At 40.7% G+C, this 67012-nt stretch overlaps 1 protein-coding gene across 1 annotated transcript; it reads right to left on the reverse strand.

Moving 5' to 3' along the window:
• Nucleotides 1–19214: 19214 nt before the first annotated feature.
• Nucleotides 19215–58045, reverse strand: LOC137627816 (cilia- and flagella-associated protein 418-like). Its single transcript, XM_068359185.1, is given in 6 exon segments — nucleotides 19215–19762; nucleotides 42456–42546; nucleotides 47558–47796; nucleotides 55107–55280; nucleotides 57967–58003; nucleotides 58006–58045. Coding segments are annotated over 5 exon segments (576 nt in total). The 3' UTR covers nucleotides 19215–19762; nucleotides 42456–42460.
• Between the last annotated feature and the right edge of the window lie 8967 nt (nucleotides 58046–67012).

The following is a 67012-nucleotide window of genomic DNA, read 5'->3' on the forward strand; positions in this document are numbered from 1 at the left end:
GATTGGGATTAGTTTGATGTTGAGGCAGCCGAACTCTTTTTCTATTATTTTTTTCAAGTTTGATGGAAAACTTGTTGTCAGATAGGTACGGAATTGTAGCGAAAATATTTTTCTTTTTGACATTATACGATGGTACTGGAGTGGAGAAATGTCGTGAGAGGAGCTTGTTAATAACCATGTGAACCATACTTTCAGGGTAAGAGTTTTGAGAGGAAAAATAACCAAAAATAAAATCTCCTTATGAAAGAGGGACCAACTTGAGGAATAACGCAGAGCCCTATAGACAAGTGTGTATATAACATTTACTTTAAAATTTAAAAAACAAGAACTATAAAAATTGTTGACAAGTCCAGTGTATGTCTTTTTTCGATACACATGTTATAAATTCACCATTGTCTCTGCTTACGTTAAGGTCTAAAAAAGGAAGAGAGTTATTGTTTTCCTTTTCCATAGTGAACTTCATATTTTGGTGTTGATTATTAATATGGCTTAAAAACATTTCGCTATGCCATGGTTGTTTGAATAACACAAAAGTGTCATCAACATATCTTCTATAATACACTGGCTTACAAGAGTCTGGACAACTATCTAAAAAAATTCTTCAAAAGAAGACATAAACATATTAGCAAACAAAGGTCCTAACGGGGAACCCATGACAACTCCATCGACCTGCGAATAGAGTTGGCCATTAAAAACAAACATGGAGTCTTGCACAGCAAGCTCAAGAAAAGTCTGAAAATGATGTCTGTTAAAACCATGAAAAATAATTTGATCGTCATAAAATTTTTTTATCTGAAATAATATTAATGGTTTCATTTAGTGGAACATTTGTAAAAAGAGATTCTACATCGAAACTTGTCATATGTAGATCACCATCTTGTAAAATTATTTGTTGCTGAAACTCATAGCCATTTTTTTAGTGAGAACTGGTTGCTTGAAAAATTACTAAGTAAAGAGACAAGATGTTTTGATATTTCATAAGACGGGGTGTTATAGGCTGCCATAATGGGTCTGATAGGAACTCATTCCTTATGTAGCCTATCTTTGGTAGTCCATATTCTTGAAGGAAGAGAAGACGATGGATCGACGACCTAAGTAAGTTTGTGGGCGTGGGCTGGCACAGAAAGACCACAGATGCAAGTGGATGGAAATGTGTAAGGCCTTTGATGTGCAGTCGACCAGTAACGGCTGATGATGATGATGATGATAATGATATTTATATATATATATATATATATATATATATATATATATATATATATATATATATACATATATATATATATATATATATATATATATATATACAATTTTATTTCTCTTTTTCTTGTTTTTTAAAGTTTTATGAAAGATTATTTTAATGTTGTTACTGTTATTAAAATATTTTATTATCATTGTTTCTTACTTCTCTTGTAGTTTACTCGCTTCCTTATCTCCTTTCCTGACAGAGCTATTTTCCCTATTAGAACCCTTGGGCTTATAGCATCTCGCTTTTCCAACTAGAGTTGTAGCTTAGCTAATAATAATAATAATAATAATAATAATAATAATAATAATAATAATAATAATAATAATAATAATAATAATAATAATAATAATAACAGTATAAGCTGCTTCCCTATCAAGGAATTCTCACGAGAAAAGAATAACTGGACAGCAAGGTGGAAAAAATGAAGCCGGAAAGATGGCATTGGAAGTGAGAAAGAAAATGTATGAAACAGTAGTATTGCCATCAATATTTCGTAATGTGGAGACCTGGAGAATAAGAAATAAAGATATGAAAGATCTGGAAAACTTCAATATGTATAGGATAACAAGAAATATTTAAGAACAATCAGCAAGTACTCCATATTGGGGCATCCTTACATATACAGAAATATGGCCAGTATCCTGCAGAATAGAATATAAAAAATGAATTCTCTTCCATGACATCATAAACTCTGATGAAAATAGACTAAGGATCAGTTGAAGAACCATTATGAAAAGTGCTGGAGTATAAGCATAGAAGAAATCTGTAGTAAATATGGGATGGAAGTTGAAGAAATAAGAAGTTGGAGGAAGAGGACCCTGAAAAATGAAATCAAGAAAAGAATTATGGAAAAGATAGAGGAAACTATTGAAGATAGGGATGAAAAAAAAAAAGATCTATAGAAGGAAATGGCCCAGAGCCTTATATCATAGAAATGGATCTGGATCAGGTAACACTTGTAATGAATGCAAGATTAAATATTATGCTCAATCTAAAGGCAAATTTCAGGGGGGAAATACGGAAATGACGTATGTGACCTTTGCAAAGATGAAGAAGATACTACAGAACATTAATTTTCATGCCTAAAATTAGGACAGTTAATGAAACTAGACATAAGTGTAGGTAGGTTGCAAAATCCGAGCAAGGATCTGGTTACATACATAAAAACATAAAAAGGGCAATGTGTATGAAAGAAGAATTTAAAAAGTCCTTAACTGACCACAATAGGTTGCCAAAACTGATGCTAGTAAGGTGATTTGAAGGTACAATGGGATAAAAGTAAAAATTGATAATCTCATAACTAATTTATGCGCCCGTAAAATAAGCTTATTATTACAATAATTATATGAATAAGTTTAGAAGCTCTGCACCTATCTTTAATACGATAGAGTGCCCGCAAACTTATTTTGCGGAGTGCCCAATTAGGAGCCAGAAACTCCTCTATTTAGACTTCTATAGTGGAGATTTGACTCATAAATACCTTCACACATTTTACTCTTGAAATTCCCAGGCAATTAAAGTCTCTTGTTAATCTTTTGCACATACCCTGCCACCTTTCTGGCGTCTTTTATTGCGTGAATTACCTCTTCTTCCATTTTGCCATACTTCATTACATTCAATTCAAGATAGGCATATATACTTATATATTGCATATAAACCACTTCCATTTCATCCTCCATAGTAAAATTTATTATTACACCTTCCTTATTTTGATTTACTCTTCCTCATATTTAATCTTAACGAAGATAATGAGATAAGGAAAACTTAAAACAAGCTGTATAAACAGAGTGAAAGAAACATTGGAAAGGAGAACTTGTACGTAGGCCTATAGCCTATCAAAATAATGAGATAAGGAAAACTTAAAACAAGCTGTATAAACATAGTGAAAAACGCATTGGAAAGGAGAACTTGTACGTAGGCCTATAGCCTATCAAAGAACCACAATAGTTTATGTGTAGTGTTAGATGCGGTGCTGATAAACAACCTGAGAAGGCGTATGGAGTTATGAATGGTCTACATTAGAGAAGGATGAATGCGGCAGTGAGCGTTGTATTGACTTTTCTCTGGCGCCAACCGCAGTTGGGGGAATCCCTCTCAATATAAATCAGTATTAATATGCGTTTTACAGACAAGAGCCTTCTTAAATTTTCCTGAAAAGTATCGTATTTTATAACATCTACGAAACATATTCCCAATTAAGACTACTGTACTGATTTAACCTACGAGGCAGCACATATGCCTACAACTCTCCAATCGGCAAAAATAAAAAGAAGAAAGCAGTAGGTGTATTGACACAGACCCCTAAAGAGTGGCCCCTCAAAACAAACGCTACTGCACCGAATTTCTCGCTCTTCTGCTACAGCAGGCCCCTTGGGGCCTCCAGTATCAGGGTCGAGGTGTGTAGGGTGTGTTCAGGTACTTAGGGTTAAGGAAGAAGGGGCCGGGGAGGAGGGTGGGGAGACGCACAAATATCACGTGCTGTCTGGATTATGCGGTTGTCATTTCCGACGCTGTTTGTTTGCCCTCTACATGTCGCAAGAATTACCTTTCACGTCTTCTTAGTACGACCAGCGCGCAACATTGTCTGGTTTATTTTTATTATTATTATTATTATTATTATTATTATTATTATTATTATTATTATTATTATTATATAGGTCTATATATACCAACGGATGCGTTTGTTTATAATATATATATATATATATATATATATATATATATATATATATATATATATATATATATATATATATATATATATATATATATATATATATATATATATTAATATAAATATATATATATATATATATATATATATATATATATATATATATATATATATATATATATATATATATATATATATATATATATATATATAAATATATATATATATTTATTATTTTCAGCTAATTATGTTTATCTATAGCGTTTAAATCTTAGCTTTTCACCAAAGTTAAGCACTTGAGTTAACCAATAGTTAGCCAATGGCATTAGAAAATGAGTAATAATAATAATAATAATAATAATAAGAAGAAGAAGAAGAAGACTGAAATCGATCACTTAGTACATTTCATATGCTTGAGAGAGAGAGAGAGAGAGAGAGAGAGAGAGAGAGAGAGAGAGAGAGAGAGAGAGAGAGAGAGAGAGAGAGAGAGAGAGAGAGAGAATATATGAAGTCAAGGTTGAGACCCTTATTAAGGGAGTGAGTTGTCGAAGTTGCTTGATCCAGCGTAAGTGTTTTTGACAGGACGTAAATGAGTTGACTTTTCGTCGGAGATTCTTTAGCTTTTGTACCTTATCCTAAAAAGTGGAATATTAGTAAATTGCATTTTGCCAAGTTGAATTTTGACGAAGTGCATTCTTTGAATTATATTTTTATATTGTTTTTTTTTTTTCTCATGAATTGTTTTGCGGAAATAATAATTGGCGAACTGGCCATGACGATGATGAGATACGCTTCTGAACTAGCCAGTTTGTTCCGTAAAGTTCAGGGACATTTACGCGCTGTGTTGTGAGCAGCTTGCAGGAAATCGTGCTGAGAGAAAAAAGAACCTTTTTATTTAAAGTAATATTTGATACATTGTGATGAAGGATGCGTAATGATGTGTGAGGTTTAAAGCCATATAAAGCGGTGGATTATTTAGATATTCAACTGAATTACTGTTTGGAGTAAAATAAAAACTTTTGACAGAAGGGAATAGATCATATTCCTTGAATTAATCTCGTTTAAACGTGAATGAAAGTTTTATACATAATTGTTTTTGTTTTTTCGAGCATATGGAAATCAAATCACCTGAAATTACATATAAAAATCAGACTATATATCAGTTCAGTGAGATCGGTGTTACTCTATGGACATGAGAGAGAGAGAGAGAGAGAGAGAGAGAGAGAGAGAGAGAGAGAGAGAGAGAGAGAGAGAGAGAGAGAGAGAGAGAGAGAGAGATATTTTCTGCTATATTCCGCTTACCTACTGAAGTAAAAAATAAATCAAATTCTGGGACACACTAAATATTTTATCTATCTTCTTTTCAAAGGCATATAATTACAAGAAGAAATAAAACTAAAAGTATCTTTCTATTTTCAGAGCCAAACTATTCATAATCTATGATAATTCATGAATTTGATCCAAGACATACTGAGCTGTGCCCTGGGAGGCCATTCAACGCCCATGTGCTACTGGGCGATAACTTCGAAGTAATGCATACAGTGCTCCGCTTAAAGGGCTTTGATGGCACTACCCCCATCTGATATGGAAACTTGTGTTGAAGGTCTGTAAGAATGCCATCTACAGCATGTTCTTAAGGGAAGGGATTATTAAGACAGCAATGATAGTAGTATCAGGCGATGACTTAGCTATGTACAGGGTATATATGTGTGTGTATATGTATACAGGGAGTACAGCAATCTCAAATCTACATAAAGATAGTGAAAAAAATTCTGATTGAGAAAGGAGTTAGTCAGGAAGACCTCATCTCTCCTAAATTATTCACAGCATGGCTAGAAGAAGTTTTTAAGAATTCAAATTGGGAAAATGTAATGAATAATATTAATGGTGAATACCTTAACAACTTAAGATTTGCAGATGACATACTGTAGTTCTGTTTAGTGAATCATGGCAGGTATTACAAAAAATAAAAAAGATGATAGATTTGTAAAGAGAAAGCAGAAATGTAGGACTGAAAATGAATATGAGTAAAACTAAGATAATGTTCAATGAAAATCCAGAGATAAGAAATAAGAGTTATTGACGAGCTTCTGGAGATTGTAAATGAATATACATACTTAGGACAGACAGTAGGTGTTTCCCCGGGACACAAAACCGAAATTAAAAGAAGGATCAGCATGGGATGGAAAGCATTTGATAAACAAAATGAGATTACGAAACGTAAAATGCCCCTTTCTCTATAAAATAGTATTTAATTAGATGGTCCTACCAGTATTAGCTTATGCATCAGAAACTTGGATCCTTACTAAAGCCTTAGAACATAAGCCAGTTATAACTCAAAGAGCTATGGAGAGAATAATGATGGGGATAACAATGAGAGACAGAAAAAGACCAACATGGATACGAGAGCAAACTAAAGTAGAGGATATTCTAACAACTTGTAAGAAAAAGAAAGGAATATATAATAAGAATGACAGACAATAGATGTATATTAAGAATAATAAATGGATCCCCTGGAGATTGTAAAAAAAGCAGAGGAAGGAAGAGAAGACGATGGATCGACGAACTAAAGAAGTTTGCGGGCGTTGACTGGCGCAGAAAGACCATAAACAGAAGCAAGTGGAAGGACATGTCTGAGGCCTTTGTTCTGCAGTGGACCAGTAACAGCTGATGATGATGTGCATCTATACATAATACATAAATATAAACACACACACACACACACACACACACACACACACACACACACACACATATATATATATATATATATATATATATATATATATATATATATATATATATATATATATATATATATATATTATATATATATATTATTATTATCATTACGAGCTTAGCTACAACCTTAGCTGGAAAAGCATGTTGCAATAAGCCTAAGGACTCGAACAAGGAAGATGACCCAGTTAGGAAAAGAAATGAAAAACTATGTATGAGAAGTAATGAATAAAAACTATAAAATATCTTAGAATCAGTATTACGATGAAATAGATATTGAAGAGGGACTTTTATCAACATGTTCAATATAAAAACATTCATTGCAAGTTAAAGCTTCTAAAGTTTCACCGATTCAAACAATATATTAGGAAGATTATTCCACTGTCTGGTCAACTGGAACAAAACTTCTAGAATGGCACAGGATGTTACAGTCTGGGAATCATCTTTTGCAACATGGATAAAGAACTAATTGAACAATGGTGCCAGAGATCAATATCTAGATCAGGAATTATCGTTTTAATAGACTGCAAGTTTCTGTCCAAGAAATTAAGACCAGACAGAAGATCAATACTCGAAACAAGGTAGAATGAAAGAATTAACAAATTTCTTCACTTTCTCAAAAGTAAAGTCATACAGAGTTAAAGAAAGATTATCAATACAGAGATCTGGATGTTGAGTAGCCACTGTCTTCGACCTACTGACACTTATACTTTGAGTTTTGATAAGGTTAAACTTCATGCCCCATAATTTGCACTATACACCAATTTTAGCTAGATCTCTATTAAGGGACTGAGTAACCCCAGTTCTACATTCAGAATATAGAATTGATGCAAAGAAAGTAGCACCATCTGCATATGCAACGAGCTTATTTTCTAAGACCAACCATACATCATGTGTTTGAACACGACGATGGTTGAAAGGATGAGGGAACAGAGGTAAAGTAGAAGATAAAATACTACTATTTTTTCCATGAGACTCAGTGATATGAGATGCGAGTATGCTCGTTTCTTCCAAATCCTTTACAGAGACCATTTTACTTTCCACTTGCTTCAAATGTGTGTTTGCCTTTGAGTTGGTATTAGTATGTGCCTTTTTATCATTACTGAACTGATTTACTCCTAATTTGAACCTTAACAAACTTCAAAGTAGGATTGTAAGTAGGTCGAGGACAGTGGCTCTAAACATCCAGATCTCCGTATTGATAATGTTTCTATAATTTTGTATGACCTAAAATTTTAGTTGTATTTCCTGATTGTAAATTTACTTTTGAGAAATACAATCGGTCTGTTTCTTCTTCGATTGCACAAAAAGGCTTTTTGAAAGTCTTTTAAGATTTTCGGTGATCAATCTATTCTTGAAGAAATGTTTTAATTCCTTCATTCAATCTTGTTTCAAGTATTGTTCTCCTGTCTGGTGGTCTTCAGCTACTGAATCTCATCTTAATTTGTTGGAGAAAAAATTGCGGTCTATAAAATTTCTTATTCCTGATCAAGATATTAACCTCAGGCATCGTCGTTCAATTAGTCTTTTATACCTGTACTTACGACTAGGTAAGCAGTTAGTTCTAACAGCCTTGCCTTCTCCATCATGAGGCTCAATACTACACAGTACTCAAGAAGTTTCATTCCACCTGTGACCAGATTGTGGAATGATCTTCCTATCAGGCAGTTGCATCAGTGGAGCTTCAAAAGTTCAAACTTGGCAGCGAATGTTTTTTCTATGTTGAACAGGCTGACACAAGTCTCTCTTCATTGTTTATATATATATCCATTTTATCGTTGCTACTGATCTCAGGATATTTTATATTCTTTATTCTTTACTTTCCATAAATAGTTTATCTACATCTTTTCTCACAAGGCTATTTTTTTTCTGTTGGAGCCCTTGGCTTATAGCATCTTGCTTTCCCAACTTAGGTTGTAGCTTAGCTAATAATAATAATAATAATAATAATAATAATACATACAGTACATACATACATACATACCCCAAGGATTTTCCCCCAATTTTTTGGGGAAGCCGACATCAAACAAATGAAACAAAAAAGGGGACCACTCCTCTCTACCTTCCTCCCAGCCTGACAAGGGACTCAATCGAGTTCGTCTGGTACTGATAGGGTGCCACAGCCCACCCTCCTCCGTTATCCACCACAGATGAAGCTTCTTAACGCTGAATCCCCGACAGCTGCTACCTCCGCGGTCATCCAAGGCACCGGAGGAAGCAGCAGGGCCTACCGGAACTGCGTCACAATCGCTCGCCATTCATTCCTATTTCTAGTACACTCTCTTGCCTCTCTCACATCTATCCTTCTATCACCCAGAGCTTTCTTCACTCCATCCATCCACCCAAACCTTGGTCTTCCTCTTGTACTTCTCCCATCAACTCTTGCATTCATCACCTTCTTTAGCAGACAGCCATTTTCCATTCTCTCAACATGGCCAAACCACATCAACACATTCATATCCACTCTAGCTGCTAACTCATTTCTTACACCCGTTCTCACCCTCACTACTTCGTTCCTAACCCTATCTACTTGAGATACACCAGCCATACTCCTTTGACACTTCATCTCAAATACATTCAATTCCTGTCTCTCCGTCACTTTTATTCCCCACAACTCCGATCCATACATCACAGTTGGTACAATCACTTTCTCATACAGAACTCTCTTTACATTCATGCCCAACCCTCTATATTTTACTACTCCCTTAACTTCCCCCAACACTTTGCATCCTTCATTCACTCTCTGACATACATCTGCTTCCACTCCACCATTTGCTGCAACAACAGACCCCAAGTACTTAAACTGATCCACCTCCTCAAGTAACTCTCCATTCAACATGAAATTCAACCTCGCACCACCTTCTCTTCTCGTACATCTCATAACCTTACTCTTACCCACATTAACTCTCAACTTCCTTTTCTCACACACTCTTCCAAATTCTGTCACTAATCGGCCAAGTGTCTCTTCCACGTCTGCAACCAGTACAGTATCATACGCAAATAACAACTGATTTACCTCCCATTCATGGTCATTCTCGTCTACCAGTTTCAATCCTCGTCCAAGCACTCGAGCATTCACCTCTCTCACCACTCCATCAACATACAAGTTAGACAACCACGGCGACATCACACATCCCTGTCTCATCCCCACTCTCACTGGAAACCAATCACTCACTTCATTTCCTATCCTAACACATGCTTTACGACCTTTGTAGAAACTTTTCACTGCTTGCAACAACCTTCCACCAACTCCATATAACCTCATCACATTCCACATTGTTTCCCTATCAACTCTATCATACGCTTTCTCCAGATCCATAAACGCAACATACACCACCTTACCTTTTGCTAAATACTTCTCGCATATCTGCCTAACTGTAAAAATCTGATTCATACAACCCCTACCTCTTCTAAAACCACCCTGTACTTCTAAGATTGCATTCTCTGTTTTATCCTTAATCCTATTAATCAGTACTCTACCATACACTTTTCCAACTACACTCAACAAACTAATACCCCTTGAATTACAACACTCATGCACATCTCCCTTACCCTTATATAGTCGTACAATACATGCACAAACCCAATCTACTGGTACCATTGACAACACAAAACACATATTAAACAATATCACCAACCATTCAAGTATAGTGACACCCCCTTCCTTTAACATTTCAGTTCTCACACCATCCATACCAGGTGCTTTTCCTACTCTCGTTTCATCTAGTGCTCTCCTCACATCCTCTCTTTTAATCTCTCTCTCATTCTCATCTCCCATCACTGGCACCTCAACACCTGCAACAGCAATTATATCTGCCTCCCTATTATCCTCAACATTCAGTAAACTTTCAAAATATTCCGCCCACCTTTTCCTTGCCTATTTTCCTTTTAACAACCTTCCATTTCCACCTTTCACTGTCTCTTCAATTCTTGAAGCAGCCTTCCTTACTCTCTTCACTTCTTTCCAAAGCTTCTTCTTATTCTCTTCATATGAATGACCCAATCCCTGACCCCACTTCAGGTCAGCTTCCCTTTTTGCCTCACTTACCTTGCGCTTTACTTCCACATTTTTTCTCTATATCTTTCATACTTCTCTAGACTATTACTCTACAGCCATTTTTCAAAAGCCCTTGTTTTCTCTTCCACTTTTACCTTCACTCCTTCATTCCACCATTCACAGCCCTTCCTTATGCTGCCTCCAACAAACTTCTTGCCAAACACATCACTTGCAATCCTAACTAAATTTTCTTTTACTAACTTCCACTCCTCCTCTAAATTACCAGTTTCTCTTACTTTCACTTCGTCATATGCCATTTTCAACCTTTCTTGATATTTACTTTTTACCCAAGGTTTTATAATAATAATAATAATAATAATAATAACAATAATAATAATATTAATCTAATTTTTTGGGAATTGTTTTAAAATTCATTGGTTGGTTAAATAGGAAATTCAGCCTACCTTTGACATTTATCATCCACTTATCATGTTCATTTATTATGTGCATACCTTAGTCATTTAATATCTGTCTACATTTTTCATTTATTATGTACCTATCTTTGTAAATTATCATATCCCTACCTCGTTCATTTAATATAAGCCTACTTTGTACATTTATTATGTAGGCCTACTTACCTTAGTAATTTTTCATATACCTAACTTGTTCATTTAATACAGTATATGCCTACCTTGTTCATTCATCATTACAAACCTTCTTTATCTGGCTGCTTTGGTAACTTCATCATATGCTTACCTTGATTATTTATCTGCCTACCTTGTTTATTAATTATGTTCTTACTTTGGTCATTTATTCTCTGATTACCTTGATGATGTATCACAGGCTACCTTGGTCGTTTATCATCTACTGTGCTTTTTCATTTACTATTTACCTGTATTGGTATTTAATCATCAGCTTTGTTAATTTATTTTCTGGCCACCTTGTTCATCTATCACCTGTCTACCCAGGTAAATTATCAGCTGTTTACCTTGTTCATATACTGTACAGTACCTGTCTATCTTGTCATTTTAAAGGTTTAAAGGTCGCTCATGAACGGCAGAGGCAAGGGACAGTGACATTGCCATCAAGCAGGACAATGCCCTCGAGACTGACTATATAGCATAAGATCAGCAACCAGGCCCCCTCTCCACCCATGCTAGGACCAGGGAGGGCCCGCCAATGGCTGCTAATGGCTTAGCAGATAGACCTATAGGATACCCCAAACCTTAGCTAACAAGGATGGTGAGGTTGCAGACACTAATGGGCACTAACTAGTCTGAGCGGGACTTGAACCCCCGACTGGCTAACACCAGGCATAGATGTTATCATATCTCTGTCTTGGTAATTTATTCTCAGCCTACCTTAGTAATATAACATATGTCTACCTTGGTACACTATTATTTTCTTTCCTTCTGTTATTTATCTGCAAACCTTAGTCATTCTTCGGCCTACCTTGGTAATTCAACCTATGCCTACCTAAGTCATTTCTAATCTAAGTATTATTCGATCATTTTTGTAAACTGCATAGACCACTGTTCGTTGGGTGACACAGGGGAATTATATTACAAGTGAGTGTTGAAGAAAGTTTGCAAGAGTTTGAGCCTTTAGAGCTAAACATCTATTGTACATATACTGTACAATCAATACAGTACCAGCATGCCACCAGTGACTAATAACTTTGGTTTTTTAGCAGTGAAATCATTAGGTATATCCTTATAGTAACATGATCTTTAATCCATCTACCATGGTACTTCCCTTACTTTGGGAGGTAGCTGACATAAAAAAGGGGGGATTTTTCTTCTCATCATTCCTCCCTGTCTGACGAGGGACTCAACTGAGTTCGTTTGGTACAGCCAGAGTGCCACAACCTACCCTCCCCTGTTATCCCCCACAAATGAATCTTCATATACTGACTCCCCTATTTCTGTTACCTCAGGAGTCACCAGGGTGACCTGAGGTAGCAGCAGGGCCTATTGGAACTGCGTCACAATCTCTCCTATTTCTAGCACTCTCGTTTGCCTCTCTCTCATCTATACTCCTGTCACCTAGGTCTTTCTTCACTCCATGCACCCACCCAAACCTTGGCATTCTTATACTTCTATTAACTCTTCCATTCATCACCTTCTTCAGCAGATGGCAATTTTCCATTCTCTCTACATGGCCAAACCACCTCAACACATTCATATCCACTCTAGCTGCAAATTAATTTATCTTTAATGAGATTAATAAACTCGAACACTTCTACCATATGGAAAGGATTTCTATTCTGAAAATGTCCATATAAAGTAGGTTATCATTCTATTGCAAGATCCATAAACATATAAGACTAATTAAAAGACCAAACAAAGCCTCTGAATAAGACTGTCAAGTATGAGGAATCAGCTTCGTAGAAGGGGAGGATGTCTAAAAGACCTGTGCGAGAGCAAAAATGCAATAGCCTACGCCACTTGTACCATTGTAATACTGAATCAATGTACGAAAAAGCCAATAATAAAGCTCTAAGTTGTTTTCTTATGAGAATTAGCACTATTGAAACAAAAGGCTTCAAATTCAAATATTTATACAAGAAAAGAATTGTCATAATACTTCCCACTTTTTTTCCTTTTACCGTTTCATATTTTTTTAGAATGTAAATTCCAATAAGGGTTACATAAAAAAATGTATCGTCTAGCTCAAATCTGGATAACACAAGGGAAAGGTATTGGGACGACCTCAAAAGTAACAAAAGGTTTTCAGCCTTTTGAAGAATGAATTATCTTAAGAGTTGGGAGTACAGTATACAGAATTCTCAATTGAGATACAATTTCAACAGAAACTTTTTTCTTAATGGGGTTACTTACCGTACTATTTCCAGGTGTTCATTTAGATAGGAAAACGAATTATCTTCTACATGGGCATAAATCTTTAACATTGCAATTGAAACTTATCTCTTGAGAAGTATATCACACGTGTAAATGAGAACCTCCAAAATACTTTTCAATGGCCTGTAAAGAAGAGGGACTAGTGTTACGAAAATTTAACTTTGGACCAGTGACACGAAATTACAACTTTTAAAAAGTCCGTTTTTAACAAAATGCTAATTGGGTAAGGACATTAGACATGTATGGATGATGATTACTAGTTTTTTTGTGCTTAACAGGAAGATATTTTCAAAATATTAAGAACAAAGATTTCTCAAATGACACTAAATAAGTACATGTATTTTATCATATGGAAATAATTTTCAGATGACAAAATTTCAAGGAAGATATAAGTACAGATTTTTAGTTAAATGTTGGTATGGTTTTATACAGTTGAAAATAAGATCTATCGAAAATATTCAGCTGAAAAGCACAAAAAAAAAAAAAAAAAAAAAAAAAAAAAATATGCATTGTGCAGATAATGACCAGAGCTTTTTACATAAAAAAAAAATTCAAATTGGTTAAGTCCTGGGTCTAAACTTATCCACAGCACAATCTGTGTAGCATGTTCTAGTATCCTCACAATCAAGTCAGATACAATGTATTATGAGCAGGTACTCAGTGTTCTGATTTTACCAAATATAGAACATAAAAGCTGTAGTAATGAAAAGTCATGAAACATGATAAAAGTCTCCAGATTCTACAAACCTACAGTGTTAGAAGTATAGAGAGACAGTAAGAAAACAGATAAAAATAAGAGAGATTTTAGTAATTTCAGTGAAACATGCAAAAATTTCTAATTTTTATGATGTTACCAAGTTGAAATTCTAGTTTTGGTTTGTCAATGGGGTTTTAATGTTCCAAGATTTACGCCCAAATAAGGTGCAATAGATTCTTAGATCTTAAAAAGAGAAAGGGTGAGATCAATGCCAAGAGAAGGTTATTTCTAAAATACATTACTACATGTATTCATCTTCCAGGTAATTAAAGCTATACCAAGTTCTGAATATCTAAAAAAGGTGCACTAATAGTGCATATCAACTAGCAAATATTCCTTGTGTTAAAATTGCAAAACGTGGGTAAAATATTACTCTAAAAGAGAAATTTTGACCACTTAAATCACAATATTCATTTCTAAAGGTCTCAATTGGTATGAAAACACAACCCTGATAAACTAAGTAATTACTGTAGGGAAAAAAATCAATTAGTGACTGCTTATATTCTGATAATCAAGCAAAATTAGTGCGATTCCTGCAAATCTTAATATGTTGATATGGTAATGGGGTGTAAAAATTGAGAGCATTTTACCAGTTATGATTTTATAGTCTATTAAGGAAGAATATTAAAAATTTTCTTCTTTACAACGTTTTGTGTTGGATATAATTAAGTTGCATATTACCCCCAAAAATTTGTTGTTACAACTGCTAGGTAGCAAGTCTCTCGTGTAACATTGTACCTGAAGAACCTAAATATAAATAAAACTATTTCAACTCTGAATTTATCTACTGAATACAAATCAATTACTTTGATTACTTTATTCATGTGTTTCATGCAAATCCAAGTTTCAGCAATCCACTTACTCTTCATAAGAACTAAGGACTATTAGGTCTCTAGCAGTGAAGTGAACTATTCTTTGTGAAATCTGGACTGGTTACGATAAAGCCAGTGGTATGTGAAGAGTAAAATTTGAATAGCACAATGACTTATATAAATCTGTTTACATTAAGAAAGAAGTATGTTTGTGTTATAACAGACCCATTAAGTTAGTAAATGATAATCAAACTGATTATTAAAGAACAAAGTGCAGGGTGAAAGCTATGGATAACAATCTAACATAAATGGTGCACAAGAAAATACAATTAGGTAATACTGTACACATCAAAATTCTCAAAGTGCATTCAGGAGGGGTCACCACAAACAAAACTCTGCCTTCCTTCATTAACACGGTAATCAGTTGTCAATTAATCAATGGTAATCAATGTGAACATGCTGAGAGTTATAAATTAAACAAATTCAAGAAATTTCAATATACTGAGCAATGTGTTTTCTGAATAGGTTGGTTAAAAGCAATACACAGCAAATAAGAGAAATATACTGTAATTACTTGTATATAGCTACTGGAAAACTAGGTTTAAACACTTTCTTCTAGACTAATATTACAATAATTATAGAAAAGATTGATGAGTTATGTTGAAGAAAACTTAGGCACCAGAAGTCTAGGAGGAAACATTTTTATGAGTGTTCCTCTTTTAATCTTATGAACAAGAATGTTTCTATGGATCATCATAGACTGAGACATGAGCATGTAATTAATAGGGTTATGTGGTACTTTCATTTCATAACTAATGCACTCAAACTGGCCCCTCACCAGAAGGTCCTGCTAACGGATTTGTAATACATAGCCTGGGCCGAGTACTCGGGAGATAACTCGGTGAAGAGGTGCAACTTGGGGAGTCTACTCAGTGCTGAGGTGCAACTTTTATAAAACTCTGTAGCTACAAGGTGGCATAAAAGCTTAAAATCATGAAACGAAGTGGGAATAATAGGTACAATAGGTTGAAAAAAAACTGGCAACTATAGTCAATTCTTTTCAGCGAGGCAGATTTGCACTGACTCGCAGGGGTGCCCTTTTAGCTCGGAAACATTTCCTGATCACCGATTGATTAGACAAGATAACTCTAACCAATCAGGTAACAGGAAACTTTTTCTGAACTAAAAGGGCACCCCCGTGAGTCGGTGCAAATGTGTCTCATTAAAAAAAAAAATGGAGTAGTGTACGATACAGTGACCTTTTAGTAATACCTACTCATGTGATGCACGGACTGCCTTACCCCCTAGGACAACATCCTTTCATCCACAAGCAGTTACTTTTATTTGTTTAATTCTCATCCTTTTATTGTGATTTCTTCTTTACCCATCAGGTTATTTAACTTGTTTACATTTTATTTAATCCAGTTTTTCTTACTTAGTACTGTTTAGAAATTCTATTTTGATTTTTTTCTCAAAACTTTATGACTATGATTAACATACATATACCAAGGCACTTCCCCCAATTTTGGGGGTAGCCGACATCAAACAAATTTAACAAAAAAGGGGACCTCTTCTCTCTACGTTCCTCCCAGCCTGACAAGGGCCTCAACCGAGTTCGGCTGGTACTGCTAACACCTGGATATATTTTGCTCTTTTATGCCAATGACAATTAAGTAATAAAAATGAGTTTATTTCAATTTCATTACATTATAACTACAGTAGTTTAACAACTAAAAAGACTACTATTTTACATTACAACTACAGTAGTTAAATAACTAAAAAGACTACCATTTTGTTATCTAGTGGTTAGATTAAGTTGATAAAGCTACTAAAGTTACTAGCATTATGAATGTAGGGTAAGACTCATTGAAATAACTACAGTTCTTGAATAATTAAGATAATTGCTACTTTTGTTATCTTTTGGGTTAATTATGCTGACCAATACAGTACTTTGTCATCTTGAAGTGATAACTAACAAATTGAGAAATTATCACAAAATACATTAAGTACTGTACAATGTCTTTAGAATAAAACATATACAGTATGCAGTACAGTACAATACACAAACTATTTTTATAATGATTTAAGCCCAATATTTCAATAATAATTCTACTCAGAAGAAAAAAAATATTTCCCTTTACTGCACTTGACAGCAAAGAATTATATAAAAACATAAGAACAGAAATAAAATATTGTATGGTTTTCTCATTAAACTTCTGAGGCATCTTTATAATTTACTTCACTAGTTTTTTTCATTCCTCCTTTCTGGGCACATTAAAAATTTACACTTCATAATGAGATATTTATGTATTCCAGATGGACCAATGCTTTTTTTGGTACACCTCAGGTAGTAACAAAAAAAAAAACAGTTTCTTTTTTAGATGGGTATATTTCAGTGAATAACTTTTACCACTGTATACAGGTAGTTTCCAAAAAACTGTGGTAACTGAATTGTCAAAAACTTTACTTATTAACAATATTTCACACTTCAAAACACATTCCCTAATATTAAAATAAATATTCTTGCAATAAAAATTTACATATTAGTAGATACATTTGTCGACAATGTTTAATTAAATTAATTTTCTTCTATTACTGATGCAAATTTATAGCTTTGTGTATTGCCCAATGACACTACCTATATAAAATTTTTAAAATGAGATCACGCTGATCATATAAAGTACAGTATGTTCATTAGTTGGAAGTATAAAAACATCAGGAACAAGAATATCACCTGAAATACCTTGACTATATATCAAAATGTTAATGTCAAGATATTCTATGCTATCACTCTCCCCATATTTTCGTTTATGAGAGTATCCAAAGGTTGGCAGGAATATCATTAGTTAAAGGTTCAATGAAACTTGTTTATCTGAATGTACAGTATTTAAAAATCATAGCAAGTAATTAATTATTCAAATGGCATATTTCATGGAAAGCGCTAGTTAATGATGCATTTCGTATTGTGAGCAATATTATTTCATGGAAGGGCTGGTATATTTTCAATTAGCTTTGCAAGTTTTGTCAGCAATGTAGAAAGCTTACACACTACATTATTGTATCTATTCCTTACAAGGCATTGTGTAATGGCACACTATCACATTTGGGTGATATCATAATAATTCACTACTACCAGTAAAAAGATGTGTTCCTAAAACATTTTTGTTTAAAATGGTAAAAACACTTTTCTTTAAATTAGTACTCTGCGTATATAAAAATTCTTACATTTTTGGCACAAATACTAAGCAGCTTCTACTAGGAAATTCATTAACTCTAGGTCCAATTATGAAGGAAATATCCTCAACAAACCATACTGGCTATAAGAAAAATAAACTGAACCTGAATGTATAGCCAACATTCTAGTCAAGAAATCTTTTCTAATTTTTTTTTATTGGGGACCACATTGATCACTTTCTCATTTTATGAGGGTCATAGGAAGGTTAAGATATCTATAAATCATTGCAAGACTGAATTACATAATAAAACCAATCTAGTAATGATTACGAGATCACTCTGAATGAACATCCAGCATACTTCTTAAACCAATTAAGAAAGATATAGTGCAACCACCAAATGTAAGTGCTAAGTCATTTCTTAAGTTTTATTAAAAACCTGCTAGTGCATAAGAGGTGTCAAAATAAAGCATAATACTTCTAGCAACTTCAGAATGTAATAAAGGTGTCCATGGTCAATGGTGAAAAGTGGTACTAAGAAGGGGAGAGGAGAAAAGGAATGGTGAAAAGTGGTACTAAGAAGGGGAGAGGAGAAAAGGAATGGTGAAAAGTGGTACTAAGAAGGGGAGAGGAGAAAAGGAATGGTGAGAAGTGGTACTAAGAAGGGGAGAGGAGAAAAGGAATGGTGAAAAGTGGTACTAAGAAGGGGAGAGGAGAAAAGGAATGGTGAAAAGTGGTACTAAGAAGGGGAGAGGAGAAAAGGAATGGTGAAAAGTGGTACTAAGAAGGGGAGAGGAGAAAAGGAATGGTGAAAAGTGGTACTAAGAAGGGGAGAGGAGAAAAGGAATGGTGAAAAGTGGTACTAAGAAGGGGAGAGGAGAAAAGGAAATCATTACTTGCTACAAACATTCTTCCTATTAATATTCAAACCTGCATAGCAGTGTCCCAAAGTGTCTTTTATCTGCATATCAATCATGGTTAGGATATTGAGGTGTGGAGCAAAGAAAGTGGTACTTATAATGAAAGCTTTCCTATGTGAATTAATACCATGGGGCAAATTCCAAAGGATTCAACAGTGGTTTACCACTAGCATAGAATCCACTTAATGAAATTAAACTTTCAAAACTGCTGATGGAATGCTCATGCGTGGGATAAGAAGAAACACAAAAGTAAGCAAACTTCAACTATAGTTGCTCTTGTGAAAAGTGACAGCCCATGAATATAGTCTGGTCATATAGCAGTGGAATATACCAGGCCTCCAAACCCTCTTCAGAGCAGTAGGTGTTTCCTCTAATTTGACTAAGTGCCATCTAACAGTTGTTTTTCATATTCATAGTATTGTTCGTTGTGGGTATTACTTAAAGATAAAGAACTTAGACCTAATTGATTTCCTCCTAAAAGCTGAATGATTGTGTCAAAGCTCTTTAGTCAAACAATATCGTAATGTATCCTACATCTGTCGTGTAGCAGTACCTCACAACTATTCGCCCCCACCAGCTGCTGAAAAGGATGTAATAAAATGATTAAGGTTAAATGCAGGAAAGTGAGTTTGAAGTTTTACTATTAAGATCATTTTCAACCTTAAAGCTTTACCAACCTAGAAAATAAGTGAAGACATACCAACATACTTAAGAAATTTAACAATGATATCCCATATTTAATGGATAGTCCACAGTCATGTAAAATTAATACTGTACTGTATTGCAAAGGAAATTGTTTTGCAATAGATAATTAAGTTGAATCAGATATGATTTATGCCTACCATTATATCAATTATGCGGAAAACTATTCACACAATACTATAACGCACAAAGAAAATTATTTATCAACAAAAGCATTTCCTTGTATTAAAACTAGCCTACTAAAGTATAGACAGTCTGTCATGAAATGTTAATAAGGATAAAGAAAAAAATTGAAACCAACTAAACTTAACCATTTATTTTTAGCTTACCACGTATACATTATACCTAGGAAATGATTTACATATATCAATCATGCTGGAACACAAAATTATACAAGATGCATTAAGGACAGTAGATGAACTTTTATAATTCAGTGCAGTCTATCAGTGCTAATAAACAAACATTGCCCAGAAAAAGCACAGCGTAGGCAGTAACACATCGATCTCACTTACACACAGAAAATTTCAAGGCAACCAGTTTTCTTCTTCTTTTTCTTTGTCTGCATCTTTTCCCACCTTTATGTGGGGTTGATGTTTCTTGCCAGCATTCTCCATCTACCTTTGTCCCACACTTCATCACCGGTTAATCCCTTTGATCGAAGGTCATCCTTGATACAGTCCATCCACCTTCACTTTGATCTCCATCTCCCTCTTGGTGCCGGTCCCAAGCCCGGGTAAATGGGAAGGGTTGGCGGCAGGAAAGGCATCCGGCCATGAAAAATTAGCCAAGACCAATATGGTCAGTGGATATTGTGAGATTAGAATTAATGCTAGGGCATATATATGATGAAGTGTGGGACAGAGGTAGATGGAGAACGCTGGACAGAAACATCGATCCCACATAATGTGGGAAAAGATGCAGACAAAGAAGGTAACCAGTCTAGGTTGTAAACTCTTCACATACAAGGCAAATAATTGATAATGAAGTGATCACTGGTGTTGCAAGCAATTTTGATGTGTTTGTGCAAAAAATTATTAAGGTGGTGAAGCTTACAGTACACTGTTGTAAAGCTAATTCAAGCTTGAAATTAACAAATGTATCTAGGGGACTATTTCTACTTATCAGTGATGGACAACTCTGGTACGTAATTGAATGTCTAATTTTCTACAACCTATGAATCACTGCACCTTTTGATTTCAAGGGCTTGTGAAAAAGAAAAAATAATATTACCAAATCCATTTAATGACCATCAAGTTTAATATATCAACACGCAAAAATTAATCACCTGAAATGTTCACTCATAATATGTGATAAATATTAATATAGGACACCTAAAGGTGTAGGCATTCAAATCACAAATTGCTCCTATAAGTACAGTTTACACTAATTGGTTAAAATTTGAGGTATGAGTGAGCATGTAGGTATATTTAAGGAAAAGGTTACACATAATTCTAATACAGATGCAAACATATAACACGTGGCACACAAAGGTTTATAATCTGGCATATATTTTGGCAGTAAAAAAATGTGTTATGGAGTTTCATAACAATTCACAACACCTAGTAACTTATAATATAACTGTACCTCAAAGGTTATCACGCCCTGAATATGATTGCTTTAAAGAAAAGAGATATGGAATATGGAATATATGGAATCTTGTAAAAAAAACTACAGTATTACTATTCACTGCGTACTCATAACCCAATATTGTTTTGGCAGCATAAAATAACATTTCTTGTTAGATTTGATCATGTATAACTGCTTAGTGAGCATTAATCCTTAATTTTATTAATTCTAAATACGATGAAAAATTATATCTAAATGTAATATTAATAGTGCACAAACAGAACTGACAATACATTTGTATTGGTTAGAAAATACAACCACCTGTTTTCTGCTATTCAAAATTTATAGTAGGCTTTTATTTAGCAATACGGCATCACATATGTAAACATAAATCAGAGCTGTATTGTATTATGAAGAATACTAGTTGTTTGGTTTTATACATCCCTCACATAAATGCTTAGTGCGAACATGGAACACAACGGGAGATCCAAGAAGAGAACCTTAACTGAAAACCCAAAACAGTGAATCATTGCAACTTCAGAAATTCAAACTTACAGCAAATGTTTTTATGTTGAACAGGCTAACATAAGTCCCTCTTCATACTTTATAGATGACATATTTATTTCAATGTTACTGATCATGAAATATTTTATATTAGTTATTCATTATTTCTCATGTACAGTAGTTTATTTCCTTTCCTCACAAGGCTATTTTTCCCCGTTGGAGCCCTTGAGCTTATAGGATACCACTTTTGCAACTAGAGTTGTAGATTGGGTATTAATAATAATAACTAACAAACATAGAAATTAGAGGAGTAATATGAATATTACCCCTAGAGAGTTATTGGGCCTATGACTAGTCAGATAGTACTACATAGGATTCCTTTAGTTACGTCTTTTTCTCCTTTGCCTACACATACAACGAACAGTCTGGCATAGCTCTTTCCTCATACACATGTAACTGTTCAGAGGCTACTTTCCACTTGGTTAGGGTAGGAGAGACTTTATCTATGGTAAACCACTCTTCTAGGAGGATAATCTAAAATCAAATCATTGTTCTCTTTTCTTGGGTAGTGCCATAGCCTCTGTACCATGATCTTCCATTGTCTTGGGTTAGAGTTATCTTGCTTGACGATATACTCAGGCACACTATTCTATCTTATTCCTTTCCTCACTGGACAATTTTCCCTGTTGGAGCCCTTAGGCTTATATCCTGCTTTTTTAAATAGGGTTGTAGCTTGGCCAATAATAATAATAAAAGAAAATAGCCACTTTTATTCTTAAGCCTAGAACTGGCAGGGGTGGTCGAGTTGTGAATTTTAATTTATACTACTCTGATTTGAATGACTAGGCCAAATACACGTTACTTTTAAAATTAATCAATGTTCCTACGAATATAGAAACCTTTTGTCTATTAAAATAGGGAGACTTACTTGTGGTGGAAGGAAGTCACCAAGAACCAAACTGGGAGATTCTTTTCTTTCATGGATGTGTTATCCTTCCTGGTCCTGTATGGGAGCAACAAAGGTGATTCCAAAAACCTTGTAACAGCTAATCACAAGGATGTAGAAACTGTTAGGGCTTTGGCCAGTACTGGTTTAAAAGGAAATCAGTACTAGGAGATAGAAAACCTACTTCTTAACATGGAGATGACATCAACATTGTCAAACTAGGAACATCAAGAAATGTCTAGTTACAACTAGCGCATCATCCCCTTTAGCCAGTACAACGGGGGAGTTGCTTCTTGTAAGATGTAGTCTGCAAGAGATTTGCTCCATCACGTAACTCACCAGCACAAGACATCTGACCATTACATAATGTTTGTGGCTGTTGCATCCCCTCGAAAGTAGAAGAGCCAGTCATTCTATGTCTCTTTGAGACTTATGCTGAACATGTTACCTTGGATGAGATGCATACTAAGTCCTGTTAGGGAACTGGAAATGTTACACAACTACAATAAAGCTACCTCAGGAGCCAAGGAAAGAGGTTCAAGGGCCTGTGGGCAATATCTGTAAGGTACAGAGAGACAAATGTGGTACGAACCTTCATCAACTTTCCTTTAAGAAAACCAGTTATAGAGAACAAGGGGAAAACAAAATATAAAGAAAGACTCCAAGAGTTTGTTGGTGAAAAATGTTATTTTCATTAGTAAAATAAATTTTTGAATATACTTACCCGATAATCATGTAGCTGTCAACTCCGTTGCCCGACAGAATTCTACGGGAGGGATACGCCAGCTATCACTATACTAGAAGGGGGTGTACTCACAAGCGCCACCTGTGGCCAGGTACTACAGTACTTGTTGTTGACGCCACCTCACTTTTTCCTCGGTCCACTGGTTCTCTATGGGGAGGAAGGGTGGGTCAATTAAATCATGATTATCGGGTAAGTATATTCAAAAATTTATTTTACTAATGAAAATAACATTTTTCAATATTAAACTTACCCGATAATCATGTAGCTGATTCACACCCAGGGGGGTGGGTGAAAAACCAGTGTACAAGACTAAAGGATAGCTAAGTATCCCGTATTTCATATAATCAGTTATCCACAATAACAATGAAATAATAAGTACCTGGTAAGGAAGTCGACTTGAACCGTTACTCTGCCTTTAATAAGATCGTCTTCCTTACTGAGCGCAGCGTTCCTCTTGGAAGGCTGAATCAACTCAAAGGTGCTAAAGTATACAGGGCTGCAACCCATACTAAAGGACCTCATCACAACCTTTAACCTCGGCGCTTCTCAAGAAAGAATTGACCACCCGCCAAATCAACAAGGATGTGGAAGGCTTCTTAGCCGACCGTACAACCCATAAAAAGTATTCAAGAGAAAGGTTAAAAGGTTATGGGATTATGGGAATGTAGTGGCTGAGCCCTCGCCTACTACTGCATTCGTTGCTACGAATGGTCCCAGGGTGTAGCAGTACTCGTAAAGAGACTGGACATCTTTGAGATAGAATGATGCGAACACTGACTTGCTTCTCCAATAGGTTGCATCCATAACACTCTGCAGAGAATGGCTCTGTTTGAAGGCCACTGAAGTAGCCACAGCTCCCACTTCATGTGTCCTTACCTTCAGCAAAGCAAGGTCTTCTTCCTTCAGATGAGAATGTGTTTCTCTAATCAGAAGCCTGAATAGTAAGAAACTGAGTTCTTAGAACTTGGAAAAGAAGGTTTCTTGATAACACACTATAAGGCTTCTGATTGTCCTCGTAAAGGTTAAGACCTTTTTAGATAGTACCTAAGAGCTCTAACTGGGCAAAGTACTCTCTCCAGTTCATTCCCCACCAAGTTGGACAGGCTTGGGATCTCGAACGACTTAGGCCAAGGACGTGAAGGAAGCTCGTTTAGCAAAAACCGAGCTGCAAGGAACATGTAGCCGTTTCAGATGTGAAAACAATGATCCTGCTGAAGGCGTGGATCTCACTTACTCTTTTAGCTGTTGTCAAGCACACGAGGAAAAGAGTTTTTAATGTGAGGTCCTAAAAAGAGGCTGATTGGAGAGGTTCAAATCTTGATGACATAAGGAACCTTAGGACCACGTCTAGATTCCAGCCTGGAGTGGACAACCGACGTTCCTTTGAGGTCTCAAAAGACCTAGGGAGGTCCTGTAGATCTTTGTTGGTGGAAAGATCCAAGCCTCTGCGGCGGAAAACCGCTGCCAACATACTTCTGTAACCCTTGATCGTAGGAGCTGAAAGGGATCTTACTTTCCTTAGATATAACAGGAAGTCAGCAATCTGGGTTACAGTGGTACTGGTTGAGGAAACTGCATTGGTCTTGTACCAGCTACGGAAGACTTCCCCTTGAGACTGATAGATTCTGAAAGTGGATGTTCTCCTTGCTTTGGCAATCGCTCAGGCTGCCTCCTTCGAAAAGCCCCTAGCTCTTGAGAGTCTTTCGAAAGTCTGAAGGCAGTCAGACGAAGAGCGTGGGGGATTGGGTGTACCTTCTTTACGTGAGGTAGACGTAGAAGGTTCACTCCTAGAGGAAGAGTCCTGGGAATGTCGACCAGCCATTGCAGTACCTCTAAGAACCATTCTCTCGCGGGCCAGAGCGGCGCCAACCAACGTCAGCCGTGTCCTTTTGCGAGAGGAGAACTTCTGAAGTACCCTGTTGACAATCTTGAACGGCGGGAATGCATACAGGTCGAGATGGAACCAATCCAGCAGAAAAGCATCCACGTGAACTGCTGCTGGGTCTGGAATCGGAGAACAATACAACAGGAGTCTCTAGGTTATCGAGGTAGCGAACAGATCTATGGTTGGCTGACCCCACAGGGCCCAAAGTCTGCTGCAAACATTCTTGAGAAGGGTCCACTCTGTGGGGATGACCTGACCCTTCCGGCTGAGGTGATCTGCCATGACATTCATACCGCCCTGAATGAACCTCGTTACCAGCGTGAGCTTTCGATCTTTAGACCAGATGAGGAGGTCCCTTGCGATCTAGAACAACTTCACGAAAGAGTCCCTCCCTGCTTGAAGATGTAAGCCAGGGCTGTGGTGTTGTCAGAGTCCACCTCCACCACTTTGTTAAGCTGGAGGGACTTGAAGTTTATCAAGGCCAGAAGAACCGCCAACAACTCCTGCAATTGATGTGAAGTGTCCTTTGCTCCTAATTCCATGTTCTCGATCATTCCTGTCCGTCCAAAGTCGCACCCCAGCCCGTGTCTGATGTGTCCGAGAGGAGACGGCGGTCGGGTTTCTGAACAGCCAAAGGTAGACTTCCTTGAGAAGAAAGCTGTTCTTACACCACGCGAGAGAAGACCTCCTCTCTTCGGAAACAGGAACTGAGACCGTCTCTAGCGTCATGTCCTTTATCCAGTGAGCAGCTAGATGATACTGAAGGGGGGGGAGGTGGATTCTCCCTAACACGATGAACAGGGCCAGCGATGAAAGTGTCCCTGTTAGACTCATCCACTACCTGACTGAGCATCGGTTCCTTCTCAGCATGCTCTGGATGCATTCTAGGGCTTGGAAGATCCTTGGGGCCGACGGAAAAGCCTGAAAAGCTCGACTCTGAAGATCCATACCCAGGGAGACAATGGTCTGGGATGGGATGAGTTGAGACTCCTCAAAATTGACCAGGAGGCCCAGTTCCTTGGTCAGATCCATAGTCCATCTGAGAATCTCCAGACAGCGACGACTTGTGGGAGCTCTTAAAAGCCAGTCGTCTGACGGAGCCGGACACAAGATCATGGTACTGCTGCACAGTCTGTGAACTGTCAACCATGGGGAAGCGAGGAAGTACAGTGACAACCCGAAGCTGTCTAGACTGTCTGGGTCGTACAGACAACTCCTTATCGGGTTGCTGAGGTTGCCGCACTGCGTCACAACAAGTCACTTCTGCTGGTTGTTGAACGTCTTCCCAGTGACACACTGACTCCGTAAACAAAAAATCCTTTAACAAGGACTAAGCTTGGACTGCATGTCTTGCAACACAGCTCAAGGTCTATGGGAGCAGGTGTGGTAACAGACGGGGTTAGTGACTGAAGTGGAACCATTACCTTCCCTGGAAGCATGTTATGCTTAAATAAAAGTCCATAGGAGGCTACGCAGCTAAAGGCTCCTCTCCAAATGACAGAGTCCTCAAGGGAATATCAGAAGGAGGGAGAAAAGCACTTTCTCATCTACAGGGACCATATCCGAGAAAAGTTAAGTTCTCTCAGTGAGGGTTTCAATGGTGCAAAAGCAGCAGACTAGAAGGCAACGTTATGAAACTGCTTGACAGTCTAGTGAGTTGGCAACAACCAAAGATGTATGACTGAGAAGCATGCGGTAAGGTATGCAGAGCATGTTGTATGCAGAGCATGCTGTATGCAGAGCATGCTGTATGTAGAGCATGTTGTATGCAGAGCATGCTGAATGCAGAGCATGCTGTATGCAGAGCATGTTGTATGCAGAGCATGCTGAATGCAGAGCATGCTGTATGCAGAGCATGTTGTATGCAGAGCATGCTGTATGCAGAGCATGCTGTATGTAGAGCATGTTGTATGCAGAGCATGCTGAATGCAGAGTATGCTGTATGCAGAGCATGTTGTATGCAGAGCATGCTGTATGCAGAGCATGCTGTATGCAGAGCATGCTGTATGCAGAGCATGCTGTATGTAGAGCATGCTGTAAGGTAAGCAGAGCGTGTTGCATGGCGTTTAACATTTCTCAGAAATTCCATGACCAGTGCTAGAGTGCTTCATGCATGCTTGCATGGGGTTTTAATATCAACATAATATTTACCTTACATTCATAACTCATGATTCATTTTGTTTTGAAGATATTTTTGCCATATTTTGCGATATTGTTAAAAAAAATATATTGCAAGGAATACATATATATTTTTATATAAGTAAGACAAATAACCTCCATTATCATAATGTTTGTGTAGGCATACATGTATATGATTACAAATGCAAGTTATGAAAGTAATGAGGTGTTATTATTGTCATTTGTAATTTCTCAAGTTGAGGAGAAAGTGGCAGAAGCATGCGTTGAGGTGGCTGACTCATAGCATGAGTGACTGAACTCAAGGGTTGCGCTTGCTGAGTGGTTGGCGGAAGCGGAGTAGCAAGCGGAGAGCGATGAGGTAGAGGCTGCGCAGAACGTAGTAAATGTCTCGCGAGTTGAGGCTCCTGAGGCGCAAGGCTAAGGTGTTGTGGAGCTTGCCTAGAGGAGGGTTGAGCTCGCTGTAGCGAGAGCTGAGGAGACTGACTCATGGATGGGAGAGGTTGTTGTACCTCAACCGAGTGTTGCATCAATGGTGGAGCAGCAAGTGGAAGCGGAGGAAGAGAGGTATAAGCCTCCTGATCCCATTGCTGAGGTTGCCTTAAGGAAGGCGGAGGGAGCTGTACACCACTGGGAACAGTAAACTCAGAACGTGGCTCAACATCGTACGCCTGGCAGGCGGTACTGCGGTCAGGCGGAGCGAGCGCAGGCGGAGCGAGTGCAGGCAGAGGCGGAGGCGCAACCTTCTCAGCCCGACACTCACGCATCAATACTGAAAGTTGTGACTGCATGGACTGCAGTAGAGCCAACTTGGGGTCGGCAGACACTAAGGTCTGCTGAGGCAAAGCCTTAACAGCAGAGATCTGTTGCGGCAGAACCTTACTCCTCTTGGGCGGAGTGCAGTCGACAGATGACTGCGGCGAGTCAGAGCTGAGCCAATGACTGCAGCCCGGTTGAGCACTCGCGGACTGGACTCTGCGTTAGAGTGGTCTAGAGACCTGAGTCCAGCGTTTCTTCCCTGACAATTGATCAGCGGACGAGTAAAAGACGGGCTCAATCGTCTGCAGGTGGGAGTGACGGTCTCTGGAAGACACGCCCGCAACCACCGAGGATACTTCTGTGCGCCGATCAAGGCCTGCCGAACCCTTTTGCCCTTCGACATTGCTTCTCCCCTGGGCTTGGGAGCTTGCAAGAGGTCCCGGACTGGGAGGACGACTGACACGCACAGAAGTACCCTCACGCACAACACTGACACTTTGCGCTAATCACTTATCACTTTTGATTTTCTGTTTGCACTTATTTCACTGAACTCGAAACTTTAAGTGGTTTGTACCTGAAACACGCAATTCTATCCTTTCTCAAAAGTTAGTAATTGCGAAAACAGAATTACAATGTAACAGAAAAATCTAATGAAAGATAAATAATTCAGTGGCTGGAAAGAGACTAAACACTAGATCAAATAAACTACGTTTAAATTCTCTCACCGCATAAAGCTTGAGAACAAGAAAAAAAAACTCTAGAAACGTTTACCTTCTTCCCCTAGAGAGACTAGGGAGAAGAGTAAAAACGATAACAACGTTACTTGCTTGAACGAAACGTTTATCCTCCTCTTTCTCCCTCCGTCTCTATCTCTCTCTCTCTCTCTCTCTCTCTCTCTCTACTTAGAACCTGAGAGAAGAGCCCAATCATATATATCGTTAAAACATATAATTGTTAAAGGAAAATATTTCCCAAAATGAAAAGTTCCTTTGTAGAATTAAAACCATTAAGTTAAGAAAGAATGAACAAAACGCTAGACACGGTTACTCTTACTGCAACGTGACACCGTGAAAATTCTCTCTCTATCGTAACGATAGAGCGCAAGTTGAACGTTCTGAAACGTCAACAACTGCAGAGACAAAACAAAACGTTAGTTCAACTTTGAAAACAGTACGAGACTATCAAAGAAATTCTTTCAAAAACATTAAAATAGCATAATATGTTAACAGGTAAAACCGAAATGACGGGCTCAATGTTAATTAACTTCGGTACAAGAAAAGACCGCCTACTATTAGGAAAGGTCGAAAATAAACAAATATAAAAATTAATTTTAATAATTTTATAATAAAAGGAAGTTAATCGAAGAGGCCTATAAAAGGCGGAGAGATATAAAATAAATCTATAACTTTTGTTAAGCAAAATTAAGAAAGAGAGTCTATAATCTCTTAGACACCAACACTTCCGTCTAAGGGAAGGGTCGGCCATGAAAAGGTGAAAGAGAGTTCATACTCTCTTCGTCACCATAATTAATCAATTTAATTCCAAAAGCTAACTAAGCTAATATAGAAGTTTCCAGTATAGCGAATAGCTGCAAATTTTAGAGAAATACTTCACCAAACCGTGAACAATACTCCAAAATCATAAGCGTATCCAAGAACGTCTTGCCGGAAGCACGACAGAGGAAAAAGTGAGGTGGCGTCAACAACAAGTACTGTAGTACCTGGCCACAGGTGGCGCTTGTGAGTACACCCCCTTCTAGTATAGTGATAGCTGGCGTATCCCTCCCGTAGAATTCTGTCGGGCAACGGAGTTGACAGCTACATGATTATCGGGTAAGTTTAATATTGAAAAAGTAAAGGTCATAATAATGGTTCCATTCTAAAATCCATAATTTTTACATAGATTGACAGATCCAGGAAATACACGTTATGCATCTTCAACTTTACTGCATAACATTTAAAGATTGAAAAAAAAATTCATACTAAACAATTCATTTGACAATTTCTTTAGCAAGCTGGCACTTACAATAATTGAATTAGATTTCATGTATGATTTCATAAATTCTGCTTTGTCTGAACTAGACATGTTAAAGCTATCGTTCTGTTGCACAAGAAATTAAACGAAAAGAATAGGAAATTAAACAAATTAAAAATAAAACATGCATACATTGATAAAAGTAAAAGTAGACAACCTAAAATATCGGTTATATGTTAAATAACAATCATCATAAGGATATCTATAAGTAACCCCTCAACTTAACAGATTTCCACTTTCTAGACTTCTGTATTTATCAGTATCATTATCACGTTTCATTTTGACTATTTTCATTTTTTAGAAATGATGTATTTTACAGAAAAATCTATTTAATTAAATAGCATAAGTAAAATACGGCCTAATTTTGGCCAGAAACTATTTAAAATTACTGTTTGCTGTTGGGCATCTTGAATATACAGAGGTCCAAACCTGTAAAGCACCTGGTAACTTGAATGGGTACTTTTACAATGAGCAATAATAACTGCATGCGTCTTGTACTAGTTTTAACTTAACAAATGACTAAAATGGACGGATAATCCCATATGACAAGAATAGATAATCATGAAAGACTAGAATGGACGGATTACTGTATAAACATTTTCTCGCAACCTCATCAATCATATCCATGCCTAATACTTAGTTGTGTTCAGTATGTGCCAGGCTAACAATCTTGTCAATTAAAAAGGTCATTTCACTACACATTTGCAACTTGAATACTTAGATTTGTCCCAATCACCTTCAGTGTAAACTTTACATGACACAGTCTTTATATGATTGATATGTCTGTAGCTGAAGAGTCCAAGAGAGCACTTGAGGACTGGAACGAGTCCGAAATCAAAGCTGTGGTAACCAATAGGTTCGTTCATAGAAGATCAAAACCCATGGAATATAAAGCAAAGTTCTTTCAGACTGAAGATGCAAGCTTATTATCACCATGAGACATGGTGAGCACAAAGTCAACGTCTCTTGACAGTGCTATAAATTTAAGGTGATGATCAGTCACGTGGAAGTGGAAGAAAATATGAGCCACAAATTCTTCTTTAAGGGTGAAAGTAGGTCAGCTGAGTTATATCCCATTGAGTTTAATACAACTAAAGCACAATGGCAGACACAGACAGTTGTGGCATAGAAAATTAGACTGAAATTCCTGTTTTCATTATAAGTCCTGTTAGCACCTATCCACAAAACCACAATCGTAGCTGAAGTTTAAACAATTCAACTAAATAACTTGAGATATTTCTCAAAACTCTTTTAAAGTTGGAGTTAAACTACAGCACTACAAAACTGTAGCCCTAAACCATACATAAGAATATCAAGATTACAGTATTAGAACTGACAGTATATAAAAATCACTATTTTAGCAGAAAAAACCACCAGTAGCCAGGTTAATATATCTCTTAGTCATTGAAAACAAAATGAGTAAAATTAGGTAATAATCACAGCAAATATTAGATACTGTATACAGTAATGTACTGTAATTCATGTGTTATTTTACTGTTAATTTATAAAGTATCAGTGAGATATAATAAAGCCTACCTAGGTATAAAAATGAATTATTAATCCTACAAAGTTTAGCCTAGAAAATACACAGTATACAGTATATAAGGTACAAATGCAAGGTAAACACCAAGTCAAGAACTAAATTAATACAGCTACAAAACTTTCAATAGACAGAAATTGAGAAAATATTTTTTTTATTGCATTGCAACTTACAAAAAGGGGAAAATAAATCCTTTAATGTTATCAAGAACTTTCCTTAGAGAAATAAGTAATTATCTAGTTATTGGGAACACCAGGACTAAGACACTTAACAAAGATCAGTACTAAATGATAAACGCAATTTTTTTAAACAAACAGAAGAAAAGACGCCCAAAGTAAGGAATGAAAAGAACTAAATTTCTCAGGATGGTGATTACAAAGTTCACAAAGGGTCGCACTGGGTAAGAGAGAGCGTCGGGATGTTATCCGCGACGCGACCAGAAACTTACCGGGTATCGAGACCTGAGCAAGCATGCTCTCTGACCCCGGGTCGTCTCCTGGCGCGTATCACTCCGCCAGAGGTTACCCCGCATAGAAAACATGAGTAGGGTAAACTACAAAAAATTCTGGTCGCTTGGGAGGAGATCCCAGATACTCCTAAGAAAGTAGTTCGAGGTAAGTACTCCGTGTTGGAACTAAAGTTAATTAATAACAAGTATCTTCAACTTACAAGGTAGGCCTCTCAAGATGATTATACTGGAAACTGATCAGTAGCCTACAATCTTAACAAAGAATTCCTTATGACTGAGTACTGAATTGGAAAAGCGATTGTATAATTATGAGGAAAACTATAAACTATAATCCTGCTGTAAAGGAAAGACTGGGAAACTGGGAACATTCACGACAAAGTATTAGCCACATACTGTATGTCCACGATTGATGGGGTTGTAATCAAACAAACTTTTTCTTTGCCCTGAAAATCTTATAGCATTTCAATTGAGATCACAGTAGTACAAGCACCTTTTTTCCTCTCTGCTAAACCAATTTAATATCGATTGACGTATAAAAATTCCTTAATAAAACATTGTACATGATGCAATTACATTTATCTTCAGGTTGGTGTAAAACTCTCAAAGATGTAGCAGAAAGAGACTTAGAATATACAGTATAATTAAAAATTCTACGCTAAATTTTTCTAATATGTTAAGAGAGAAACCATGCTTATTTTATACACGTCACAGATGTAGAAAGACCCAAATTTTATCAAATATGTTATTTTCATTAGTAAAATAAATTTTTGAATATACTTACCCGATGATCATGTAGCTGTCAACTTTGTTGCCCGACAGAAATCTACGGTCGGGATACGCCAGCGATCGCTATACAGGTGGGGGTGTACACAACAGCGCCATCTGTGAATAGGTACTCAAGTACTTCTTGTCAACAAGAACTCAATTTTCTCCTCGGTCCACTGGTTCTCTATGGGGAGGAAGGGCGGGTCCTTAAATTCATGATCATCGGGTAAGTATATTCAAAAATTTATTTTACTAATGAAAATAACATTTTTCAATATTAATCTTACCCGATGATCATGTAGCTGATTCACACCCAGGGTGGTGGGTGGAGACCAGCATACATGTTAACAAAGAAGCTAAGTATCCCGTATCTTATTTTAGCCGTTATTCAAAATAACAAACATAAAATAAATAAGTACCTGGTAAGGAAGTCGACTTGAACCATTACTCTGCCTTTTTAAGTACGTCTTCCTTACTGAGCCTAGCGATCCTCTTAGGATGCTGAGCGACTCCTAGGTGCTGAAGTATTAAGGGCTGCAACCCATACTAAAGGACCTCATCATAACCTCTAATCTAGGCGCTTCTCAAGAAAGAATTTGACCACCCGCCAAATCAACCAGGATGCGGAAGGCTTCTTAGCCTTCCGGACAACCCAGAAATATTTCAAGAGAAAGATTAAAAAGGTTCTGGAATTAGGGAATTGTAGTGGTGGAGCCCCCACCACTACTGCACTCGTTGCTACGAATGGTCCCAGAGTGTAGCAGTTCTCGTAAAGAGACTGGACATTCTTAAGATAAAAGACGCGAACACTGATTAGCTTTTCCAAAAGGTTGCGTCGAAAATATTTTGCAGAGATCTATTTTATTAAAAGGTCACGGAAGTTGTGATAGCTCTAACTTCGTGTGTCCTTACCTTCAGCCAAGCTTGGTCTTCCTCATTCAGAAGGGAATGAGCTTCTCGTATTAACAGTCTGAAAATAATAGGATAAAGAATTCTCTGACATAGGCAAAGATGAATTCTTAACTGAACACCATAAAGCTTCAGACGGGCCTCATAAAGGTTTTTAAAATAGAACTTAAGAGCTCTACAGGACATAATACTCTTTCTAGTTCATTTCCAACCATATCGATAAGTTTGGAATAACGAACGATATTGGTCAAGGCCGAGAAGGCAGCTCGTGTTTGGCTAGAAAACCAAGATGTAGAACATGTAGCCGTTTCGGATGAAAATCCGATGTTCTTGCTGAAGGCATGAATCTCACTGACTCTTTTAGCTGGTAAAGCATATCAGGAAAAGAGTCTTAAAGGTGAGATCTTTCAGGGAGGCTGATTGAAGTGGTTCGAACCTGTCTAACATAAGGAATCTTAGAACCACGTCTAAATTCCAACCAGGTGTAACCAAACGACGCTCCTTCGTGGTCTCAAAAGACTTAAGGAGGTCCTGCAGATCTTTATTGTTAAAAAGATCTAAGCCTCTGTGACGGAAGACTGATGCCAACATGCTTCTGTAACCCTTGAAAGTGGGAGCTGCAAGAGATCGCTCTTTTCTCAGATATAAGAGGAAGTCAGCTATTTGAGTTACAGAGGTACTGGTCGAGGATACGGAAACTGACTTGCACCAGTTTAGGAAGATTCCCCACTTCGATTGGTAGACTCTAAGGGTGGATGTTCTCCTTGCTCTAACAATCGCTCTGGTTGCCTCCTTCGAAAAACCTCTAGTTCTCGAGTCTTTCGATACTCTGAAGGCAGAGAGACGAAGAGCGTGGAGGCCTTGGAGTACCTTCTTACGCGTGGCAGACGTAGCAGGTCCACCCTTAGGGGAAGAGTTCTGGGAACGTCTAATAGCCATCGAAGTACCTCGGTAAGTTATTCTCTCGCGGGCCAGAGGGAAGCAACTAGTGTCAACTTTGTCCCAACGTGAGAGGCGAACTTCTGCAGTACCTTGTTGACAAACTAGAACGGAGGGAATGCATATAGATCTAGATGAGACTAATATAATAGAAAGGCATCTAAAAGAACCACTGCTGGGTCTGTTGAGAGCCTCTTGGACATCGAGGTTGCGAAGAGATCTATGGTTGGATGGCCCCAGGTGACCCAAAGTCTCTTGCATACAACTCTGTGGAGGGTCCAATATGTTGGAATTATTGTCCCTTCCTACTGAGACAAACTGCTAAGACATTCAAGTTGCCTTGGAAGAAATTTGTTACTAGTGAAAAGTCTAGACCTGTTGAACAGGAGAGGAGGTCACTAGCGAACTCGCACCATGTCAGAGAGTAGGTCCCTCCTTGCTAGGAGATGAACATCAAAGCAGGGAGTTGTCCGTGTTGACCTCCATTACTTTGTCTTGAAGGAGAGACCTGAAGCTTTTCCAGGTCAGACTTACTGCCAGAAGCTTCTTGCAGTTAAAATGCATTGTCCTTTGACGCGAGTTCCATAATCCCGAGCATTCCCTACCGCCTAAGGTCGCACCCCAGCCTACGTCCGATGCGTCTGAGAAGAGAACGTGGTTGGGAGTCTGAACAGTCAGGGGAAGACCCTATAAAAGGTTGATAAAGTCCTTTCCTCAGGTTAGACCAGACTTATCTTCCGGAAACCGGGATCGAGACCGCTTCTAGCGTCTTGTCCTTTTCCAGTGAAGAGCTAGATGAAACCGAAGAGGACGGAGGTGTAGTCTTCCAAGTGACACCAAATGCACCACGGATGACAGTGTCCTAACCAGACTCATCCACAGCCTGACAGGGCCGTATTCCTTCTTCAGCATCTTCTGGATGGATAGCAGGGCTGGGGATTGATCTTCTTGTTCAGCCATGTCCTCATCAGAGGGTTCCTCATCCGAAACTGATGAGGAAACGGCAACGGAGTGGGCAACGTCTGACTCGCTGAATCCGGTCGCACTGGTGGATGCGTGACGGAGCCGGACACAAGATCATGGTACTGCTGCACAGTCTGTGAACTGTCAACCATGGGGAAGCGAGGAAGTACAGCGACAACCCGAAACTGTCTAGACTGTCTGGGTAGTACAGACAACCCCTTATCGGGTTGCTGAGGTTGCCGCACTGCGTCACAACAAGTCACCTCTGCTGGTTGTTGAACGTCTTCCCAGTGACACACTGAACGTCCACAACCACCTCCGAGAGTAGCATAACATCAACGTGCGACTGGCAACCCACACTGGGTCGCACCGGTGGAGGAACCATCTCAACTGGCGGACGTGAGTAGGATACCTCAGCGTCAACAGGGCGTACAACCAACCGGTAGGAAGGTCGTTGGCAAGAAGGGTCTTCTCCGTAAAAAATCCTCTATCAAGGACTAAGCTTGGACTGCATGTCTTGCAACAAAGCCCAAGGTCTATGGGAGCAGGTGTGGCAACAGACGGGGTTAGCGACTGAAGCGGAACCATTTACCCTCCCTGGAAGCATGTTATGCTAAATAAAAGTCCATAGGAGGCTAAGCAGCTTAAGGCTCCTCTCCAAATGACAGAGTCCTCAAGGGAATATCAGAAGGAGGGAGAACAGCACTTTCTCATCTACAGGAACCATATCCGAGAAAAGCTAGGTTCTCTCAGTGAGGGTTTCACTGGTGCAAAAGCAGCAGACCAGAAGGCAACGTTATGAAACTGCTTGACAGTCTGTGAACTGTCAAAAACTGAACTGTCAACCACAACAGGAGCGTGAGGACATACAGCACTGGTGTATAAGTAGCAGACCAGAAGGCAACGTCATGTAACTGTATGACAGTCTGTGAGTTGGCAACAACCAAAGTTGTGTGGGGAAGCCTCAACTCCTGACTGACTAGTTTGCTGCTGGCGAGTGGCGGTAACCACAGTGTGTTGCGGAGGCTGACACACCGTGTCAAAACACGGCAGCTTGTGGTAGCTCACGCACGGCAACGGAGTGCTCTGTGTGTGGGAGTCATCATACATCTGGCAGGGTTGACTGTGCATGGGTGGAGGAGCTCTCACAACAAGAGTGTGAGAGCAGGAAGCCATGCCGGGCGCACAACCGTGGGAGGTGTAGGCCCACGGGTGCATCGTCAACCTTCTCCGCAGTCGGAGTGTGGGAGCTGGCAATAACAAAAGCAGAGTGCTGGTGCGTGGGAGGGGCTGCGGTGGGTTGAGGAGCATGCGGTATGGTATGCGGAGCATGCTGTAAGGTATGCGGCTCATGCTGCATGGTATGCGGAGCATGCTGTAAGGTATGCAGAGCATGCTGCATGGGCTGCGGAGAATGCCGCATAGTGCTGGAACCCGGCAGCTCTACAGAACCTTCCCACTGCTGATGCGGTAGCTCACGCATGTTAGCAGAAGGTGCAGCAAGAACATGCGTCTGGCAGGGTGGACTGCGCATCGGTGGTGGAGCTCTCACAGGTGGAGGGTGGGAGCAGGCAGCCGCAGTATCTGCTGAGCGCACAACCTCGGCGGGTTGTAGGTTAACAGGTGCATTGTCAACCTTCCAGCACGATACTCCTGCATGAAGGAGCAAGCTGAGACTGTATAGTCTGCAGCATGGACCACTAGGGTCTATGAAAGACAACAACAAACGGAGCTACTGTCCGTTGTGACTGAGGGTCTAAAACAGCTGGTGCGGCAACAGACGGAGTTACTGCCTGTTGCGGTACCACCTTGCCTCTCTTGGGAGGTGTGCAGTTGTCGTACTGCAGCGAGTCCGAACTGACCCAGTGGCTACACCTAGGCCGTTGGACTTGCGCGGAAGGGACCGACTTGCACTTAAAAGCTGCAAGAATTGGTCCATGGTTTCTGCGAGAAACCTCTTCCGCAGACGAGGAATAAATGGGCTCTCTCGTCTTTGTGTGGGTGGGGTGATCACGTCGGCAACGTGTGTAGATACACCCGAAACCACGGAGGGAAACGTCTGTTCGTCGATCAAGGCCTGTGGAACCCATAAGTCCTTCGACATTACTTCTCCCCTGGGCTTGGGAGCTTGTAAGAGGTATCGGACTAGGTGAACAACTGGCACGAACAGACGAACCCTCGAACGCAACACTGTAACACTTTGCGCCTATCACTTTATCACTTTTGATTTCCTGTTTGCACTTATTTCACTGAACTCGAAACTTTAAGTGGTTTGTACCTGAAACACGCAATCCTATCCTTCATTAAAAGGTAGTAATTGCGAAAACAGTATTACAATGTAACAGAAAAACATAATGAAAGATAAAGAATTCAGTGGCTGGAAAAGAGACTAAACACTAGATCAAATAAACTACGTTTAAAATCTCTCACCGCATAAAGCCTGGGAACAAGAATAAAACTCTAGAAACGTTTTACCTTCTTCCCCTATAGCGACTAGGGAGAAGAGCAAAAAACCAGAACAACGTTACCCGCTTGAACGAAACGTTTATCCTCCTCTCTCTCCCTCCGTCTCTATCTCTCTCTCTCTCTCTCTTGACTTAGAACCTGAGAGATGAGCCCAATTATATACAGTATATCGTTAAAACATATTATTTGTTAAAGGAAAAAAACTGAAAGGTTTCCCAAATAAAAAGTTCCTTTATTAGAATTAAATCCATTTAAGCTAAGAAAGAATGAACGAAACGCTAGAATCGGTTTACTCTTACTGCAACGTGAAACCGTGAAATACTCTCTCTCTATCGTAACGATAGAGCGCAAGTTGAACGTTCTGAACGTCAACAACTGCGGAGACTAAACAAAACGTTAGTTCAACTTTGAAAACAGTACGAGACTATCAAAGAAATTCTTTCAAAAACATTAAAATTAAAATAGCATAAATTCTTAACAGGAAAAACGATATGACGGGCTCAATGTTAATTAACTTCGGTTCCAAGTAAGGACCGCCTACTATAAGGAAAGGTCGCATATAAACAAACATAAAAATTAATTTTTATAAGTTTATAATAAATGGAAAGTTAATCGAAGAGGCCTATAAATGGCGGAGAGATATAAAATAAATCTATAACTTTGTTAAGCAAAATTACCAAAAACCTAAACACACTTCCGTCTAAGGGAAGGGTGGGTCATAAAAAGTGAAAGAGAGTCTATTCTCTCTTCGACACCAACACTTCCGTCTAAGGGAAGGGTCGGCCATTTAAAAGTGAAAGAGAGTCCATACTCTCTTCGTCACCATAATAAAATCTATCCAAAACGAGTTCAAGTTTTGAAATGAAGATAAAACCCCTGCATAGCGAAAGCTCAAAACTGGAATAGTGTACTTCACCAAAAAGTTGTGAAAACAAATCCAGTTAGGGACGGCGTATTAGTAGGTCTTGCCGGAGGCACGACAGAGGAAAAATTGAGTTCTTGTTGACAAGAAGTACTTGAGTACCTATTCACAGATGGCGCTGTTGTGTACACCCCCACCTGTATAGCGATCGCTGGCGTATCCTGACCGTAGATTTCTGTCGGGCAACAGAGTTGACAGCTACATGATCATCGGGTAAGATTAATATTGAAAAATGACTTTTTTTTTACTTGTAAATGGAAAGTTTTTTTTTTAGGTAACATATAGGTAGCAATTACGCAATCCTTTGCAAATTTTTTTCAACGCAAGACATTTCTTTCAGACTTAAATTAAGATGGCAAAAGCATATCTACTTATATACAATTATAATTCAACATTTGATTTCAAATTATGTCTCAATATAAACCATCAAAATATTTTCCATTTAAAAAACCCCCTTAGTCATCAAATTCCTTATTCCCTTTAAAAAACACATAGTTCAGTAATGCAATTAGTTACAAATACTGTAGTACACTATACCGATGATAACAAATGCCTAATTTGCAACCTTGTTTTCAGGAATTACAAAATGTTGGATACATCACAAACATCTGTACATTTCTAAATTCTTTTTCATATTTGTATGATCTGAAACTTTTCTTCATTAACTGAATTTTCCTTTTAAATTTCTTTCTATATTTAATGGAAATAATTCTTACTTTGCAATTCTTTACTTTTAGGTTTTGGAAAATGTTCTTTAGAAATAAAAATGAATTACTTTACATTTTCTTACTTAGGATGACACTATGAAGCCTTTACCCATCTTCCAGAAAGAGAGCAGAACTTATGTCAATTTAAACTTGCCATAAATGGACATGGGTTCACCAATATCACAATGAAGTGCATGAACTTATATTCTTGAAAATATATCGACAGAATAGTAATCTGAAAAGTTTTTCTTCCTCATTTTTTACCTATAGCTTATCTACTGTATACAGTATTTGATAACGGCAGACTTTCAACACGATAAAAAAACAACAAAAGTAATAACATGATTGTTTAACCCTTTTACCCCCAGTCTATTTGGAAATTTCCAACCCTTAACCCCCAAGGGTTTTTTATTCAACCACATTTTGCAGTATATATTTTTCAAATTGCTCTAACAGCCTTAATTTTTGTCATAGAGAGGTCAGGTTGGTCTCATTCTCTTGGAAAATGCCTGAATTTTTACAAAAAATTATCAAAAAAAAAAAAAAAAATATAAATAGCATTTTTTTGCAGGGACGTACCGGTACGTCCATGGGGGTAAAGGGATGTGTTTTGTGAAACGTACCACTACGTCCTTTGGGGGTAAAAGGGTTAAGATGTCTTTGGAATAAGAAAATGCCTCTATTCACAGCAATTGGTCTTTTTAAATACTGCTCTTGACCGAGTGAAGATAAAATACATTACGCAATAAAATGCTTCTTACTACATTTCACTCATCACTTATTATGCTTCTTCAAGAAATTAACCACAATTTTCCTTCAAAGTAGTACTTCTGGAATGATGCATTGATCCACAGTAAATACTGTTGTTTGATGCTTTGTTCCTACATACAAATAACATTGAATACCTGTATCAGGTAGATTTCCTAAAAACTAACAATAATTTTTGCTGAAACTTAGCATATCTCTTTTCCCTTTATCAATGCCATTATGTCATTAGCAATTTTGATAATTTTTAACAGTTTGGAAATAGGGTTCAACTTCAACTATAATACAAAACTTCTTCCCATGGACATACCAAAAAGTTAAATGAAAGAAATACTGATAAAATGGTAATAAGTAACTAAAGAATACATTAATTGACAAAGAAAATGCATCTACTGTCTCTGTGACAAGTTGGCTTTGTGGAAGTTTTAGCTTGATAACTAATAATACTGCCATTGTTAGGAAGAACATCTTATTTTGCAAGCTAAACTAATGACAAAATAGAATAAGAATTATCAAGTATACAATAGAGAACATATCTTTGCTATGATTAAAATAAACTAAATTAATAAAATGACTAATGCAATAAGATACAAAATAAAAAATCCATTAAAAAGAAAGCTACTAAGGCATGAAGGCCTTAAAATTATATGCAGATAGTACAATATTAAAAATAAAAATGAAGCTAGCAAACAAAAGTAAAAATAACTTGACCTATAGAAAAATAAACAATCAATAAATATCTTCTAATATGCAGAGACAGAAATGATGAGGTCATGTCTGTGTTCCCTTCTTGTGATATATGATTTAGAAAATGAAAACTATGCTGGGACAATCATCTGTTGTAAACATGATTCACCCTTTCTATATAGAATCAAAAACAATAATAAAATAAAAGTTTAGCTGGGAATTATACTGTACCTTCACTGACAAAGATTTTATAGCGCTATCTTTTTGTTGAAAGACAATTAACCTTTTCATTGATGTCTTTTTTTAATTATGAAAACTAGAAGTGGAACCAATTTCAGCATTTATTTCTCAAGAGGTATTAATAATATTTTCTAGATTTTAAAAAGCATTACTTTCTCATCTCAAGTTCGAATTGTAAATTACCGCACTTGACCATTTTATCCCTTCATTTTAATCTTAGTAATAATCTATTCTTTACTGCCAATTATTTACATATTTTTTGTCAACATTTTTTACCCTGATGATGAGGTCACCCACCTTTAAATCTCATAAACAACATACTCTTCCTAACATATGTAATATCTAACAGGTTACCAAGACCAAAGTAAGTAGGATTCAATGAGACTTAGCCAAAAAGAATCTAATAAAAAATAATTACGAATAATATTTTAGTCTACTATCAATAAATATAATTAAATACTTTACAGTGCAAATAAAAATACATAATGTGAAACCATTCTAAAGATACTATGTCTACTAATGAAATGGGAAACATGAAAAACAATATGCTACCATTAATTCCTTACAGATTCTCTACAATCAAGTCATTCCATCTACAGTACGATCTTTAAACATAAATATTACCTATGCTATTCTGGCGGAGTTACAGCGCACTTAGACAATGCTGAAATGTCATGCAGGACAGAATTTGGTTTCTGAACAGCAACTTTATGAACTGGAAAAGTGAATCATATTATCTTCCCATGTCACTTCACTGACACCATTAATTGTAACTGTCATGAAAGGTAAAATATGTTCCATCACAGTAATGTCTTCACTAACGTAAAATATGGCTAAGGAGGAAATTCTGATGTTTATGATTACCAAAACATTCATTTATAATAGATTCAACTTCACAATCTATAGGTTTATAAAAAATCTATAAGTCTCTCTTATTTCCGACAACAAACACTTTCTATTAAAATGAAGTAGAATCGCTTATCAACTATTGAAAATGGCCAAAAGCAAAGCAAGAGATCTTACAAGCAAGCATCAGCCAAAATTAGACAAAAGGGTTGGGACTTTGCAACTCAAACCTCAAATAAGAACTGTTCTTTAGAGGAAGAAGTAGATGCATGCTTAAGTGAATACCTGTATTATTCATGAAAATTAACAAAATAGCACTTCTTACAAATGTGAGAACTCCAAGCAACAACACTTCTTAATGCCTAAAATCAATACTTTATGTACCAAACAATATGGGTACATCAGAAATCCGGGAGGAAAATTAAACAGATTTAAAGCATCCATACTTCTGATTTCGAGTAACCTTAATTACTGTTCAGAGCAGTGACAAGACCAATGAGAATTATCTCTCTCTCTCTCTCTCTTTCTGCATTTCAGTGTTTATAATAAAAATATCTAGTTCCCATAGAAGGCTTCAATTTCATTCCATCTAACCTCTTTTCCAAGTGAAGTTAGCAACAGATAATTTGTGTAAAAATTACGTACTCTTAAATATCATTTCATAATTCTATAAAGTTTTACATAATTCACCAACTATATATTTCCAAACCAATTAAATGGCAAGTTTACTGATAAACCTTGCACTGCATCTTGAAAGCACAAAACATTCATTTCAAAGGTTTAAGGGCCACTCAAGAACAGTAGAAAATGGATAGTGACAATGCCCTCGCTAGGATAATGCCCTAGCTAGCAGGAAAATGCCTTAAAGACTGAGCACCCAAGACCCCTCTCCACCCAAGCTCAGACCAGGGAGGGCCAGGAAATGGCTGATGATAACTTAACAGGTACTGTAGATCTATAGGTTTTCCCAAATCCCCTATCCTTGGCTTACAAGGATGGTGAGATGGCGGACACTACAAAAAACTATCAAACTTGAGTGGGATTCCAACCCCAGTCCAGCAATCCCCAGGCAGGAATGTTTCCAATAAGCCACCAAAACCCTACTTATTGAGTAATTGTTAGTTTTGTATAAACAAAGAAAACTCAAACGCAAACACAATACTGTATACACTTACACTTCAGATATATATAGAAAAAACAGAAATGACTTTAGGAGTACTCTTCACTTCAAACTAAAATATGTTGAGTAAATAAAAAATGCCCAACATGAGTTTGGATGCATACAACAGATTTTGGGTATGACGTAACTAGTCCTTGTGTGTCTGCATAGTACTTCTAATGAAAATAGGCTGTCAAGATCATCTATGAATGAATAAAGGATTGTTTTTTTCTGATGCAGCTTTGATGTATTCAGTAAAATCAGTTATATTCCTTAGATAGTAAGTGGATTCATCTGTGTAAAACTGTAAAAACAAATTTCGAGCAATAGATGGGTCGTTCATATGAAGAGAATAAGAAGAAGTTTTGGAAAGAAATGAAGAGAGTGAGGAAGGCTGGTTCAAGAATTGAAGAGACAGTGAAAGATGGAAATGGCAGGTTGTTAAAAGGAGAGGAGGCAAGGAAAAGGTTGGCTGAATATTTTGAAAGTTTACTGAATGTTAAGGATAATAGGGAGGCAGATATAATTGGTGTTGCAGGTGTTGAGGTGCCAGTGATGGGAGATGAGAATGAGAGAGAGATTACAAGAGAAGAAGTGAGGAGAGCATTGGATGAAACAAGAGTAGGAAAAGCACCTGGTATGGATGATGTGAGAACTGAGATGTTAAAGAAAGGGGGTGTGACTGTACTTGAATGGTTGATGAGATTGTTTAATATGAGTTTTATGTTGTCAATGGTACCAGTAGATTGGGTTTGTGCATGTATTGTACCACTATATAAGGGTAAGGGAGATGTGCATGAGTATTGTAATTCAAGGGATATTAGTTTGTTGAGTGTGGTTGGAAAAGTGTATGGTAGAGTACTGATTACAGTAATAGGATTAAGGATAAAACAGAGAATGCAATCTTAGAAGTACAGGGTGGCTTTAGAAGAGGTACGGAATGTATGAATCAGATTTTTACAGTTAGGCAGATATGCGAGAAATATTTAGCAAAAGGTAAGGAGGTGTACTGTACGTTGCGTTTATGGATTTGGAGAAAGCATATGATAGAGTTGATAGGGAAGCGATGTGGAATGTGATGAGGTTATATGGAATTGGTGGAAGGTTGTTGCAAGCAGTGAAAAGTTTCTACAAAGGTAGTAAAGCATGTGTTAGGATAGGAAATGAAGTGAGCGATTGGTTTCCAGTGAGAGTGGGGCTGAGACAGGGATGTGTGATGTTACCATGGTACTTGTATGTTGATGGAGAGGTAAGAAAGGTGAATGTTCGAGTGCTTGGGCGAGGATTTGGGAGGTAAATCAGTTGTTGTTTGCAGATGATACTGTACTGGTTGCAGACTCGGAAGAGAAGCCTGGCCGATTAGTGACAGAATTTGGAAGGGTATGTGAGAGAAGGAAGTTCAGAGTTAATGTGGGTAAGAGTAAGGTTATGAGATGTACGAGAAGGGAAGGTGGTATGAGGTTGAATGTCATGTTGAATGGAGAGTTATCTGAGGAAGCAGATCAGTTTAAGTACTTGGGGTCTGTTGTTGCTGCAAATAGCGGAGTGGAAGCAGATGTATGTCAGAGAGTGAATGAAGGATGCAAAGTGTTAAGGGCTGTGAAGGGAGTGGTAAAGAACAGATGTTAGGCATGAATGTAAAGAGAGTTCTGTATGAGAAAGTGATTGTACCAACTGTGATGTATGGATCGGAGTTGTGGAGAATGAAAGTGACGGAGAGACAAAAATTAAATGTGTTCGAGATGAAGTGTCTAAGGTGTATGGCTAGTGTATCTCGAATAGATAGGGTTAGGAATGAAGTAGTGAAGGTGAGAACGGGTGTAAGAAATGATTTAGTAGCAAGAGTGAATATGAATGTGTTGAGGTGGTTTGACCATGTTGAGAGAATGGAAAATGGCTGTCTGCTAAAGAAGGGGAAGAATGCAAGAGTTGATGGGAGAAGTACAAAAGACCAAGGTTTAGGTGGATAGATGGAGTGAAGAAAGCTCTGGGCGATAGTAGGATAGATGTGAAGAGGCAAGAGAGCATGCTATAAATAGGAATGAATGGTGAGCGATTGTGACGCAGTTCCGGTAGGCCTTGCTGCTTCCTCCGGTTGCCTTGGATGACTGTGGAGGTAGCAGCAGTAGGGGATTCAGCATTATGAAGCTTCATCTGTGGTGGATAACGGGAGAGGGTGGGCTGTGGCACCCTAGCAGTACCAGCCGAACTCGGTCGAGTCCCTCATCAGGCTGGGAGGAGCGTAGAGAGGAAAGGTCCCCTTTTTTCATTTGTTTGATGTCGGCTACCCCCCAAAAATGGGTGAAGTGCCTTGGTATATAGATAGACCACACCAAAAACATCAGGGTGCTGTAGTTTTCCCTCCATTTGTACACCTGTCTGTCCATAAATTTGTTGTGCTCACCTTGACATCATGCTCCTTCACAGCTAAAGGGACTTGAACCAAAAATTAGTATAAAAGTAAGCCATCATCCAATGACATGCATGAAAGGAGATTGTTTCTTTTTATTTGTCTGTCTGCCAATGAGTGAGTGTGCAAATTTCCACTTCTTTTTTCTTTTCCTCCTGTACAATCTTTGCCAAAAGGGATAGATATGATTAAAAAATCTGTAAGTCTTTAACTCGACTTCAACTTATAAACAAGAAGAGTTACACTTCATACTTAGCATATTTGCTCTACTATTGAAGCTAAACCATGGCACCATGACCTTCTACCTACAAATACAGTACTGTCACTGAAAGAATCATTGCTTCATAAACACATTTTGTAGTAGGGAAATTTGCAATCACTGTACCTATCGTTACAAAACCTATATTATCTTCCACAAACTTTCAACAATCAAAATGCACTTAGAAAGAAACTTGATTCATATCAAAGCACACATGTATAGCTTTGGTAATATTTTAAGATTGCCTCGGTAAGATACTCTTTCGCTATGGTAAGCAGTTCTTCTAGGGGAGGGACACTCCAAAATCAAACCTTTGTTTCCTAATCTTGGGTAGTGCCATAGCCTCTGTACCATAGTCTTCCACTGTCGTAGGTTAGAGTTCTCTTGCTTAAGGGTACACTCAGGCACCCAATTCAATCTGTTTCCTTAATTCCTTTCTTCACTGGGCTAGTTTTCCCTGTTGGAGCTCTTGGGCCTATAGCATCCTGCTTTTCCAACTACAATTGTAGCTTAGCTAGTAATAATAATACCAATGGTAACATAGTAAACAAGGCAGTCTCTGAGCAGATAGTGATGGATGCTAGAGAAATACACTCTCTAAGTAATGCTTATGGAGAGTTAACCATGCAGATCCTATTTCAAATGTAATTATCACTGGTCTTTCATGGCCACCAAAGGTAATTAAGGTTTTAGTAAAACAAGTGCTTGGATTTGCATATGGACACCAACTACTTGAGCAAAGTAGCCATGAAACACTACTACTGTATGTCTTGTAAATAGGAAACCAAGACTATAAAATAGAGAATACTGTACCAAAATCAGAGATACAGTCTGGGAAAGATTTGCTTGTTGAAAGCTCTGATTATCATATATTCAAGCTAAAACAATTGCTGAAAAATTATCATGCAAAACCACAACACTGCTCAAATGAATACTTATTTGGCACTAAAGTACATATCTAAAAATAAAACCTTTGAAACCCTGAAAATGACTTCTAAATAGGTACATTACTTAACATGATCATGTTCCCATGCAAGTAAGTCAGTGCTTACCACAAACCCACTGGAGATTTGTGTCCTCCGCCAAACTAAGAGGCTCCTCAACAGAGCGAAAACAACACTGACAGGCATAGGCTCGGCCTCCACGAAGTGAATCAAGATGAGATCGTAAACGTTCAAGGTCTGGGTAATTGTTTCTTAAAAAAAGGTAATCAGTGTCTTCCGTCCATATAAATCCTTCAAAAAACACTACGGGTAAATCACATTTGATGCATCGTAATTGATCACAAGACCTGAAAGGAAAAGATCAAGTTATTCCAAGTCTCGCTTGAAAACATTAACATAAAAAACTAACCCTTAAACATTTGAAATTTTTAGATGGAAAGGAATATTTTTTTAAATAAAAGGTATTGGTTAATATGGTCTCCTTAAAAAAATCAAGTACTGTATATCACTTGCATTTCTAAACACAGCAAGGTTTGAGTCAAAATTTACACACTCGTCAGTAGTAAAAAAAAAAATTGTACACGTTACGATAATATAGTAACGTGACTACTGTATCTATTCATGGTATTTACTTGCATGGAATTATTGATACTATCTTCACAATCAATGTTCAAGAGAAGGAAGAGAGTGTTTTATTTATAAGTTAACCCGTTGTGATTCTGATGTGTCAAACAAATGCTTTTCAATACCCAGACGTTGAGAGATATATTAGTTTTCCAAATGCCATTATCCATGATGGAACATTCCAGTAATGATAAGCATGAAGTACAATTGGCCCTCTAAATCCACAAGAATTGCACTTGAGCCTCTGCTGTGGGTTAGGAAATCCACAGATAATAGATTACCATATTTCTATGTAAATTTTGGGTTACAGTGCTTGTAAATATCTACGTACTGTAATTTTTCTTTAAGTGCATGGCCCACTACAGTACTAAATGTACTATCCTGTAAAAATAACACATTACTCTCTTACACTGTACTGGCAATGTTACAATGCACACCTATCCCTATCATATACATACTTTGCATTAGATGTCCCTTAATGTGTTATACTGCAATAAACTGTTTAGTATAAAAAATAAAATTACAATATTGTATATTGTATATTACTGTATCAATAACATAATTCTGTCCAGTATAATAATGAAACTGTAGTAATATGACAAATTCGTAGGTAATTTGTATTTTTCCTAACTATAAAAACCTTAGCTATTTAATATGGGTAATTACTTTCGGCATAGCTGAAATGACGAGCCATTAGAATTTTAACGAGGGTTTACTACCCGACTGCTAGTTAGCAGGGGGAGTAGGGAGGGTAGCTTGCTACTACCCCCCCCCCCCTCTCACACACACCGGTGCTGAGCTCACTTTGCTTAGAGGTAGGACTTCACGGGGGATAGGGCTGGCGGGCAAGTTTGATTAAATAGCTAAGGTTTCTATAGTTAGGAAAAATACAAATTACCTAAGAATTTGTCATTTGTTCTGTAACTGAAATACAAACCACGCTATTTAATATGGGTGACTCACCCCTTAGGAAGGGTGGTAAGTCCCAGCCAGTACTGGGTTTTGGCTTTGCCCGGGGACTCAGTATCTGAGTGTGTCAGCACTCAACAATAAGGAGTTCCCGCACCTTGCTAGCACCCTGCTGCGCAAGGGCTGCGGCCTACGTAAGCTGTGTGTGAAGGTTTGAAGAGTGACTCATCCTAGGAAGTTAACCTGTAGTCCTTTAGATGGAAACTTTAGGCTAGGACTCTCCCAATACCACCTCGTCAGGGTATGGGGACGTGACAGTATTACAGTAGCTTAATACTAGGAACACAAGGACACATGGTTTACCTGCAGTGGTTCGAGGTCAGCTGTGCAGAGAACCCAGGATGCTGCTTTCCCCAAGAGAGGGGAGGATGAAGAAAAGAATACGGGCCAGACAAACCTTTTCATTCATGCAGACTAAAACCAGGTAACAATGCCCTCAACCTTCTGCTACTTGTCCATTAAGAAGCCTGAGGTTAAAACCAGATGTTGTGCAGCCACCACAGGACCGATAGAGAACGTATCGAGCCTCCTGTGGGTCACGTCTTGCAGGTAGTGGGCTGTGAAGGTCATCTGACGCTTCCAGACGCCTGCTTGTAGAACCTGCGTCACTGAGAAGTTCTTTTTGAAGGCCAGGGACGTAGCTATGCCCCTGATATCATGTGCTCTAGGGCGACGTGACGGAGGAGGGTCAGGATTCAGGGACAGATGGATTACCCTACGAATACATTCTGAGATAGTATTCTTGGTAACCCTCCTCTTTGTTCTCCCAGTGCTCACAAACAATGCCTGCACTTGGGGACGAACTGCAGCAGTTCTTTTGAGATATAGCCTCAGACTCCTTACTGGGCACAGTAGGAGATGGTCTGGGTCATCTGTTACAGAACGAAGACTCGAGATCTGGAAAGAGTCGAACCGAAGGTCTGGCACCCCGAGATTCCGAGTCTTAGCAACAAACTCAGGGACGAATCTGAACGTTACCTCCCCCCATCCCCTTGAATGGGCTTTGTCATACGAGAGACCATGAAGTTCACAGACTCACTTGGCCGAGGCCAAAGCTAGTAGGAACACCGTCTTCCAAGTCAGGTGGCAATCTGAAACCTGGCGTAATAGTTCGTAGGGAGGTCTCTTAAGAGACCTGAGAACTCGAACCACGTTCTATGGAGGAGGTCTCACTTCCGACTGAGGGCAGGTAAGTTCATAACTTCGTATGAGTAGGGAAAGTTCCAGCGAAGAAGAAATGTCCACTCCTTTGAGCCTGAAGGCTAAACTTAAGGCCGAGCAATAGCTTTTCACTGCCGAGACTGAAAGGCGCATTTCTTCTCGCAAATACACGAAGAACTTCGCTATTGCTGGAATAGTGGCATCGAGTGGAGAAATACCCCTTCCACGACACCAACCACAGAAAACTCGCCACTTTGCCTGGTAGACCCTTGCGGATGACCTTCGCAGGTGTCCAGACATCCTGTTTGCAACCTGTTGCGAAAATCCTCTCACCACGAGGAGATGCTGGAGTCTCCAGGCGTAAAGTCGAAGCGAAGCTACGGCTTTGTGAAAGATGTTGGCGTGTGGTTTGAGTAGCTCGTGTCATGGAGGGAGTTCTCTCGGAAGTTTCGTTAGGAGTTGCAAAAAGTCTGGAAACTATTCCGCGTGATGCCATAGCGGAGCTATAAGGGTCATCGAGAGATTGACCGATATTCTGGTCTTGTTGAGTACCCTCCTCATCAGACAGAACGGGGGAAAGGCGTATACGTCAATGTTGTCCCACTGTTGTTGGAAGGCATCTTGCCAGAGTGCCTTGGGATCCGGGACTGGGGAGCAGTACAGCGGGAGCTTGAAGTTCAGCACTGTAGCGAACAGATCCACAGTCGGGGAACCCCACAAAGTCAGGACTTTGTTGGCTACTAGATGATCCAAAGACCACTCGATACTCACTATCTGAGACGCTCTGCTCAGACTGTCGGTGAGCACATTCCTCTTGCCTGGAATGAAGCGAGCCGACCCACCACTGAAGATCCGTCCGTTCCGCAGGACCCATAGGGATCATGATATCCGGGGAATCATGACCTTGATTCCACCGGGACTTGAGTCGCCACTGGAGAGATCTCATTCTGAGGCGACCGTTGGGAACTAGACGGGCCAAGGATGAGAGGCGACCGTTGGGAACTAGATGGGCCAAGGATGAGAGGCGACCGTTGGGAACTAGACGGGCCAAGGATGAGAGGTGACCGAGGAGACGTAACCACGATTGGGCTGGGAGCTCTTCTCGTCTGAGGAAAGGACTCGCAACCCTCCTCAGCCTTGCTATCCTGTAGTCTGATGGGAAGGCTTTGTGGAGATTGGTGTTTATGATCATGCTTAGATATACCAGTCTTTGAGTAAGAAGCAGAGAAGACTTCTCGAGATTTACCATGATCCCTAGATCTTGGCAAAGTCCCAGAAGTTTGTCTCGGTGTCGAAGAAGGGCTGACTCCGAGTCTGCTAGGATCAGCCAGCCGTCCAGATAACGGAGGAGACGGATGCCGATCCTGTGTGCCCACGACGATATTAGGGTGAACACTCTGGTGAAAACCTGAGGTGCTATGGAGAGACCGAAACACAGCACCTTGAACTGGTAGATCTTGTTGTCTAGGCTGAATCTTAAGTACTTCCTTGAAGACGGATGGACTGGAATCTGGAAGTACACGTCCTTCAGGTCCAGTGTACACATGAAGTCTTGCGGTCTCACTGCAAGTCTGACCGTGTCTGCCGTCTCCATGCTGAACGGGGTCTGCTTGACAAACCTGTTCAGAGCTGAGAGGTCGATGACTGGTCTCCAGCCTCCAGACGCCTTCTTTACAAGAAAGAGTCGACTGAAGAAGCCTGGGGACCCATCGACGACCTCTTGGAGAGCGCCCTTCTTCAACATGGTCTTGACTTCTGCCCGAAGGGCTTGCCCCCTTGCCGATCCCATGGCAAGGGAGCTCAACGACACTGGATTAGCTGTCGGGGAGGTAGAGATGTTGTGAATGGGACGCGATATCCTTAACTGATTATGGAAATCGTCCAGGAATCGGCCCCGAGTTGCTGCCACCTGTTTGCGCAACTTTGTAGGCATTCCCCCACTGGTGGACATGCAGGGGGACTGCCAATCCTAGCGTTTGCGGCCTCGGCCACTCCCTCTAGGATTCTTTCCTCCCCTGGAGGACTTTTTGCCTTTCTTGTCCTTGACAAGAAAGGCTTCGTGGTCTTGGTAGGAAGTGGTTGCTGGGTTGCTGGAGGTTTATAGGGCTTCGATGTTAAAGCCCTATGTAGGAGAGAGTCCTGGTTGAACTTTCTCCACCTCTCAGCCACCTGCTCCAGGTCCTTAGGCTCAAACAAATTCTTCCCCAAGATGGAAGAATGTCTGAGCCTGCTGATCTCGGTACTGGGGACCTTCTGGTGGAATCTCTCAGACACCGCATCTCGACGCTTCAAGATGGTATTAGCCCACAAGTTCGAGACTTGGTGAGCTAGAAACTCGATGGTACGAGTGCCTGAAAGTAGAAAGGTCTCCATGGCCTTCCTGGTACTCTCTTTGGACAAGTCCTCAGATCGTAACAGGATGCCCAGTGACCCTAGCCAGATGTCCAGCCATGAAGTTGCCTGCATGGCACACTTGGCCACCTTCTCCTGGCTAAGGATCTCCGTAGCCGAGAACGACACTTGCCGGTTGGAGTCTCTCTCTAGAGGGACTCCCCTGGTAAGCTCTTCCAAAGAAAGGTGTAAGGGAAGAGCTAAACAAGTCTCCTCTATGATGTCAAACTACCTCCTCTGATGGACACGAGGAGGCGGGAGGAGTTTGTTACCGGCGCTGGATCGGCTGGAGGAGGCAAGCTCGGAGAGCTGGCCTTCGACCTTATCTCTGGCACTCTTAACCCCTTGGGACCAGGGCAAAGCCGCGCTGGCCTTAAAGGGTTTTGAGTACCAAAGACTCGGTCCAAGACCGAGTTCTTGCCCTCACGAGAGGGAATCTCTGGATCTGTGAACCCATTGAGATTCCTCATAAGGGTCAGAACTTGCCAGAACGCTTACTCTGACTCCTGTAGCTCTCCTCCTGAAGGGCTGGCAGCAAAGTCTCCTCTCCCCAAAGGCTCTTCTTGGGGTGACTCGTGGACGTTCTCCGAGGGCTTGGCTGGCTCTGGTCTAATCCTTGAGGACGACTTCGGTAAATTCTTGGAGTCCTTCGACTCCCTCCTGGGAGGGATGCAGGACTCCAACAGTGATGGTGGGAGGCTCTTCTCCACCCCTACCCGAGAAGACTTCTCTGCGTGAGGTGGGGTTTCCCTCATTGGTGCGATGGGGGAACGCCTCACCTCACGCGACTCCCCTGAGGACGGGAAATCTTTGTCCAAAGGGGAGGGAGAGAAAGTCTTGGGGGGGGAGGAGGCCTCCCTCAAAGACTTCCGAGGAGTCAGCTTCGCCCTTGGAGAAGTTACCACGTCAGCTACTCCTCTCTTCTTCTTCAGGGGAGTCAAAGCTGCCACTGATTTGTGGCCCAGCTCAGAGAGAACAGGCTTAAAATCCTACATGAACGCTCTGACAAGGGACCCAAACCAGGGCTGCTGACTGACAGCTGTGCTGTCAGACACTCCCTCTGGAGGGAAGGGGATCGTTCGATCCCTAGGAGGAGTTACCAAAGTAGGGTCTGCCTGAAAGGAAGAAGAAGGAGAAAAGTCCCTGGATCTATCCGGAGCTCTTCCTCCCTCCGGCGAGCGCGCTGCTCTGCGCTGGGGGGGGGGGGGGGGGGGGGGGGGGTGACGATGACCTGGCCGCGTGGCATCCTGCAGCCTCGCGCGTGGCGTCCTGCAGCCTCGTGCGTGGCGTCCTGCAGCCTCGTGCGTGGCGTCCTGCAGCCTCGCGCATGGCGTCCTGCAGCCTCGTGCGTGGTGTCCTGCAGCCTTGCGCGTGGGATTGCGCTAGGGGTCGCACTGGCTCTCGCGCGATAATATTTTGCCTGGAGCGTGGGACTCCAGCTCATGGGGACCTAGCACGTGAATTCTGAAGGTATGAGGTTTTGTGGGCGTGAATCTCCAGTGCATGGCGGAGGTAAGCATGGAGTCTTAACATGTAGGTTTACTGTCTGCAGGGGCTACAAAAGTGGAAACTTTACAAGCTGAGATTCCTCGGGCAAGAATCTTGCATGTGGGGACCTTGTGCATGGAAATCTAAAACTTAAGACGAGATGCTCTAACGTCTCTAGCCTTACTAGAAGGTGATCGTAAGCTCCCAGGTACACATAAGGGTGATCGTGTGAGTAAAGGAAAGTGTACGCGCAGACAAGATATTGAGTGTGAAGATGTACAAAGCTGACAAGACGAATGTGCTTTTGCTGGTGGTTTTGAATACAATTACATGCAAATATTGATTGATGATTATCTTCCAACTCAACAGGAATCTTATGCAGCAGTTACATATAAGTAAATCTATGGTGCATGCATCAATAGGCCCTAGGCTTCCATTTTGAAAAATGGATTAGATTGTTGTTATTTTTATGCCCACCAAAAAGTAAGGCATTTTGATTCCTATCACATAACGTAAATATAAAGTAGACCTAGTGATCGAATCCGATGAGTGACCAGCTTACTGATATTGAAGGAATATTGACTGTCAGTACAAAATAGTTAATCAACAAAATTATGTTAAAACTAACATCAGGTTGATACACAGGAAATTGAGCTATTGCTTCAATGCCAAGATTGACATTCTCCAAAAGAAATGAGTACCACCTCAAGACCATTTTCGATCTTATATGGATCACTGTTGTTAGGAAATGCTCAAGAAAAAGTATGACCAGTCCACTGCTTTTTAAATATCAAATGAGTTAAGAAGCCTTAAATGTTTCTTTTTATCACATTTCTTTCCTATATGGCATACTAGAAAAGTAACTTAAAGCCTACTTACTTAAATAATATATTAGAAGCTCCTATCTAGCTGTACGCTTATGGGTAATAGAATGCAAAATGTATGGTAGAACTACCACTACAAAATAGAATTTCAATGTACTGTAATTGCATATTTCATCAAGTGGCTGATCTTATTAACTCACCTTTTGGTGGCTACTGTTGACATTCCTAATGGCAGAGAAGTACCACCTATAAGAGGGGTAGTACACCTTTTTGGGCTTTCTTCATGAGAAAGGGTGGCACTGCCTGTTCTACAGGGAGAAGGTGGAGGCGGTTCAAAGTCTTCCAGAAGGTCATTCAGATCATCTGTTTTAACGCTGAAAAATACAAATAGCATTGTTTATTAAGCACTTGTCATAAAGGAAAAGTCTGAAAGTGAAATTAAAAAATCAATAGAATCCTGCAAATATTAACTAAGGGCTTCTATTACTTCTTTGCAAGCACAAACTTATATTTAGCAAAACAATACGCACATGAGGAGCTGTCATTCATGGGAGAAGGAGGAACTTCATTTAAAAGTTACGAATGACATGAATTATATAAACCTTTGTTTCACCATAATCCCATAACTTTTACACAGCCTTATCATGCATCACATGAAAATCCTACCAACCTTATTTAAAAAAAGGAAAAGCTCTGTTCCTCCCATTGAGGAAGCAATGCTCATTTAGTCCCCCCCTAGTAGCTAGATATGCAAACTTATTTATACCCCAATTCATCCCTGACTGTTTTTGAACTTTTAATTCATCGACTGACATTCATGAGAGTTCCAGCACATGAAACCAGTCTTATTAGCTTCCAGTTATTCTAAAATAATCCTTTTATGATGGTTCTTCTATGTTTATTCATCTTGCTGCTGATTACAGAATAAATTCTTCATAAGTTTGCTTTATTTTCTATTGCATTTCACTCAAACCAACCAAAAAACTCTTTCTATTTTTTTACGAGGAAGTTGTCATGTGAATAGCACATTGGACACCCATGTGAATAGCCATTTCTGTAATTAAAAAGAATTTGGAGTTGTATAGTTGTACAGTCTATCTGAGTAAAGAACTGTTAGTGATCTGAGCTTTCAGGAAGTGTTGTAAACGTTTAGATAACGTGCGGTAAGTGCAAATGGTATTTCTGTTTTAATGGTAGCATCTAGAGGTTTTTAACAGTTTTTAATATTCTACTGAAGAAAAGTACCTCTATAAATTTTTGGATACTCTTTGGGTCACTAGGAGCGGAGACCTTATTAGAGGAGCGAACTTTTGATTTTTTTCCAAATTCTCTAATTCTTATTATCAAATTCCTTCTTTGTTTATTACAAAGACCTGACTTTTAGTTGAATGCCCACTTTCCAACACCAGTGTTTCTTTGCAGCATTAGAAAATACATGAATTAAGACAGATAGGTACTAGGAACTGAGAGAACCAGGTTTGAATGTCATGAGTTACTAAGAACAACAGACACACTATTATTTCTGATCTAGATATTAATCTTTGGCACCATCGTTCAATTAGTTCATTATGCATGTTGCATAAGATTTTTCATAATTCTGACCATCCTTTTCATTCAGATCTTCCAGGACAGTTCCATCCTGTTTGTAATACTAGGCATGCAGTTAATTCTAATAGTCAGGGCTTCTCCATCATGAGGCTCAATACTACACAGTATTGTAGTTTTATTCCAGCTGTGACTAAGTTGTGGAGTGATTTTCCTAATTGGGTAGTTGAATCAGTAGAACTTAAAAAGTTCAAACTTGTAGCATATTTTTATGTTGAACAGGCTGACATAAGTCTTTTTTATAGTTTATATATGACATATCTGTTTTGTTGTTACTGTTTTTTTTTTTTTTTAAATATTTTATTGTTAAGTTTTTCTCATATTATTTATTTATTTATTTCCTTTCCTCACTGGGCTATTTTTCCCTGTTGGAGCCCTTGGGCTTATAGCATCTAGCTTTTCCAACTAGGGCTGAAGCTTGGCTAGTAATAGTAATAACAATAATAATAATAAATTTAACTGGTAGTCACCATGCTTTAATCATCTCTATCACTAACATTGTTTTTACCCCTCTCTCTCTCTCTCTCTCTCTCTCTCTCTCTCTCTCTCTCTCTCTCTCTCTCTCTCTCTCTCTCTCTCTCTCTCTCTCTCTCTCCCTCCCTTGTGATTCCCAGTAGATCTGATATGTGGTGCCACTGGGCAAACCTACCACAAGCCTATAACTCTTAAAAATTTCATGTAATCTATACTGCGTGATCCAGGCTCTTCTGCTCCGATTTAGTTTGAGATTTTAAAAAGAAGTAATCTGGTAGAAAAAATGAAGGATTTAAAAGCTATGTCTTTGTCTTTTCCAGATATGACAGAGGATGTTGAGTTGGTAGCAAAATAGTTAGTGATAGAGCCAAGTGAATAGATAACAAAAGAGAAAATGACAGTTGAATCTATACTAGGGCAGTTGGTTAGTGGCATATGGTGAAAAGGGGAAGCCCCTCATCTTTGCACTGCATAGGTACATTGGTATTTAAACAAGTGGATAAAGGATTAAAAGACAGGTCCTTATTTCAAGTTGATTTTTTATAAGGGGTGGCATATCATATAACATTCTCTCCTACCAGATGTACAACTGCATGTTAATATGTTTTCTTAATAAACTTATGCTGGCGTAAGGATATCAAAAACACCTATCCTAAAAAGTCAGCAGTGATACAGCAGACAAGACATCCCAGCAGCCAAAAACCCTCATAAAAGATGTCAATGGGGCAAAGTATACAAATATACCGAATTGGCCAGGCAAACCATACAAATGTACACAGATGAGAGGAACAACACCCACAATATGAAAACTCATACTGTATTCATTATCTACTGGGGAATACTGGATGCAATCATCAGTTATGAAGGACTGCCATTAGTAAAAGGAAGTAACACTTCACGCTTTCATGAAAGAAGAAAGTTCCTGCCAAAATTATCCTCCCATCCTTATAAAATGTATTTACCAAGGCCACTATTCCTCACCTTCTTTTATCTTCATGATTAACATGCTCAGAGGTGGACAATGTCTCCTCAACTTCATCCAGAAGGTCATCCAAATCATCCGCCATTTTATCTCTGAAAAAATAAAAAAATACTCAGTCTAATCCACAGCAAGGAAATATTAATTGTACTAAACTAGCTACTCGATACTATTAATAAATTCTGAAAGAACATGACAAATTCGAAGATAATTTGTATTTTTCCTAACCATACAAACCTTAGCTATTTACAAAGGGTATTACTTTTAGCGTAGCTGAAATGGCGAGCCATTAGAATTTAACGAGGGTGTATTACCCCCGCGCTAGTTAGTGGGGGGGTAGGGGAGTGGTAGCTAGCCACCCCTCCTCCCCCTCACACACAGGTGAATACTCACTTTCACTTAGAGGTAGGACTTGTCTTGGGGGACAGGGCTGGCGGGCAAATATGTGTAAATAGCTAAGGTTTGTATGGTTAGGAAAAATACAAATTATCTTCGAATTTGTCATTTGTTCCGTAACCGAAATACAAACCACGCTATTTACAAAGGGTGACTTATCCCTTAGGAAGGGTGGAAAGTCCCCAGCCATACTGGCTTTGGCTTTACCCGGGGACTCAGAATCCGAGTGAGTCGCACTCGAGAAAAGGAGTCCCTGCACCTCACAAGTTCCTTGCTCCGCAAGGAACCATGTGGCCTACGTAAGCTTGTGTGTGAAGGAAGAAGTGTGACCCGTCCTAGGCAGTTGACCTGGAGTTCCAGAAGGAACTCTGGGTTAGTACGTTCCCAATACCACCTCGTCAGGGTATGGGGGACGCGACAGTATTGACTCAATACTCGGAACACAAGGAAGCATGGTTTACCTGCAGAGGTTCGAGGTCAGCTATGCAGAGACCAGGATGCTGCTTCCCCGTAGAGGGGATGATGAAGAAAGAAGTAAGGGCCAGACATACTTCTTTCGTTCATGCAGACTAAAACCTGATAACAATGCCCTCAACCTTCTGCTACCTGTCCAAAAAGGAGCCTGAGGTTAGACCAGCTGTTGTGTAGCCACCACAGAGCGATAGAAAACGTATCGAGACTCCTGTGGGTCACGCCCTGCAGGAAGCGGGCTGCGAAGGTCATTAGACGCTTCCAGACTCCAGCTTGTAGCACCTGCGTCACAGAGTAGTATTACTCGAAGGCGAGGGACGTTGCGATGTATCCAACATCGTGCTGTAGGGCGACGTGACGGGGGAGGGTCTGAAGACAGGTCAAGATGAATGTCCTTGAGTCCGGGCTGAAGAGGTATACTGGTGACTCTCCCCCCATGTCCTCCTTGTGCTCCCAAATCGGCTGCAACTGAGGACAAACTGCAGCTGTTCCCAGCGCTAACCTCTCGATTCTTTACTGGCAAGAAAGAGAAGGTCTTGGGACATCAGACACAGAATGGAGACTCGAAATCTTGAATGAATCGGACCGAAGGGCCGGGACCCTCAGATTCTGAGTCTAGCCAACAACTCAGGAGCGAGCCTGAATGTTGCCTTCCCCTCTTCCTTAGAAAGGGGGGAGTAGTAAGAGACCAAGAAGATTGCTTACACACTAGCCGTGGCCAGAGTGAGCAGAAGACCCAAGGCGGAATACAATCCGAGGCCTGTCGTAAAAGGGTCTTGAGAAGATCTCTTAAAGGACTAAAAGTCCGAGCCATGCTCCAAGTTGGAGGTCTTCCTCCGACTAGGGCAGGGACGATCGTAGCTTCGCATGAGCGAGGATAGATCCAGCGGGAAGGAAAAAGTTATTCCTTTAAGCCTGAAGGTCAGGGAAAGGCTGAGCGACAGGCTTCATTGCCGAGAGCGGAAAGGAGTTTCCTCCCGCCGAAAGGCAATAAGACCGTTATTGCTGGAGAAGAGGCCTCAAGGGAAGAGGTATGTCTCCCACGGCACCAACCACCTTAGACTCTTCACTTTGCCTGGGAGACCCCTGTGGATGACTATCGCAGATGACGCGACCTCCGTACCGCGACTGTAGCGGGTTGTCTCTTCTAGAGGAGGAAGCGTAGTGTCTCCAGGCATGAAGCCGAAGCGACGCCCCGGTTCGGGAGAGATGTCGCAGTGTGGTTGCTTGAGTAGTCTGCGCCGTGGGAGAAGCTCTCCCGGGAGTTCCGTCAGGGGAAGCAGAGGGTCCAGAAACCGTTCTGCGCATAGTCCCAGTGGAGCTCTCCCATTAAAAGGTTGACAGACAACCTGGTCTTGTTGAGACCCATTGTCCACAGACAAAAAGGAGGGAAGACGCAGGCGTCGAAGTTGTCCCACCATCACCAGAATGCATCTTGCCAGTCTCGGGGTCTGAGACTGGGGGGAAGACTAGCGGAAGCTTCAGGTTCCAAGCTGTCGCGATCAGGTCCCCCAGACCAGCACTTGCTGGTTACCCAAGGTCAAAGACCCCCAGGTACACTCTCTCTATGAGGCTCTGCTCGGATAGTCTGAGAGAAACATTCCCCAGCCTGGAATGAGAGAGCCGATGGTGGTATTGAGAGAATCTCAATCATCCCGGTATCTCTACTGCAAGATGTGAAGGTGTGAAAATGCGTCCCCTGCTGGTTAGAATGAAGTCGACGCGCAACGGGGCGACTCGGCAGGAGCTGTAGGATCTGAAGAGGGGCCAGACTAAGGCCCCTAAGCCTGCCTGAATGATGGAGAGGTATCCTTCAGGTCTTGACCATAGGCCTGAACCGGGACATGCCCCCCCCCCCCCCCCTTCCTTTGACGAGTCCGAGAACCGCATCAAGAATGTGGGGAAAGGACGAGAATATCCACTACCATCAAGAGGCTCCATAGGTCAACACCCATTGCAGGTCTAATAGTTCCGCTGGTCCCATAGGGCCAGGGAGTCCGGTTAAACATTGCCTGAAGCCACCGGAACTTGGATCGCCCCACATGGAACTTATCCTGAGGCGACCGTTCGGACTATAGACGGGTCAATGAGGAAAGAAGAACTAGGAAACGTTCCAAGGTAGGGCTGAAAGCTCTGCTTGACTGAGAACAGGTACTGCGACTCTCCTCAGTCTTGCCACAGTCAACCGAAAGGAAGGCTCGGAGGATGTGGTAACAGAATCTGGCGTCCCCAGGTGGTCACCCATCCAAGTACCGACGTTGCTTAACCTCGCTGGACGGACGAGAAGCGGGGTTTCCAATGTGGTAAGGCGGTTGACTCAATATCATGGCCAGATACTCCAGATGTTGAGGCAGAGGAAGAGAAGGCTCCAAGCAAAATACCATGAGCCCATACTCATGGTAAGCATCCGGAAGCTTGTCCCGGCGCTGAAGAAGGTCGAAACCCGAGCCTACCGGAGTTGACCAGCCCTCCAAACAGCAGAGGAGGCGGAAGCCTGCACCTGAGCGGCCAAGAGGAAGGCATGGAGAGTTCTCTGGGGAAACAAACCTGCTATGCCACGGCGGGATAGCCACACTGCATCATAAGCAGGAATACTTGCAGTCTAGGCTGAATTCGACGAGCACCCTGGAAGATGGATGGAATGGAAACTGAAAGTACCCGTCCTTCCGATCCAGGGTTTAAGGAGTCCTGTCGCCTCGTTACCAGTCTGATCGATTCTGCTGGTCTACGCTGGCCGAAGTTTGTTCGACGAACTTGATCAGGGCTGAGAGGTCGACTATGGACATCCCCTCTCAGATCCTTCCTTACAAGAAAGGATCGACTGAGGGGGCCGGGGGTGAAGCCGTCGATGATCCTAAGGAAGACCTTCGCCTAAGGTATGGATCATTCTGCCCAACCGGGCAACTCTGCTGACGCTATGGCATAGAGGTTCAGAGACACTGAATTCGCTGACAGAGACGGCAGGCGCGATATCCTTGGCTACTCACAGAGATTGTGCGGGAATGGGCATCGGGAAGCTGTCATTCGGATGAGTAACCTTAAGCATCCTCCCAGCGAAAAACCTGCAATCCTAGAGTTCGTGAACTCCTTTTAGGACTATGCCCCCCCGGGGGAGTCTCCCGTGCCATCTGTTCCTGACAGGAGGAAACTGCAATTGGACACCTTGTCCCAGTTGTCGTAGCCGATAACTTAGGCCGACGTGGTTGAAAGAAAAGGGCGCTGGAGCCCTGCTAAGTCTGGAAGAAAGCGCCTTGGAGGAGTGAAACCGGAAGTCGATTTACTCCGCACAGCAGCTGTCTAAGTCTCTGTCCTTGGGCACAAACAAACTCTTCTCAAGGATGGAAGGGTGTCTGAGGTCGTCGACCTCCACAGATGAGACACCCGAAGGAAGCCCTCAGTCAGCGCGTCCAGATGGTACAACATCGAGCTTGTCCGCAAGTTAGATACTTAACGGCGAAAGGCCAAGGTGCCTGAGCTCGAGAGGAGGAAAGTACCCTTGATCTTCCTGTAGCTTCCTTGAACCAAACCTCGGGCCGTAACCGAGGAGGGAAAGAACCTGGTAAGCTCCCAGAGGAAGAGGTAAGCAGTCACCCCTTGTCCGATGGAGAAATCTCGAACGGAAAGCCCCCCCGCCAAAACTCCTTCCAGGGAATGACGGGGAAGGGCTAACCCAGGTTCAGGAATAGAGGAGTGTTGCTCAGATCTCCCTTAAGTTTCTCCTATTCTTGCAAGTGCCATGCTCTGTGTTTACGGGGTGAGGCAGTGTTCTGGAAATACACTCCAGAAGAACTCGCCAGGCTGGTCATGCTGCGAAAACCCCATTGGGAATCGTGGTCGCAATTGCCCTGGAGCTCGCGCGACGGAAATTCCTGGTGGTCGGCGAGCGATAACCCATAGACGAGCAATGGATACTGCAAGAAATAAGCCGACATTTGTGCGAAGAAACACTGTAGGTTCGCGCGACGGAACACCATCCGTCCGCGCGATAGAAAAACCGTTGGTTCGCGCGTGGACGAACATTGGAGAGCATGAGCGTAGACGTGCAGGCACGTGGGCGTGTGGGCGCGCAGGCGAGTGGTCGTGCGGTTGCACGGCGAGCGGTCGTGCGGTTGCATGGGCGAGCGGTCGCGCGGTTGCACGGGCGAGCGGTCGTGAGGGTGGGCAGGTGGATGAGAGCGAGTCCGAGGCGGCGAACGCAAGCGTTAACGCGATGGTGAGGAAACGCGCTGCCGCGTGGGCAAGGAGGACCGCTGGCGATATGGATCAACAAGTGATCGGTGGTGAGCTGGTGAGCGCTAACGCGCAGGTTGGCGATGGCGCGTTGTGTTATGCCGACGCGATGGTCGAGCAGTATGCGCAGGTGAGCGATCGTGCGTTGGCGAGCAGTATGCGAAGGTGAGCGATCGCGAGCAGTGATCAGCATGCGCCGGGTCGTGCGATGGTGATCAGTATGCGCAGGGTCGCGTGATGGTGATCAGCATGCCAGGGTCGCGCGATGGCGATCAGCATGCGCAGGTCGGCGGTCGCGCGATGGCGAACAGCATCTGCAGGTGGGCGATCGCGCGATGGCGAACAGCATACGCAGTTGAGGGTCGCGCGATGGTGATCAGCATCCGCAGGGTCGAGCGATGGTGATCAGCATCCGCAGGGTCGAGCGATGGTGATCAGCATCCGCAGGTGTGCGGTCGCACGATGGCGATCAGCATCCGCAGTTGAGGGTCGCGCGATGGCGATCAGCATCCGCAGTTGAGGGTCGTGCGATGGCGATCAGCATCCGCAGTTGAGGGTCGCGCGATGGCGATCAGCATCCGCAGTTGAGGGTCGCGCGATGGCGATCAGCATGCGCAGGTGAGCTAGTAGCTGGCGAACCATGTTCCTTCAGAAGTGTTGGAGAACGTTGGCATGCCGGCTGTAACACACGTGGGCGATCCGGAGATCGCTGGCGAGCTGATGATCGCTGGCGAGCTGATGATCGCTGACGAGCTGATGATCGCTGGCGAGCTGATGATCGCTGGCGAGCTGATGATCGCTGGCGAGCTGATGATCGCTGGCGAGCTGATGATCGCTGACGAGCAGAAGGCTACGCGTGGAAGCCTGCGCAAAGAAGAAGAGTCCTTGACCCCGACCTGAACCGAAGTTCTAGATCGCAAGGGCGAACGTGGGCGCACAGGGCGCGTAACAGGAACCAACAGGAACCGCAGGGATGATCATCTTGAAAGCGCTGACGAACAGGAGAGCGCTGATGAGCAGAAGAGCGCCTGTGTGCTCACACTGAGCAGGAGCAGGAGAGAACACAGCAGAAGGGCGCGCAGGGAAACCCTGACACGCAAGGGAAGAACCCCCGTGGGAGCAACCCTTTGCCCCGAAGGGATCGTTGTCCGCCGGGAGACTGATGTCCGTCGGAAGACCGCTGTCCGTCGGGAAGACCGTTGTCCGTCGGGAAGACCGTGAAAAAGGAGTTGTAGGCTGCAAACGGAGATCCAAAAAGGCGCCTCAAGCACCCTTATAGGGAGATAAGAGGCCCTACGACGAGGCGGACGGTGGGCCTTACGGCGAGGGAGGCCAACAGCAACAGCAACAGGAGAAACCTCCGAAGAGGAGTCTCTATGAGTGTACTCTCTCGCGAACGAAAGAGAAACACTTCGTGGAAGAGACTGGTCAGCCAGTGACCTAAAAGGAGCAATCCTCCGAAGAGGAGCTCCTGCAGTTGCCCAGCCCCTTGAGCGAAACTGCAGGTGCGACCGCTCAGCACCAAGAGCATAGTCGCACGAGAAAAAGGCAAGAGAAGAACCCCCCAAAAGGGGAAAAACTCAAGCCTGGACAGGAAAAAACTTCCCTCGGAAGGAAAGTTACCCGCCCAAGGATGCAAGCCTCCTGAGAGTTCTAAAATGAACTGGAGAGCTGTCCGTCGTCACGGGAGTACTACCAGTAGAAGGAGACACGCCCCTGACGAAAATACAAGGGGGGAGGCAGCAACAGCCGAATCCTCAGGACTCAACCAGACAGCTCACACCGTTGCTATATTACAGAAACGAACTAGATCGGTAACTGTAAAAAAATAAAACAAATAATATTAGTACACATTCATTCCCCCGGGAAGGCTCCGAATAGGAATCCCGAGGGAAAGGAACAAGAATTACACAACAGGCACGTGCCCTCACAACCACTTACACTCGCGGAAGGAGAGCTGTAACCAAAACAGAATTATAACAATTATAATTATGTAACTATGTAATTATGAAATTTAAAAATGAATGAACACTAAAGAAAGAACGAAAACCCCGAAAGGAATCGTTCTACAAGCTGAAAAACAAAAAACAACTACAATTAGATTCATAACTAATTGAGACAAACGTACGGCGTAGCAACCCCCCACACGGAAAGGAAGCTAGACTACAAGGCCGTAGTAACACGTAGTAAAAGGGTGAACGACCTCAAGAGAGAGAGAGAGAGAGAGAGAAAGACTTAAGTCAAACTCGATCGCCACCCATAAAATTACGCCGTGGTGGCCTAACTGCCGAGGGCTCCACGTAGATATCGTACACTACACACACAAATCTGAAAAGGAAACTTACTCATTTCTATACTCAAATATATATACAAACATGAAAACATGTTTACATATATATTGAGTAAATGAAAAGTAAGCGATTAAGTAAAGACAAAACAAACAATGGCTGCCAAGCGAGGACCAAGACAGAGACGTCTGTCACAGTCCGAGCCAAAAGTGAAAGTGAGTATTCACCTGTGTGTGAGGGGGAGGAGGGGTAGCTAGCTACCACTCCCCTACCCCCCCCGCTAACTAGCGCGGGGGTAATACACCCTCGTTAAATTCTAATGGCTCGCCATTTCAGCTACGCTAAAAGTAATACCCTTTGTAAATAGTGTGGTTTGTATTTCGGTTGCGGAACAATTAACCATTAATTACAAGAATTCTTATGATTTCTAATTATGTGGCTACATCTTAAGAGTTTATGGTTCAGCAATGAAACTCGCTATCATTTTATTTTAATGGCCTAAATTTCCTGATAATTTATGGTGATATTCTTGCTTTTTCATCATTCACAATACATAGTCAATTGGAACATGCCATAGTGGAAAATTAATAGCAACAATCTTTTTATAGAACAGAATACCCATACTGTATATATAATAAAAATGCTAGGAAGTAAAAAAATAAAGTAAAATACATGTAAATTAATAAATAAAAATACTATATATGGAACCTGATAAATAGATAAGACAAACATATGAAGGCTCCCTTCACCTCTCAGGTTGAGGTAAGGGAGGCCTGGCTGAAGATTTGGGAATGGTAAACAAATCCTTCGGCTCTCTGCACTGAGGCCGAAGTTCCTCCATCGTCCTAGGCCTGACGGTCTTTGCTGATCTGCGGGGGAGATGGGACTACGCGGGAGGAGGAACCACGTCGCACAGCGCTGGAAGGCCTGCCTCAATAGAGACTACCTAAACAGGAGTAAGGCGCTTTGGTTGACGCTGAAGCGTCAGTGATGAACGCAAGCGAGGATGACACGTAGCAGGAAGATGCGTAGGACGAGCAGGTAGAGGCAGAACTGGAGGAGTCAGGAACGGAGACGGCAAGTCAGGAGGACGGCGAGTCACAGAAGATTGGCGCATAGGAAGAGCTGGAACAGGGATGTGTCCTTTGTAAGGACGAACATCCACCGAAGGGGATTGCGCCACAGGAGAGTCCCAGGCAGAAGTCCAGTAGTCGTCGGAAGATGGTTCAGGAGCAGGCATGAACTGGGGTTCATTGTGAAGGTCGAGGGCCAGAAGACGACAGAGGACGAGTCTCCTCTGCGGAGGAAGGCTGCGTTGACAAAGCTAAAGAGCCAAAGAGGCATCTCCTCACCGGAGGTGAAGGCGCTGACACCCTCTGGGGGCCGGTGAATCAGCAAACTGACATTCAGCAGCAGCAATTCTCCAAAGAGGAGTCTCTATGCGTGGCTCCTCTTGCGAACGACAGAGTTGATCACTCGCAGGAGACTTGCCTTGGACTTTGCTCCATCCCTGAAGGAAGAGGCGGCTCAGCAAGGGGGGGAGCATAGTCTAGGTGAAGAAACAGCAACTGCAGTTGGTGTCTATGTGAAGTGATGAAGAGAAGTTCTCCCTCAAAAGGGAGGACAACCCAACACCTGTGGAGGAAAACTCTCCCTCGAAAGG

The sequence above is a fragment of the Palaemon carinicauda genome, chromosome 35 (genome assembly GCF_036898095.1).
Source record: "Palaemon carinicauda isolate YSFRI2023 chromosome 35, ASM3689809v2, whole genome shotgun sequence".
NCBI classification, from domain to species: Eukaryota; Metazoa; Arthropoda; class Malacostraca; order Decapoda; family Palaemonidae; genus Palaemon; species Palaemon carinicauda.